General features: G+C 36.4%; 5 protein-coding genes, 2 long non-coding RNA genes and 1 pseudogene across 33 annotated transcripts in view; 2 read left to right on the top strand and 6 right to left on the bottom strand.

Annotated features, from left to right (window-relative positions):
* Nucleotides 1-7,070: 7,070 nt before the first annotated feature.
* LOC148693673 (uncharacterized) lies at nt 7,071-8,086 on the bottom strand. 2 transcript variants are annotated; one of them, XR_015952778.1, is made up of 2 exons: nt 7,896-8,086; nt 7,071-7,796 (listed from the first exon to the last, which is right to left on the bottom strand). It is a non-coding gene; the product is annotated as an uncharacterized LOC148693673 (long non-coding RNA). The 2 variants fall into 2 exon arrangements; XR_015952779.1 differs by having other exon boundaries at nt 7,071-7,792.
* Nucleotides 8,087-9,592: 1,506 nt separating this feature from the next.
* LOC137725929 (uncharacterized) lies at nt 9,593-16,634 on the bottom strand. 14 transcript variants are annotated; one of them, XR_015952532.1, is made up of 13 exons: nt 16,300-16,633; nt 16,080-16,141; nt 15,920-16,004; nt 15,677-15,811; nt 14,603-14,711; nt 14,432-14,501; nt 13,530-13,602; nt 11,964-13,435; nt 11,766-11,859; nt 11,373-11,492; nt 11,166-11,267; nt 10,794-10,863; nt 9,593-9,933 (listed from the first exon to the last, which is right to left on the bottom strand). XR_015952532.1 is itself a non-coding variant. In XM_088678330.1 (12 exons), exons 8-12 carry the CDS (start codon nt 11,883-11,885, stop codon nt 9,881-9,883), a joined length of 465 nt encoding a protein of 154 aa, XP_088534456.1. In that variant the 5' UTR covers nt 11,886-13,435; nt 13,530-13,602; nt 14,432-14,501; nt 14,603-14,711; nt 15,677-15,811; nt 15,920-16,004; nt 16,080-16,141; nt 16,300-16,634; the 3' UTR covers nt 9,593-9,880. The 14 variants fall into 14 exon arrangements, 2 of the variants coding, with proteins under 2 accessions (XP_088534456.1, XP_088534457.1); XR_015952539.1 differs by having other exon boundaries at nt 9,593-9,917; nt 11,204-11,270; nt 11,766-13,435; nt 16,300-16,634; XR_015952537.1 differs by having other exon boundaries at nt 11,204-11,267; nt 11,766-13,435.
* Nucleotides 16,635-16,865: 231 nt separating this feature from the next.
* LOC148693672 (UPF0481 protein At3g47200-like) lies at nt 16,866-18,735 on the bottom strand. The gene has a single exon (XM_088678664.1). It carries the CDS (start codon nt 18,499-18,501, stop codon nt 17,071-17,073), a length of 1,431 nt encoding a protein of 476 aa, XP_088534790.1. The 5' UTR covers nt 18,502-18,735; the 3' UTR covers nt 16,866-17,070.
* Nucleotides 18,736-28,819: 10,084 nt separating this feature from the next.
* Nucleotides 28,820-35,157, bottom strand: LOC148693671 (uncharacterized). 11 transcript variants are annotated; one of them, XR_015952070.1, is made up of 7 exons: nt 34,845-35,157; nt 34,490-34,512; nt 34,292-34,385; nt 33,903-34,022; nt 33,696-33,797; nt 33,327-33,396; nt 32,190-32,472 (listed from the first exon to the last, which is right to left on the bottom strand). XR_015952070.1 is itself a non-coding variant. In XM_088677443.1 (6 exons), the coding sequence occupies exons 1-5, from the start codon at nt 34,409-34,411 to the stop codon at nt 32,438-32,440; spliced, it is 447 nt and encodes a 148-aa protein (XP_088533569.1). In that variant the 5' UTR covers nt 34,412-34,764; the 3' UTR covers nt 28,820-29,462; nt 32,398-32,437. The 11 variants fall into 11 exon arrangements, 4 of the variants coding, with proteins under 4 accessions (XP_088533569.1, XP_088533570.1, XP_088533568.1 ...); XR_015952067.1 differs by having other exon boundaries at nt 34,490-34,508; XR_015952063.1 differs by lacking the exon at nt 34,845-35,157 and adding an exon at nt 28,820-29,462 and having other exon boundaries at nt 32,398-32,472; nt 33,734-33,797; nt 34,292-34,764.
* A 369-nt stretch (nt 35,158-35,526) lies between these two features.
* On the bottom strand, nt 35,527-39,821 carry LOC148693670 (uncharacterized). Its single transcript, XM_088678085.1, has 8 exons — nt 39,494-39,821; nt 39,334-39,420; nt 39,177-39,251; nt 38,913-38,996; nt 37,947-38,029; nt 36,890-37,051; nt 35,867-35,952; nt 35,527-35,744 (listed from the first exon to the last, which is right to left on the bottom strand). The coding sequence occupies exons 1-6, from the start codon at nt 39,819-39,821 to the stop codon at nt 36,935-36,937; spliced, it is 774 nt and encodes a 257-aa protein (XP_088534211.1). The 3' UTR covers nt 35,527-35,744; nt 35,867-35,952; nt 36,890-36,934.
* Nucleotides 39,822-57,054: 17,233 nt separating this feature from the next.
* LOC148693669 (UPF0481 protein At3g47200-like) lies at nt 57,055-63,818 on the bottom strand (annotated as a pseudogene).
* A 2,310-nt stretch (nt 63,819-66,128) lies between these two features.
* LOC148693668 (uncharacterized) lies at nt 66,129-67,381 on the top strand. Its single transcript, XR_015952074.1, has 2 exons — nt 66,129-67,010; nt 67,115-67,381. It is a non-coding gene; the product is annotated as an uncharacterized LOC148693668 (long non-coding RNA).
* A 2,021-nt stretch (nt 67,382-69,402) lies between these two features.
* Nucleotides 69,403-70,596, top strand: part of LOC137728867 (mediator of RNA polymerase II transcription subunit 19a) — a 4,982-nt gene continuing 3,788 nt past the window's right edge. For 2 of the 3 annotated variants that reach the window (XM_068467655.2, XM_068467654.2), the window contains exon 1: nt 69,403-69,947. The gene's annotated coding sequence lies outside the window, so the exon portion shown is untranslated. The remainder of the gene's footprint in view (nt 69,948-70,596) is intronic. The other variant, XM_068467656.2, reaches the window with a different exon arrangement.

The raw sequence follows: 70,596 nt of genomic DNA, 5'->3' as shown, positions 1-70,596 counted from the left end.
ATCCTTACAAAAGATGAGTTTTAGACTATAACCTTTTGTAAGATTAAAATCCAATTTTATTTCCTAGTACATTTAATCATCTCATTTATTAGTTATATTTTGATGTTTTATTTATCTTTTTATTCCTATTTTAAAGTATTAATTACATTTAAATTTAATTTTCATTTAATTTATCATAATATTTTAATGTCTACATTTAGGCAACTAATTTTTTTTTTTTATATAATATATAGTCCAATAACAATTTTGTTTGTTCTTCATTTAGGTACATTAATATATTTGAATATTTTGGTATATCCATTGATACAAACATATAGGTACATTAATTCATCGATACAAACATATATATGCATTTCGGTATATACATTTTGGTACACACATTTGAATTTTTTTTTTTTTAGTACAACGATATATTTTACACTAAGGTGAGGGGGGTTTGGCTAAATCACACAATAGACAACTTAATTTGGTATCAAATTCATCATCCACGATATTCGAACCTAATGCCTCTTATTTGAGTATTGACTTTCAGGTACATTAAGAGCACTTCCACCGTATGCTCCAACCCGAGGGACAGGCGCAGGAATAAGGCCAAGGAGCCCGAGTGATGAAGCCCAGCATGTGCTGGCAAGCGAGCCTGAGCAGGCCCGAGGGAGAGGCTAGGCACGAGTTGCCGGCCCGAGCACCCGAAGGCAATGTGACGTGGGCTGACGTCAGGACGACGTTAGCCACATTTTTTGACATTTTTATATATTTTTTGCATCAAGCGCTCATCATTTGACAGAATTTCAGGCCTGGGGCCCGTGGCACACTCGGAAATGTTACCGTTGGGGAGGCCAGGTGGCTTCCCCACGTCCGTTGGATTTCAACGACTACAATTTCTGGACCGTTGGATTTCCAATGGTAAAAAAGTTAAAAAAAAACCTTATTTAATATCAGCCATTGGATTTGAGATCAACGGTCCACGTTATTCGCCTTTATAAATTAAAAAAAAAAACAGTTTAAAAATCAGAAATCTTACCGTTGTGCCACATAGCATAATCTGGAGTGTTGGAATTCAATTTTTTTTAAATCCAATGGTAGAGATTAATTAGGTGAATAAAAAATTTAAAAAAAAATTGATTTTACTTTTCTATAAATACCTTCTCATTATCTTTTACCTTACACCACAATTTCATATTTTCTCAACTACTTTCAACAACATTCCTATCTTTCTCTCAAAGTTTCAATCCAATTTTTTTCCAACAAAATGACTACTGATGCAGGTATGAATTGGACGCTTATTGAAGATGTTGCGTTGTGTACTAGCTGGGTTGACGTTACTCATGATCCGATTACGGGTAATGAGATGCAGTTGCGAAAAATGTGGAGTCTTATTCATACCAATTTTCTCAAGAAAATTGGTGGGAAAAGAACCAAAGAATCGATGTCCCGTGTTGGAAATTACTTAGTACGTGAAGAGACGCCTTGGTACAAGCTAGTAGTAATCTTCGATGTGGGGAAAATTTAGCGAATCAGGTAACAATATATTATTTATTTGTTTGTATTATACCCAAATTTACATTATAATTATTTGTTTGTATTATTTATTTGTTAGCTACTTTTATTATAATTATTTGTTTGTATTATTTATTTGTTACCTACTTTTATTATAATTATTTCTTCTCTCGCATTGTGTAGGAATTTCAAGCACAAGCTTGGTATAATGCCAAAACCAAAAGCAAAAACAAATCATTCAACCAATGGGAATGTTGGAATATTGTCAAAGATTATCCTAAATGCAGAGTTGTGCTTGTCGGTCCACAAGTTTTCATGAACATCACCCTTCTACACTCTACACCCGATCATGCCTCGCATGTTCATGAAGATGACGCAGAGGAAGTGCCCGAAACGCCCCATTGAACAAGCGTCGAGGTCGACCCGTTATCCAATTAGGCCTTAAGGTAAGAAGGTTTCAAAGAGAAAAAGGAGTGCTTCCAAGAATGATTATGCAAAGTATATGGAAAAACTTGCTCGCCAAGGTGAATTGACTTTGGCACGGGAAATGGCGAAATTTGAGGTTGATAAGGCTAGAGAGGAGGCAAAAGTTGCAGCTGTTGAGAGAGCATTTCAAGCTAATGACAGAGAAAAAGAGCTACTTAGGCAAGAAAGAGAACATGTTAGAGAAGAAAGAATGGCTCAACGAGATCGTGACATTATGAACACGCCTTTAGAAGGGAAGTCTCCAAATTCTAAATATTTTTGGAAGTTGAAGAAAGCGGACGTGGTGCGAATGAGGCGTGCAAGAGAAGCGAGACAAGAGGAGATGGTCTTAGCACAACAAGAGAAGATCATCCTAGCACCACAAATTGGTTAATTGATGATGAATATAGTACTTTTTGTAATCGGAGCCCATAATTTTCCAATCACTTTGTGTTGTAACTTATTATTTATTGAAAAGAGTACTTTATGTTGTTTCCAATTTATTGAATTTAGTACTTTATTTAAAGTGAGAGTAAATTTATTTAATTTGGTAATTTATTTATACTAAGAGAATCTTTATTCAAATGATATAAACACACCAAATAAAATTACATAAACATACCAAATAATAAAAAAAACTCACTAAATGAACTAAAAAAAATACACCAAACAAAATTACATAAACATACCAAATAATAAAAAAAAACTCACTAAATGAACTAAAAAAACACACCAAATAAAATTAAATAAACACACCAAATAAAAACAAACACACTAAATGAACTTAAGTATCTTGAGCTTGTTTCAATTCCCACTGATGTTCTATCAAGTCAATTTGCCGGGCATTGTGCATATATGGCCTTTGAAGTTTGAAGTGCATTATATCGTTGAATGAGCATTTCATTGTAATGTCCATGCCCTTCTAATGGCTCGTGTTGCACGGGTTCTTCAATGGCATCATAAGCATAATATATTTGTGTTCTAGAATTGTTCATCGTGTATGGCTCATATTCATCAACGACATCATAATCGTACTCATCTTCCACAATCATGTTGTGAAGAATGATGCACGTCATCATGATGGATCAAAGCGACTCTACATCAAACATTCTGGTAGAACCCCTGACAATTGCCCATCGAGCTTGGAGGATACCAAAACAACGCTCCACAACCTTCCTACACCCTTCTTGGCAGCTTGCAAAGTGTTTTTCCTTTACACTTCACGGACGTGGCACTGTTTTGACCAACGATGACCACCTTGGGTAAATGTTGTCTGCTAGGTAGTATGGCCCATCGTACTTATGTCCGTTGACCCAGTACGTGACTTTTGGTGCTTTTCCTGCAAGATATTATTGAACACTGGGGATTGGGCAAGAACATTAAGGTCATTTTGAGCTCCCGGAACCCTGAAAAATTCGTGCCAAATCCATGTATCAAAAGATGCCACCGCCTCCAAAATGATTTTTTTTTTTGCTCCTTTTCTGTCCCCATAAGCGCCTTGCCATGCACTTGGACAATTTTTCTAGGTCCAGTGAATACAGTCGATGCTTTCAATCGTCCTAGGAAAACCTCACATCTCGCTCTTCTTCAGAAGCCTTTGTAAGTCCATGTCAGTAAGTCTCCGAATGTACTATGCGGTGTAGATAGATTCGATTGCTCCGTAAAACCTCATCAGGGACTCAAGAATGTTTGATTTCCCCATCCTCTCTATCTTATCCACTTGGTCTACAGATACTCTATATGCAAGCATCTGCAAGGTAACAGTACTTTTTTGCTCAAGAATGAGACCCATAACACCAAAAGTATCATTCTTTTGCACAAAGTAAAATCATGGTTGCAAATAGCAATCATGATTTTGTTGAACAAATGTCGTTCCATTTTAAAATGAAGTCTAAAGTACGTATCAGGGAATGCACTATTACGGACAAAATAATCGTCCAAAAATTCCATACCTAGTCGTTGCCTACTTCTATCCAGGTTTCCAAAATGGCTAGGCTTGCAGACCTGACCCACATCTTGGATGACTCGACGGGAATGCGAGGCTCTGCCCATTCTTGCTTCGTCATCTCTCCTTAAACGCTCCTCATCCTCTTCCTTCTCATTTTAGGCCACCTGGAGATTTAACATTCCTTCTGATCGGTTAAACAATTCTTCTTCTTGCTGATCGATTTCCCACATCATCCTTGAAGAAGAAAAAGACATTGTAAGAAGGAAGCAGAAACTATGAATAATGATACAGATTTTGATTTTGGTGAAGAATGAAGCAGAAACTATAAATAATAATAGAGATCTTCAGAAAATTGGCATGAGATTTCTGAGAATGGATGGGGGATTATATGGAGGATTCAGAAAGAATTAGGTTGTAGATAATGCCACGTGGCATGCCGTCATTCGTTAAAAATCTGATCGAAATCTATCATTAAAGATTGTAAACAGATTGTGACAAGTAGCGCGACGTGATTGGTTAAAAATCTTATCGGACATCTATCCTCAATGATTTTGAAAAGGTAACGACACGTGACACGACGGCATTGGATAAAAATCTTATCGAAATCCATCACCAATAATTGTCTTTTCGGATAATGTCACATAGCGCAACGAGAACGATTAAAAATCTTATCCGAAATTACAAATTAAATTATTTTGTATTATTTTATAAATAAATAAAATACTAATATTTTATTGCCTATTGCCAGGGCTATTCAATGTAGGGGTGGAAATTCAAAAGGCAGTTACTGTTCACTAGATGGATTAAATAGTGAATTGCTTTTTTTTGGGGGGGGGGGGGCTTTTCCCACGGTGGAATTACTTTAATTCAATATATTATATTTCGGTACATACATTTCGATACGTATATTTCGGTACGTACATTTCAGTACATACATTTCGATACGTATATTTTGGTACATACATTTCGGTATATTAATTTAATATAATACATTTCGGTACATACATTTAGGTTTATTATAATATATTTTGTAACATCCCACATCGCCTAGGGGAGTGGATCCTGTAAGCCTTATATGTATATTCCCATCTTTACCTAGCACGAGGCCTTTTGGGAGCTCACTGGCTTCGGAGTTCATCAGGACTCCAAAGCGAGTAGCGCGTGAGAGCACTTCCATGATGGGTGACCCACTGGTAAGTTCTCATGTGAGTTCTCAGAAACAAAACCATGAGGGTGTGGTCGGGGCCCAAAGCGAACAATATTGTGCTATGGCGAAGTCGAGCCTGGGTTGTTGTGGGGGCCCGAGCCGGGATGTGACATATTTTGGTACAATGTAGGTACAAAAAAATCAATTATATATATTTCGGCACAATACAATCATGTATTTATATATATTTTGTATCACAAATTTCTTTTAATATCTTCTCATTTATGTTCATTTATAATTAAAGAACTAAATATGTGCACATTAATAAAATTAAAATTTAACATGGAGAGATTAAATAAAAATACACATTAAATAACAAAAATTGAATATAAATTTTGATAAAAGTACACTTCAAGGGATTAAATTGAATATGTAATCTAGCATCAGGTTTTTTTTTTTTTTTTTTAATCTTTTGCAAGGACTAATGTTCAAAAACCCCTTTTATTTTTGTGGTGTTGTTTCCCAATAGTAGTCAAAATGACACCCAAACTCAAGAAATTGGATGGAGAGCTACATTTAATTATTAAGGTATGTAAAAAAATGTGAGGGAATTTTAATTAGGTAATTGAAAATAGCTTTTTAGATATAATTACTGAAAACATAATCTTCTCAAGGTTTTGATTTAAAGGGTCATTTTTGGGTTCATCGTTTTCGACGCAATGGATGCTTTTACAGGACCAAACAAGGTCTAAGTTTTAAACCTTATGAAACTGAACTAAGAATTAGACACCATTTATAAAACTTGACCAATAAGTAGACACTATTTATGAAACGAAACCAACAATTAGGCACTATTTCTAAGACCAAACTAATAGGTGGAAACTATTTATGAAATTGGACTATACACGATTTTACAAAACTGGACAAGAACTATACACTATTTATGAAATATGACCAAGAACTAGGTACTATTTATGAAAGTGGACCAATAAATAGGTGCTATTTATAAAACTGGATCACGAAAGAGACATTATTTATGAAACCGTACCAATTAATGTACACTCTAGACCCAATAACTAGGCACTACTCATGAAACATGATCAAGAACTTGGCACTATTTATGAAAGTGGTCAAGAACTAGGCACTATTTATGAAATTGGACCAATAAATAGAGTAGTACCATTCAGTTTCATAAATAGTATAGTACCATTAAATTTCATAAATAGTGTAGTACCGTTAAGTTTCATAAATAGTGTAGTACTATTCAATTTCATAAATAGTGTTTGTGATGAACGTACGGGTCCCGCGCGTCAAGTCTTTTTATTTTCTTAAAAAAAATTATATTAAAATTGTATCATTTTAATTAAAATTTAAGTTCTTTTGCTATTTTTATTAAAATTTAATGGGTTTTTCCATTAATATTTAATTTTTTTTCATTAAATAAAATTATAGCATGACTTTTGTTAAAATAAACTTAACCCAAGTCCTTGTCATGGAAGCTCTCTATTTTTTCTCATATAAATTGATATTAACTTTTAACTAAAGCCAAATTGACTGGATACTCAAGTAAAAAAGAAAGATTAAAAAGCGCGTTGATAGATTTTTCATTCAAGAATGAATAGGGTGAGAGTAAACTTTTGGTTATGAACGAGCAATAACTAGAACTAAAGTAAAATTTTGGTTGTGAACGAGCAGTAACTAGAACTATATTCTTAAAGGTGATTTTATCTTTTCTTTTTATTTTCAAAATGATATTTTATTCACGAAAAATTATAATGAATGAAAGAATATATGACCTTAAGGAGAATGACTTGCATGAAATGCAACCATTATAGTGGCTTCCCGCTACAAGAACATGTGTTAGTTTTTCTACACGCGTCCTTGAATGATTAGCTCGGGATGCCATCGTTGTGGTGTACCGGTGATGTACAAGACTCTGAGATTGCTTGAAGAGGAAGAACATCCATAAAAACCATTGTATCAAATGCTGCAAATTCATGTGAAAGACGAAAGTTCTCAAAACAATTAATCTGGGATAAAAAAAAAATGATATGCTTTGTATCTGGACACTGCTGTGAAAGACATCGCAGCTCCAATTCCCATCTCAAAGTATCATTTAATAGTGGATTCTCAAACTCAGTTAGCTCACCTCTGATATTTTGGTGAGACCATTAAAATATAACGACCAAACTTATACATAGTGACCACCAACTCGCCTACCCAAATCGCGGCGGTCATTATACCATGATGATATCTGATCACGAATATGCCCCATCATTTCCACAATAGGGAGCTTATGGAATGCAAGAACCCAATTATACAACAGTTCTGTAACACCAAGAGTAAAATGGCCATATCGCACTACTTCAAGATATTCACCAACTTGGCATTCTTAACCTGTCACAAAACTACGTGGTCCGAGGTCTTCCGTTTAGTGGTCAGAGGTCTTCTTCCGTTTAAGAATCATCACAAGCTCGTTCAGGCACCATTTGGAAGACACATAGGCTTTTGTAAACACGATGACAGAAGTTATTGTTGGATGGCTTTCTCCAGTTCAGGCTTGATACCTTCTCCTCTGTCAAGATCATTTTCATCTCGAAAAATGTGCGAAGGCTAGCATTTTCAAAGGCTGTATAGAGATGGTCTGCAAAAGTCACGCGAGTGCCTTCGCCCCTGTATCTTAAGAACACGTCATAACTACCACTGGCGGAGGGAGCAAGGGACCAGGGCCCATCCTGACTTGAAAAAAAAAAAAAAGGGTAAAGTACAAAAAATTATCTCAACTATTGGTGTCACGATACTTTTATATCTCATCTTTTAAAATTGACAATGTCATACCTCATCTTTAGACTTTGGTCCAATGTTATATCTTTCGTTACTCGGCCGTTAACTTTTCAGTTAAATGCTGACGTGGCTTGATTTGGGACCCACTTTCTATTAAAAAATTAATAAAATATTATTAAAAACTAAAAAAAATAAAATAATAAAGAAAAATAAAAAAAAAATTTAAATCCCTCTGTTCGTCTGTTCCCCGCCTCTCTCTCTCTCTCCCCATCTTCATCTTCTTCCCTTCTTAATCTTCAACCAAAAAATAAAAAAACAATTTTGAAAACCCATCAATCCCCCTGCGGAAGAAGAAGAAGAAGGAGAAGAAGAAGAAGAAGAAGAAGAAGAAGAAGAAGGAGAAGGAGAAGGAGGAAGAAAAAAAAAGTTTTAAGGAGAAGGAGGAAGAAGAAGAAGAGGAAGAAAAAAAAAAAAAAAAAAAAAAAACTTTGAAAACCCATCAATCCCCCCTGCGGAAGAATCTAAAAGGAGAAGGAGAAGAAGAAGAAGAAGAAAAAAAAAAATTTGAAAACCCATCAACCCGCCCCGCAGAGGGAAAAAAAAAAAATCCAACCCAACCCAGTTCGCGCCCCCCCTCCCCCCCCCCCCCCCCAAAAACACTAAGAAGAAGAAAAATAAGGAGAAAAAAAAAAAAAAAAAAAACCTCAACCCAACCCAGTACGTGTACCCATTTCGTCCCAACCCTCCCCCCCTACCCCCTGCAACCCAGAAAGAAGAAGGAGAAGAAAAATATAAAAAAAAAAAACAAATCCAAAGTGAACCCATTTCGTCCCCCCCTCCCCCAACCCAACCCCCTGCCAACCCCAAATCCACCACTCTCTTCGATTCTCCACATCCTCTTCCGCACCCATCCTCCTCCTCTGCACACCCATTTTCCCGTCGACGGGATCTGAGTTTTTTTGTTTTTGTTTTTTTGGGTTGCAGGAGGGAGAAGAGGGGGGTGCGGGGGGAAGGCAAATTGGAATTTTATTTATTTATTTATTTATTTTTAGGGGTTTGCATGTGGGGGAAGAAGATGAAGATGAGGGGAAGACAAACTGAGGGTGGGTGCGGGGGGAAGACAAATTGGAATTTTATTTATTTATTTTTAGGGGTTTGCATGTGGGGGGAAGAAGATGAAGATGGGGAGGGGGGAGGAGGAGGGACGAACTGAGGGTTATTTTTATTTTATTTTATTTTTATACTTTTTATTATTATTTTAATATTTACAAAAATATTAAATAATTTTTTTTTAGTTTTTAATAATATTTTAATGATTTTTTTATAGAAAGTGGGTTCTGAATTAAGTTACGTCAATATTTAACTGAAAAGTAAACGGTTAAGTAATGGAAGGTATAACATTGGATCAAATTCTAAAGATGACGTATGACATTGTCAATTTTAAAAGATAAGGAATGAAAGTGTCGTGACACCAATAGTTAAGGTAGTTTTTTGTACTTTACCCAAAAAGAAATTATGCATCTTTCTTTTGCTTGGAGTCCTACTTTGAAGTTTTAAAAATCACTCAATCAGCTTATCTCACAGTTAAATTTAATATTTTATCAATAATAATAAGAAAATCAAATTTATAAACCAATACAAAATTTAGTTTGAAATTTTAGTCCTTACTAGCAAAGGACCCCGCGCGATGCTGCGGGTTTTAAAACTGTTAGACATAACAAAAACAGTTGGTGCAAAGTTGTAATAAATAGTTTGAAACAAACAGTTTCTTGACATGTTCATGCTTCAGTAAATAATATTCATCAGCATATGTACAAACCAAATTAAATTTATTAATTTAAAAAATTATTTGCTTCCTCTGCCCAACCCAAATTAATTCATACAAATTTTGCACAACACAAATTAAGAGATCAAACCAAATCTACACAATTCAAATAAGAGATCAAACCAAGCTAATCTTTTTCTTACGGAAAAAGCAGCATACTCTTGGGAGAAAAGTGAGGTACTTAGTAGTGTACCTCTAATCAGACCTCTGTAAATCAGGTTGGCCTTAATTGATCAAACCGCACATGCTTTCTGAAATTTGAAATATCTATCAAAATGAAATCACCCGAAATCAAATTTGAAAGACAAACAATACTAATTCAAATAAGAAATACATAGAGTTCCCAAATAAAGAGCATGGTTCAAGTTAGTGATTTGATTTAGGCACAGAATGCAATAGCAACCTATCTATTTATATAAATTAAAAATATTTAAATGTATACTTCAATAATGTTTACAGTTATTCTCTACTACAAGCAATTATTTTTGTTTAACAGAGTTCATTATTTTGTAAGCAATTATTTGTCTGCAAATTTGAAAACAATTTATTCACTTAAGTTCCTAATCAGAATAACATAAACATTCACATTAATAAAGAACTTGGAAAATGGTATGGACCTCCAACTGTTTACATCTTCCCATCTTGTCTAAAAATAAACACCACATACGGGTTCTTCCACTAGATGAACACTTCATTTTCTATATTCTATTGGGTTCACTTTCTTTTCATTTTTTTTCATTTTTATCATACCGATCTGTGCATTTTTCTGTCAGTATGCCTTAACTTTTGAGTCCCTATATGCACCTGCTTTATTACCCTCTCTCTCTACAGCTTTCCTTTTAAATAGGTTATCATAAAACCATGCTCACTTTCACCCAACAACAAAAGAAACAGAGGAGAAAGGAAGACACCACATTTAATTAATTCATGATTCTGTCTAATTAGCTTTGATTGAACTAGAAAACCTAAATCCTAAGCCCTATATAACAACCTGCATTTAAACTGTCAAATGATTTAAACAGCATTAGGCTAATGATTTTCAAATTTAAACTCTCAGCAATTACGAAGAGTTGCAAGCATCACAATGCATAATTGAAATATTAAAAGAATAATAAATCTCTCCCCACCTGAAACAGTCAGATTCTCATTCTCATCCAAGGCCCTGATGATGTTTAAATACTCTATGGCGTTTTGCACCTCTAAAAGATATCAAGAGACAAAAGGTGAATTGCAGATGAGCAGCAAAATTTAGAAAAAAACACAACATCATTTCAGGAGGAACAATTTGGGGTCAGCCTTGAGCTGCATGTGTGCAGGGTGCAACTAAACCACCATATGCCTCTAAGATAACAAACAGACATTAATAAGCATATGCACTGAATGCTAAGCAATTAGCAAATCTTTAGCTCTAATTAGTTTAAGAAAGTACCGCTACAATGAAAAGCAAATTACAACAATTCTCAATAAGCTTTCAGATCATTTTAGTTCTGACAACTTACATATTTCCATGTGATCTCAAATAATTGGAGAAACTCACTTGATCCATCATCCATGTGATCTCTCTTCTTTTTCAAATGGGTAACCTCCAATCGATCTAATATCTACTGAGTAACACTCAAAGATCAATACTTTAAGCAAAAACATAAGGGGTTCCATTTATTTCCCAAATAAAATCAATGGTTTACATAGAAATTAGAAAAACTGACCAGTGAGTGAAGAATTAGACTATGGCAAAAGAGGCAGGGGTGTCTCCAAGGACTGCATCGAAGCTGGTGGCGTTCAAATCTATGGCGAAGTCGCAAGCTGATGTTCAAATTCCTGATTTTCTGTAATGGTATAATGATGTTTGAGTGAAAAGAATAAACATTAGGCTCATTCATATCTCTATTAGTACAATTAATTTGATTAAATCGTCCATAACTTTCTTACAATAAAGCTCTCTATTTCTGTTTAACCACACTAAAAAGCCTGTTTTTCACTCAATAATCTTGTCAATCCATCTCACCAGTAATTCTTCGAAAAAATTACACACATATTTTAATCAAACACCAACCAAGGAGTTGTCAAATCAGGAAAAAACAAAAAGAGAAAAAACTTACCCAAAAAATAATAGGACCGCAGGAACCTTCGGTAAATGTGAGACTGACCAAGCAAGGAACCAAACCGCAAAATATCCTCTTAGCTAGGAAAACTCTAGCACAGGAACAGAGCCAACCCATAACCAAACGGTTACAATTCCATCCAAAATTAATCAAAACACAGAATAAAAATCAAAACACAGCAATTAGAAAACATACCTCAGTTGTAGAAAATTAACTTCCTAGCGATGCAAAAACAACCGGTGCTCAAACGGAAAACAAAATCAGAAATAGATCCGACCAAAATCGGTGCAAATCAAACATAAACAAACGCAAAAACCGCGAATATGATCTCTTGTCTAGGCTTGGAAGCTACGAAATTGAAGAATCTATTCCTCATATTGATTCTACTTGATATATCATTAGTAGGATCGCTAAATCATGAAATTATCCAAAAATCCTATATCGTAGAAAATTGAAAATTGCAGGTAATCAAAAGCTCAAAAATTTTACACAGAAGAACTAACCTTCAAATAATTAAATATATAATTATGGGAGAAACGATACCTGTGTATGGAGGTGTTTCCATGGAGGGGAGAGAGAGAGAGTGGAAGAGAGAAGCTCCAAAATCGGGAAGAAGAAGCCGCGAGTAGGTTTTTGATTTTTAGTTGCTTCAGCGAAGGAAGACGTGAAAGAGAAAAAGAAGAAAGAGAAACGAAAGATGCTTCTAGCATCTTACGGAACCCACGGAGGTGAACCCCTTTGATTTTCTTTTGCTAAGCAGGAGAAATGGAGGGTGAATCGGTGTTGTAGCTGGTTGCGAGAAAGTGACAGAGAAGTCGATGGAAAAGAAGAGTCCAGAAGAGGAAAAGAAGAGCAAGGAAGCAGGTGGAACACCCCAGATTTTTCAGCCTGCTTCCATTTCACCGATGACAAACACGTGTAAAACATGACGCACTTGAAATTAAACAGACCAAGCAAGGGCAAATTCGTTAGATCACTGTTAATGAACAGTGTTCATCAACTGAGTTTTAGTATATTTGTTTCAGCGAAGGAAGACGTGAAAGAGAAAAAGGAGAAAGAGAGAAACGAAAGATGCTTCTAGCATCTTACGGAACCCACGGAGGTGAACCCCTTTGATTTTCTTTTGCTAAGCGGGAGAAATGAAGGGTGAATCGGTGTTGTAGCTGGTTGCGAGAAATTGACAGAGAAGTCGATGGAAAAGAAGAGTCCAGAAGAGGAAAAGAAGAGCAAGGAAGCAGGTGGAACACCCCAGATTTTTCAGCCTGCTTCCATTTCACCAATGACAAACACATGTAAAACATCACGCAATTGAAATTAAACAGACCAAGCAAGGGCAAATTCGTCAGATCACTATTAATGAACAGTGTTCATCAACTGAGTTTTAGTATATATAACTAGAAAGTTGTGCCCGCGCGTTGCTGCGGGATTAAAAATTGTAAGAAAGATTATGTTTGAAAGATTTAAAGACTATAACATAAAAGATTAATATTATTTACATTGAAAAGGAAATGATGATTTTTACATATGAAAGATTTTATATATGCAGCAGACACACCAAAAGTTGCAGAAGTTGTATTGTATTATCTAGAATAACAAAATATGAGAAAAGTAGTTTACTGCAACGCTAAAAGGTTTTCTCCAGTTCTGTTGATTGTTGAGGAAGCAGCCTAGGCAAGGAAAGAAAAATATTGAAACACATGAAATGAATTTATATGACAGTAGAATTATACCGTGAAGAAAATAAGGATTTTGTATTGTTACCTTTTTCAGCAATTTTACAGCACCTCATCAAACTGTTGTGTGTTTGCCTTTGTGATTTGTTTTGGCTCACTATCTTAGATGTATAACAAAGATTGAAAATGACAAATTTATATTAGATAAAAGATGGTTGAAAAATAGGAGAAAATATTGTTTGCAATTTAAACTAAATACGGTTGAAAAAACGTTCTATATCAAATACGGTTCATACATCTGTCTTTGCAATTTAAACTAAATGGTGTAATACTTAATTGAATGAAGAAAAGATATATATAAACACAAAAAAAAAAAAAAAAAAAAAAAAAAAAGTAATTCAATTTCTTCAAAAAATGAAAAGCTAAAAAAATAGTGTTTTAAGTTCCCAATTCTCACCGTAATGAACATAAAGATATCGTTTTATATGTTCAAAAAATAACAGCATTGAAAAAACTCATTACTAAAAACTTCAATTTGACGAAAACATGTCAGCTTTTATCACATCCAATTAAAGTAGTGCAACAGCACACGGACACACTTAAACATGGAAACTTATATACTATTTGACAATGTAAAATCATGCAAACTCTAAACATTAGAAACGGATTCTAGAAAGTAAAAATATTTCCTTATATATGTTAAAAAAAATTAACAAATTTTCAGTGAATGATCACAGAAAAGGTATAGAAAGGTAACCTAATTTCTTAATTCCAAAAAGGGGAAAGATAAAAAAAAAAAGGGTACTAAGTTTTTAGTTCTTACCATAACCAAAATTATCATATTGTTTTAATTTGAACTCGGGTTGATTTCCGTCATCAACATTAATAGAACCAGTAATTTCAATCCATGTAAGCAAATGATTAAATTCGACTCAATATGACCAATTTTCAATTCAACTAAACCAAAAAAGTAACCACAATCAAACTAACCTCTCCGTCCCATATGGAGTAAAAAACCTTGTCTCCTGTTTTGTCCTTCGCAAAGGATGAACTGTTCACTCTATATACAAAAAGAACACAGGATAATTTTGAGCACCGTTTCAAAAACCATACATAGACAGTATTATATAATAAAATCCAAATATAACACAACGAATGAACCTTAATGTAAGGTACAACAGCCTCCGATTACTTCTCATTTGTCCTTGCAATGAATATGTCAAAAAGACAAATCACCATTGAAAGAGGAATCCTTCTAGTGCATTAATTGCTGCATATTCAAATCTAAAAGGTTTACTCTCCAGAAAATTACTCAACATACTTACTGTAAAATAATCACAAAAAATCTTTAAAAGAATCCATACTATCAGATTATATCATCGCATTTAATGAATTGCTATAGTTGCATTCCCCCGTTAATATAACCAAAGCAGGTTCTTATAGTTACCTATTTATCTTTTTCATAAAAATGAATTCTTTTAAACTTTACACACCAAACATTTTGTCTGCATATGAATCTTTTGGCTTCTAACAGATTAGTGATTAAAAATCTGGAAAACAAACACTTTCGAAATTTCAAACAAAAACATCATTGCTTTAATCACACATGCGCACACGCACACACACACACACGCCTATTCTGAATTGATAAAAGAGAACAAAAATTATACATGCTTCAAGATAGCCATAATTTGAATTATAACCTACAACTTTAGAGGAAATTAAAAGGCAAAATCAAGCCAAGTCTACAATTCAGCCATTAACTCGAAGAATGATTATCCATTTTTAAATAAGTGTGCAATCCAATCAAACCCAACAACCATCCAAAGCAAAATCACACAAAATTAACAGATGTCCAAGCATTGAAAGAATCACCAAAAAGACATGCACTTTGAAAAAGAAGAAAACTTACAGGGCTTTTATGTCTTGTGAGATGTCCAACTGAAGTACTTAATAGTAAAATATTATTATCATCATTGATAACTCTCTTCTATTACATGTTATGAGCCTTCCATTTATTACCCATTTCTTGGGAAAATTTACCCAATTATATTCGAAAGCATGAGACATGATAGTAAAACACAAAAACAAATTCAGAAGAAATCAGAAGATTCAGAACTATTAAAAATTTCAACATTTCTTAACAACTATTTAGTAAGGATCAAAAAATCATGCCATCAATTAAATTTGAGGAAAAAAAAAACTAAATTTAAGTTGAACAAAGGTGACACTTGCCTACCCAGAAATTCAAACCAAATCCCCAAAAATTTAAGTTGAATAGATGATAGCAACGAACTCCGATCTCCATCTCCTTCCAAATCCAAAAGAACCAAAACCCATACAGAAAATCTCAACGATGGGCCAGAATTCCTGAGAAAAATTCAAAAAAATTAGACAAAGATGGTGCTTTTTGCTGAAAAAAAAAAAAAAGGAAAATAATCGATCTTTTCAAATAGAATCGGACTTGAGTGTACGTACCGATATGAACGTTTTGAGGAATCGTGGAAAGAAAGCTGAGGTATGGGTGAATTGGTGGTAGTAACGGTGGAAAGGGATCTGAAGCCTGAAAATTTCATATCTAAAATCACACCTCAGCCTGCAAGTCGAATCAAAACCGTGGAATTTCAAAAGCACTCACCTTAAACACAGAGGTCTTCGCAGGCTTCAAAGAAAAGTCATAAATTCGAAAAACCCGATCTCCTGAAACCGAAAGCAAAACCAAATTAACCATCATCACCCAGAATCCGAAGCTACAAACAAAATCCCCAAAATCACAACCAAAAAATTTGAACAAAAAAACCCATTTATAAATCCAAATTTACACTCCCAAGCACATAACATTCAAAGCAGAGAATTACCCACACCAAATCGGCAGCAGGAAACACGATCTTTTATGGGCTTCAAATTTTCTTTAAATCGAGACCACTATTTTTCAGCAAGAGAGCGCTGCCATCTGTAGCCCCCGACAAAAAGATCTGAACAAATTTGACTAACTTGAGTGTTTTCTGGAAGAAAGGAGACACAGAGAGAACTGGAGATCGGAGAGTGAGGCAAAGAGAGGTTCTCTGGAGATCGGAGAGCGAGCGAGGCAAAGAGAGGTTTGAGAGAAACAAAAGGGTGTGTGAGAGAGAGAGAGAGAGAGAGAGAGATGGAAAGAAGAATCCAGAAGAGGAAAAAGGTTGCGGTTCGCGAAGTACACGCGTGGCAAATGAGGGTAAAATGGACTTTATACTGTAGCAAAACGTAAACAATACGGGAAGCAAGGAAGAAACCGAGGGCATTTCCGACATTTTACTATTTCTGAACAGTGCTGGAACCCAACTGGGTTTTAGTATATATAATGTTAGGAGTCTCTAGTCTCTAGTGTCAATTTCAATGGTTTCATTTTGATGTTCTCGGATGCAAAATTACCAAGACTGCAAGACTCCATAAAATATAATTTTTTTAATTAAAAATTAAAGGTAAAATACAATCTAGATTCATATTTGAAAGCTAAATACTACACACCATCCAAACATATCAGAAATCAGTTAATGGCAAATCAACAAAGAAAAATGATGCAAAATCAAATTAATTGTAACAAATCAAATCCCATAGACCACTTGAGAGATGATCGGCGCACCCTAAACCTACCTCCCTCCGCCATTCCCCTGTGAATCGCCAGATGCACATATGGCTAAAACGGTTTGGATTCCGGTGAGTAGTAAGGCAATTAAAACAGCTGAGGCTGACATAAAAGACCAAGGGGTATCAAAATACTTCAACATAAAACCTGCCCATCGCACGTTCCAAACATTACTGCAGTGCTCATTCACATCCTTGAATAATTGCAGTAAGTAACTCGCATTGATGTTGAAAGCCGCGTCTTTGCCAAGATTTGTGAAGAAATGAGTGACCTCCTCATCGGATCCAAGATAATTCTCGATAATGTTCCTGTCACAGAGGAAGGTCGTATCCGCAGGCGTGCCGATGAGGCAGTTCATGAATACAGCAAAAGTGGTTATGTGCTTGTGGCAATGATTATAACATTGTTCAAATGCAACGAAATTCAGGAGTAGATGGACACTGAAACCGTCGACTGTTATCTGCGGAACTTCTAGCACTCCGTTGCAGAATCTGATATCTTTGAAGCTGGTTGCTTCCCCTTTCTTAAACTTAATTCCCGCTTGATGAAGCTTTTTCACTGATCGGATCAACTCAACTGACTCAAAAGGAGTTTCTTGAGGAGGATCTGGAATATCGGAGATATAAGTCAAGCGAAGTAAATCGAGTAGATGTACTCCTTTTAGATTAAAATATTTCTTCAAGTCTTCATCAGATCTTTGTGCCACTGCGAAATTGAAGAATTTCAAAGAAGCTTTGCCAAGGGATGAGTCATCAGAATCCTTCCTTGAAGGTTTCGATTTATTAAATAACATTTCAAGAACGAAGAAAGGAATTTGGTTCTCTTGCCGAAGAAGGTCTAGCATGAGCTTAGGCAGTAACCAATTCAAGTTAAAAATGGCGTCGTCCTGATCAACGCATGGATCTCTTTCTGATAAACGTTCAACTCTGAAGAAGATTTCGATAATGAAGAGACCATCTAGTACCATCATCTGAACGAGCTCGCTTTTGCTCCAGTTGAGGGTCTCAGAATAGCACCCTCGTATGTCTTCCTCCTGAAAATCTACAAGCTGCAAGTAATCAGCAAGTGTAGGGCCAGTTGATGGTGTTCGAGCAAGTAAGTCGTGAAGATATCTCCATTTGTGTTGCTGCATCATCTTCAGATCTGGCTTGCCGTGGTGATATGGGCCGATGGAGACTATATGCGGGTGGTAGGTCTGGCTGTTGACTTCGACCAACCATTGGGGTACTTTGAAGATGCAGCAAGAACTCATACCAGCTGATGGGCGAAGTAGCCAATCTGTTTTCTCGACTGACTTGAGACTTTCCTCCATTGACGACGTCAGCTGAGTTATAGTAATAGCGTCCGGGGATGCCATTTGAACGACCACATCCCCATCTCTACCTCCATTGTTTGCTGTTGATAAACTTGAGCTTGATGTTGATGGTGAGGTCATTGTTGCTATGTGTATTTTTACTAAAATTAAAGAGAAGTAGTGCTTGTGAAGTTGTCGAATCGAAAAAATTTAAAAAGTACGATTTTTCAAGTCTCGTAAAGAAGAACTTTACGAAAACGCAGAAAAGAAAGCCTTGAGAAGAAGATAACACCGACAGATGCAGTACTATTGCAGCTGGGGCAATTCAAATATCGCAAAAATTTGGGTTTAATTTGAACGGCTGACAAACCGTGGTTAGGGTGAAACCGGCTCACAATAAAATTGGACTCCGGGTCTCAAAGACCCGTATAATTCACAGGTAAAACTTGAGAATTTTTGGGAAGAACTTGAATTTTAAAATTTTCAGTCAAAGCTCGATAGATCAGAGGTGTTTTAGACAGAAAAGCTAACAATTCGGTTAGCAGGTGATGCTGGTTCGATTGGATATGTGTGGTGGCTGTACATCAGGGAAAGGGGAAGTGGAGCTGGCGGTAGGGCCGGTTTTAAGATTTTTGAGTTTCGAGGCGATACTAAAATATGTGCCCTAATTTCATATAAGATTTGTTTTTACATGTAAGACTTCGATAAAATTATACTTAAGAAAACACTTCAAACTCAATAATTTTGAAACATAAAAAAATTATTTTATTTTATAATGAGAGAAGGGAACCAAAAACCCTCGAGTTTACAAGTAGATAGGCTCCATTGATTGGGGAGGGGGGGGTGTCGAGGTCAATATTGGCTCCCGTAAATTTTCAATACCCTAAAGACGTCAATGATGCTTCCATCTCTTGTACTAATTAGTACAAAATTTGATTATCTAATAATATTTAAGGCCTTAATTTCCACGAAAGGGGCATGCATGTATAGAAATTGTGTCCCATTTGAGATAAGTGAACTTTATAGCTAGGCTCCATTGATGAGCATGATAAGCAATACGTGAATTCTACTTCAATGGCTCTTGTATTTGGAGCTCAACAAGCTCTCATCGTCCAACACTTATTGTTCTTCTTGATGTAGTTACGACGTGTTTGTGAGCTTTAGAGGCGAAGACACTCGCTTGACTTTTGCAGACCATCTTTATACAACCTTTGAAAATGCTAGCTTCCACATGTTTCATAAATAGTACTCAGTTCTTGGTCTACTTTCATAAATAATGCTTAGTTCTTGTTTATGTTCATAAATACTACCTAGCTATTGGGTCCAGAGTGTATAGTAATTGATATAGTTTCATAAAAAATGTCTCTTTCTTGGACCAGTTTCATAAATAGTGCTAGTTATTGGTCCACTTTCGTAAATAGTGTCTAATTCTTGGTCATGTTTCATAGATAGTGTCTAGTTCTTTGTCCAGTTTCATAAATAATGTATAGTCGACTTTCATAAACAAGTCTGACCTAGGCCCAGTGCGGGTTGGATGACCGTCGGGACCCCAAAAAATTGGGAACACCAAAATTATTAGAGTAGTATATTCATATATGTTTTCATAAGAGTATACATTTCTTAAATTTTGTTAAATTACAAAGAAATTTAATTAGAGCTGGTAGTTTTTGTTATTTGAAATTAATGAGGAGGTCTTAGGTTCAAAACACCATGTGTGTTTATTTACTTTCCAATTTTTACTTATTTCTTTTCATAAAAGTATAAATTTATAAAATTTGGCTAGATGATAAAAAGGTTTACCCATAAATGGTGGTTTATTTTGTTTAAAATTAACAAGGAGGTCTTGAGTTCGAAAAACTATATCTGTTTTTAATTTCCAACTTTTAGAAGAAAAAAAATTCATAAGAGTTTAAATTTAAGAAATTTAGCTAAATGATCAAGAAGTTTAATCAGAAACAATGGTTTTTGTTGTTTCAAATTAACGAGAGGTCTTGAATTTGAAATGATATGTGCATATTTATTCTTTTCAATCTTTACGAATTTCTATTTGGTTATTAATTTCTTTTTAATTACTTGCTAGTAGCTATGTAGGTTGCAGTTTTTAAACATTCATTCCAATTCAAGTCTAACCTTCAACAAAGAGTAATGCGTTGACCAAATTTGCAAATCATTGATGTGTCACCAATAGGTTTAAGTTAGTGCTCATTCATTGCTTATATATAAGTTAAAAGACTCGAAAATATCATTATTTTTTTAGTCCCATATTGACAATGTTATTAAATAATAAAAAACACATAACGATTTATATAAAAACACTTTAAAAGTTCATATAGAAAATAAACAAAACTCATCATCTATCTACTTATAATCCCAGGGTTTTTTTGGTTCCCTTATCTCGTAAATTAGTTTTTTTTTTTTATTTTTTTTTATTTTTTTTTTTTTTTATAAATTATTGTGTTTGAAGTGGTTTTCTAAGTATAATTTATCGAAGTATTACGTGTGAAAATAAATAATTTTCTTATATGAAGTTAGGGCACAATTTTTCACATCACCTCGAGCCTAAAAAATCTCAGGATCGACCCAGTTCATAAATAGTTTCCACCTATTGGTTTAGTTTTAGAAATAGTACCTAATTCTTGGCTTCGTTTCATAAATAGTGTCTACTTATTGGTCTAGTTTCTTAAATAGTGTCTACTTATTGGTCAAGTTCTATAAATAATGTCTAATTTTTGGTTTAGTTGCATAAGGTTTGAAACTTAGACCATGTTTGATCTTGTAAAAGCACCCATTGCGCCGAATGATGAACCCTGAAGTGATCCGTTGAATCAAAATCTTCAGAAAATTATATTCTCAGTAATTATATCTAAAAATTTGTTTTCAATTACCAAATTAAAATTCCCTCACATTTTTTACACACCTACAATAATTAAATGTAGATTTCCATCCAATTTCTTAAGCTTGGGTGTCATCTTAACTACTATTGGGAAATAATGCCACAAAATAAAATTGAGGAATGTAATTCAATTTGAAGTCTTTTTCTTATTCTAAGCAAAAAATAAAATAAAATAAAATCTCTTAATGATAGCTGGTAATTGGAGAAAAAAGGAGTGTGGGCCCAGAGCAGGTTTGTGTTTTTTATTTTTTATTTTTGTATTATTTTGTCTTATTATTAAATAAAATTATTTAACGATTTTTTTTTATTAAAATACAAATATTTAAAACTCTTTCTATTAGTTTTTTTTTTTTTTTTTTAAATATGATTATTGTTCCTTCATAATCAAAATTTTACTCACCCAATTCATTCTCAAAAATCTATCAACGCGCTTTATACTCTTTCGTTTTCAACATGTCAGAATCACTGTATTACCCACTAACTCTCAGTCTCACGAATAAAGGAAAATAAAAACCCAAAAAAAAAGCAGCGTGAACTTTCCTCCCTCCTTCCCCTAAAGTCCAAATAAGGCAAAAAAGCACTGCTCCCTTCCTCGCTTTTTCATTTGTTGCAGTAGAAAATTGTTTTGTCAATCCATTTAGGATTGACAATTCGATTGGAACTTCTTTATACTTTCAAATTTGATTGCATGATATTCTAATTAAGATTTGACATATTATTTAAAGATGATCTAAAGACGTCAATGATGCTTCCATCTCCTCTACTAATTAGTAGAAGATTTGATTACCTAATAATTAATTTAGGCCTTAATTTCGATTTTTTTTTTATTGTGACCGAAACATGAGTGGTACACCACGTGTTTTTACATAAGTGGTGCGAAATAAATTTTTTTAAGTTATTAAGTTTTTAACACACATATCTCACAATTTATATAGTGATATGTGGTATATCATCATGTGTTCTGATCACATCGAAAAATCTCTCTACTATCAGCTTCTTTGTTAAAATATACGCACTTCAAGGGGGTTCGGGGTCAATATTGGATGCCGCAAATTTTCAATACCCTAAAGACGTCAATGATGCTTCCATTGATGATCATGATAAGCAACACTATTGGCTGCTGCAAATTTTCAATACCCTAAAGACGTCAATGATGCTTCCATTGATGATCATGATAAGCAACACGTGATTTCTAATTCGGGTCAATATTGGCTGCTGCAAATTTTCAATACCCTAAAGACGTCAATGATGCTTCCATCGTGATTTCTAATTCGGGGCAATATTGGCTGCCGCAAATTTTCAATACCCTAAAGACGTCAATGATGCTTCCATTGATGATCATGATAAGCAACACGTGATTTCTAATTCGGTGGCTCTTGGAGTTGGAGCTCAACAAGCCTCCTCAACACTTACTGTTCTTCTGGATGTAGTTACAAGTGGCGGAACTAGAATTTTCAATGCAGAGGGGCCTCTTACCAGGTTTTTTTATTTAAAGAAAATGGTATTTACAAATCTACTAAATATCATATTATTCAAGTATACATCAAAAGTAATCAAATGTCCAAAATAAACACATGCATAGGTAATATTACATATTCACAGAAATCTTAATTGTCACAGCGAGTTTTTATATTTTAAAATTGTTGTATAATAACCTCGTCGCCTCTACTATTAAACTCAGCTAGATCACTAAAAACTTTACAAACCGTAACTCTCATGTAATATGTTGAATAGAGAATTAAAGAAATTTAAAATTTATTTGTTGAACAAATTTCGAATTTGGGATGTCAAAATGTATGAGATTTCAAAAAGAAATTGAACGATTTCTATTTCAAAAAAGGCAAAATATTGCTTTGATTTTAAATGCTATTAGGAATGTACGTACTCTACATAAAAACAAGGCTTGACACGCCAGCCCACAAAAAAATTAATCTAAAAAGTCACTTATGGTACTATTCACTTACAATATTTTTTTATCTTTTTGGTTAAAACTCAAAAATTTCAAGTTTTTTTCATTAGTTTTTCTCTATAACAATGGAGTATCTACTGACAAGGAAGAAAAGTACTCCTAACTACCCTCATAGAAGACATACATCTAATCCTGGGAACCTTTGGAAAAGAAGGGAAAAAAAAAATAGGGTGGGTTTTTTGGGTTCCCGCCGCGGTCTCCCCCTGCGCGGGGGTAAGGGGGGAGATGGGGGGAATATACAAAATTACTTTAATTATGGATTGAATTATAATCTTATAGCTCATATTTTAAAATTACAATGTCATACCTCGTTTTACGAATTTATTGCAATGTCAAACTTCCGTGAATTTTTATATTAAAAGCTAACATGACTTGAGACGGTGCCCACTCCCTAGCCTAATTGATTAAAAAAAGCTAATTAAATATTAAAAATTTAAAAAAAAATCATTTAAATACTTTTATAATAAAAATAAGGAAAACTAATGAAAATAATTTAAAAACTTTGAGTTTTAACGATAACAACAAAATAAAGGGTAAAGTGAATAGTATCAGATTTGACTTTTTAATGTAAAAATGTGATTTTTCGTTAAAGTGAACACTACTGTGGACTTTTCGTTAAAAGTCCCAAAACAATATGGGATTTACCCCCTACAAACCCATCACCCTCACCCTTCTTTCTCAGTCCACACATCTCCCCCAATCTTCCTTCCTTCACTGCCAACCCACTACCGCCCTCACCCGCCAATCACCACCCTCTCTCCCTGGACCAATCCAACAGACCCATGTATCTACCGTGATCTGAATCTCTAACTCAACCCGTTTCCTACGCTAGCTTCCCAGGTGAGTTTAAGTCGAACTTTGGCGACAAGCACTGTTGCCACCACCACCGTTCCACTACTCTCGGTGTCACGAACAGGACCCACCCAGAGTTCGCACTGTTTGGCCGCCATTCATGGCGGATCGAACCATTTTCAACAAAGCTCCACAAATTATGAGATTTGAAAATGGTCCTTATTCTGATGTACCAAAATTCATAGTTCACACCAGTGAAAACTGGAGCTCAAAACTCCAAATCCAACCATCTCGCAGCTTTATTCTTTTGAGTTCTTCGTTGGAAACTCAGAGGACACCTCATAGATTCATGCCCCTTGATTCACCTCGAACCAAGCTCTAAGGCCATTTTAGTGTTTTTAAGATTGATTTTCTATAAATATAGTTGGTTTTAATGTTTGGAAATCACAAAGAATATGATGAGCTAGTTGCAGAGAGCAACAATGCCAAAAGAGAGAGAAGCAAAGACGAGAACACATCATGAAAATCTGCGTTGGATTCCCACAAATCAGTTATGCAAACACGCTGGTGGTGTGAGCCACTCTAGCCGTTGCTAGCTCACACCTCAACTAGCCTAGGTCATGTGAGTGTCATATGAGCAACTAAAAACATACAACTAAATGGATAAGTGGCACGATATACACTATTTAGGTGTTATAATCGTGGTCATCCATTACACTTCATTACAAAATCAAAAAAGAACTAAAACTGTAAACCATTGCAGCAGCTATGATCATCAACCTTCAATCCTTCATTCCTAGCAGCAGCAAGACTTATGCTTCAACAGTCCACACACTACTAATGTTTGTGTAATTATAAAAAAAATATTTAAAATGCATATATGTATAAATATAAAAAAATTTAAAAAATATATGTGGAAAATATATGTTTGAGAGAAATGTGAGAGCGAAAACACGAAGAGGTATAAATTTTATTTTTTATTTGTTTAAATTTAAAACTAGAGATATGCAGACATGTGGAAGAGGAAATGAAGAAAACAAAATTTTGTGCAAATTTAGGTATAAATTTTATTTTTTATTTGTTTAAATTTAAAACTAGAGATAGGTAAAAGAAAAAAAAGAAAAAAAAAATGCTCGGATGCGAAACGTGATTATAAAAAAAAAGAAAAAAAAAAAAAAAAAAAAAAGGCAGTATAATTCTTATAAGACGGCCATCCGTGACCCTCGCATGCTCAATAGTCAAGTCTATCATTCTAGTCACTCTACCATAAATTTTCATTTTGTGTGAGTAACAAATTCGGATCGACAATGTCGGGAGGCGATTACCGGCTTCAACCAAGATATGTCCAGGCTGCTGATCTAGTCTCGCGTCTTGCAGAATTTGCGTTCAGGCGACTCTCCGCCAGCGATCAACTAAAGCAGATTGATGAAGTTGTGTCGGAGTATCGAGGTCGAGATGTACCGCTTGAAAGGCCAGCAGAACTTAACGTCGAAAGCGACGAAGATCTCAGAGTTAAAACTTTCACCAAGCTATTTAGTGAACAGTTAAGAAACTTCTCACTTTTGCGAGGTGACTGGATTCCAGAAGCTTCTCAATACTATATCACCTTTGAAATACTTGAAAAATTCTCCGAGAAAGAGGAGTTTTTTTTGTTCAAGCAACTAGGCTCCAATGATCAACAAGAGCTAGTTCAGAAAATGGTAGATCGGATCAAGGAGAGTAGGTGTGACATCGATGAGGATATCCTGAATCGACTTCCCGAGGAAAGCGAGGAGGATTTCATACTCAGAAGATTTACAGAGTTGTATGCCTGTAGGTACCTTTGGTATCATTTCGGCAAAGAGGAAGCTGCGAAGTACCTCCTGAATTCTGGCAAAGAAATCACGCAGTTCCCTCATGCTGAAGTTTGGGTAGGTGTGTCGAGAATTTGGTTCGAAACGCTATCAGAGTACAAACAAGGAGAGCACATTGCAGTACTCTCCCGTAAATTATTAGGTGATGAAGCTAAAGGGAAACTGCCAGGCGAGAGTGAGGCGGATTTCCGAGTCAGAAGATTCAAAGAGCTGTTTGAGAAACTAGAGCCTGATTCCCAGCAATATCTCCTGGAGCATATCCGAACAACACTTCGGGACGATCTAGGCCTTCCACGTCCACTTAGTGCCGACTTCTTCGATGGAAGGTCTTTGTTCGATAATGAATTATTCAAATTCGTTAATCCAAATCCAAGGGTAGCTGGAGGAGTAGGAACAAGAGGAGCAACGTCGTCTGCACAAGGACAGGGGACAAGTAGTACTACAACTTCAGCACAAGGACAGGGGAGCAACGTTCGCTAGATAGTTCTCTTAATTTCTAGTTTCCTAATAACTTTGTTGGTTGTTTTATAATTCCGTTGGTCAGTACGTGTGTTAATTAGCTGTTGTTCAGCTTTGTGCGGCCTGTAGCTTGCACGGCAGCGCGTGCGGGGTTGCCCTTTTTTACGTTGAATGTCTGTATGGTGAACCTGTTTGCGGCTCCAAGTTTGTTGTTTCTCAATTAATAACCAAGCTCAAGTATTTGAGTTGAACGCGTGCGGTTGCTCTTTTGTGCACCCTACTCTTTTCCTATTTTGCCATTAATAAACTTTACTGAATCTATAACCAAGCTCAAGTATTTTTTATGTTTACTTACAGAGAATGAATACTATTTTTCATTTCAAGCTTCAATCCTTCATTCCCAGCAGCAACAAGTAGGGGTGGGCACTTGAAATCGAAAACCAAAACCGAAACACGAATGGAATCGAACCGCACCGAACGGTTTGGTTTTGCGGTTTTGAAACGGTTTCAATTTCAAAACCGAACCGTGGCAAAGAAAACGGTTTGGTTTCGGTTTTGGGTTTTCAAAACCGCACCGAAACCGAAACCGCACCATATAATAAAATTAATAAATAGATGTTATATTTTAAACTTTTAATCTAGTTTTGCACTTCGGCTCCTGAAGGCTGAAACACATCTTCATCTCCTTAACTCATCTTCTTAAAACTTATCTTTTCCTTAACTCATCTTCTTGAAAATCATCTTCAATTCTGCGACCTGGTGCAGTTTTGGTGCAGTTTTGGTGCTGTTTGTTGGTGCTGTTTTGGTGCTGTTTTTCTGTTGTTTTGGTGCTTTTTTTATGAAGTTTTGCTGCATTTTTTTTGCAGTTTTGCCACTGTTTTTTGCTGCATTGTTGTTGCCGCAATTTTGCCGCATATCCGCATATTCATTAATTAATACATGAGGAAAATAAGATCGTTTTATGAATGAATAGGTGTATATTTAAAATTATACATTTTTTTCTCAAAAACCAAACCTAAACCGTTTGAAATCACACTAAACCGAACCAAACGGTTTGGTTTCATTTCGGTTTTGCCTTCAAAACCGCACCGCACTGCACCGCAAAAAGATTCGGTTTCGGTTGTGGTTTCCCTCGAAACCGCACTGAACTACACCGCGCCCACCCCTAGCAGCAAGGCTTATGCTTTAACAGTACACACACTACTAATGTTTGTGTAAATATAAAAAATAGTTCAGATGGTTGAAGTTCGATGTGATGTGAATCCCACAATTAATCTCTATTTAAAAAAAATGGAGATCCTTTCTCTTAAAAGGCCTCTACACACACACATATATATACATTTATTAGATGAATCACATGTTAGTGTTTTTACGACTGATTTTCTATAAATCTAGTTGGTATAATTTTTTTTTTATTTGTTTAAATTCAAAACTAGAGATATGCAAACATGTGGGCGAGAAAATGAAGAAAACAAAATTTTTCGCAAATTTATATCACTGCACATGATTGTATTTTGTGATAAATGATAAAATTATCTTTTCATTCTTTTTTAATTGAAAGATTTAATAATAAGTAAGTTTAGAAATATTATGCATGTTTGTCAATTTTAACATGATTTCTGTTCAAACATGATCTTCTATCTTATTAGGGATTTTTTTATTAATTATTTTTTGTCCCTTTTGTCATTTTACCATCAGTCTAGAGTACCAAATGCATGTGGCTTTAATGAAAAAATCTCACAAAACAAATTATTTAAAATCCTACGAAACACACAACTTTTATATAATCTCTCCACCACGGGACCCCGACTTGGGAACAATGCTTGGATGAGACACGTGGTTTTCCTCTTCTCTAGAAATCTTTAAACCACAAATAAAATATATCCCTCTTGTGTATATTATTGTTCCAAAAATTTTCGTCGTTTATTATTGTTCTAAAAATTTTGGTCTACCGTTTACAAATAAAATATATCCTTTTGGTGTTTAATATTGTTTTAAAAATTTCTAACTAAGCGATGATCGCTTCGATTAGTCCCTATATATTTGAAAATTAAGAAAGTACGCTTATACCTGTTTGCGCGTCTTTCTAACCATCTTAGGCACCCGTCAAAATCCGACTTACTTAGACAAAAAATTGATAATTTTCATGTTATATTTTAATTTTTCAATAAAATTTGAAAAACATGTTGAATATTTAGATGAAAACTCATTATATGTGTGTTCCTCATGTTTTTAATATGTTCTAATATTTTATAATATATATACCATTTTATTTTGCAAGTTATGTATTCTAACCGTCTAGCCACCCAAGTACTAGGCCACACCTCGTCGCCGGACTAGTATTTGGCATCTTTTAGATTCTTGGTGCTTAATAATCTAACAAATTCTTCATAAAATAAATTCAATGAATTATTCTTAATATTGTTGTGCCTAGGTCCGTTCGTTAGTACGGAAACAAGATTCAGATTACCTCACCAAAATATAAACCCACAGTTGAACAGAATAAAATATAAGAAATAAAACACCAAGAAATTTACGAGGTTTGACAAAAACCTGCCTATGTCACATGAAAGATATTGCTCTTCACTATAAGAATAACAGTATAAACTACACATGAGTTAAATCAACATAACTCAATCCCAAATCACTTGTACACCCACTCACAGAATTTTCTTAAGAACCTGCTCTACCCCAAGAATTCTTTCACTAGAAGACTTTTAACTCTAGCTCTCTTGATTTTCTCTCAAGCCATGTTTCAACCTTTCCCACGGGAGAGCCGGATGCTCTCCCCTTGGATGCTCACTCTGCTATCCTTTCCATCTCTCCTATTCGTCTCTTAGCAAATAAAGCTGCTACTGCCAACCAAAGGCCACTAACCTTTTTCCCAATTCTTTACTTTCTCTGCCAAAAGCACAAGCACATGTGCCGAGAGGAGCCGAAAGCAGCAAGTGGAAACAAGCACACTCGTGCTCTTTGCTTTCCTTCTCAAACAAAACAGCATGATTGCAACAAACATCATCGTGATGTCCACCAAACTTTCCCTTATTTTAATTAGCCGAAACCATGCACACAAAGTCAAGGTTGCTGCCATTTCCTTGTAGCATTCACATGGTCTTCAATTGTCGTGAACACATGACTTATAATCACTCACACAAGTACACAACAAATACTACTTATTTAGTTAAATCTCAAACATCAATTTCAAGCATCAATTTGTGAAAAAACATGTGGTAGAGAGAAATTCTGCATACAGCCAAATCCAAACCAAGACTAGACACGCAAGCCCAAAAAAATTTATTTAAAAAGCAGCATACTCATATGGGTAATGTTAAGAGCATTTTCAATGAAGATGTCAAAATGTCTATGTAAGTTATAACAATAAAAAAAATTAAAAAACCCACGCTAATGTTCTCTAATTGAAATGACAATTCCTATGTGGCGATGATATGAATTGACAGCAAAAAGATTGTTGTCAAATTTAACAGCAATTTCAAAATTATTTATTAATGTTATTTATTAATTTTTATTGATTTAATAATTATTATAAAGAAACACTAATGAAAAATACTTGTTCCTTGCAAGATTTGAAACCCATATCCCATCTACCAACTCTGCCTTGCTTCACCCCTCTCATCTACCATTTTCAACCCATGTCCAGCAAAATTTGAAACAAAAAAGGCAAAAAATTTTGCAATCTTTCCATTTTCAAAAGCATATCCAAATCCAAAATGCAAAGATGATGGTAGCAATCTGCAAATGAAAATGAATATAGGTAGATTGTGGGAAGTTTATTGTACTTAATAGCCACAAGACCAGATATTACGTTTGCAACTAGTCTATGGGCTAGATTTATGCATTGTCCTATAAGAAACATTATAAAACAGCCAAGAGGGTCATAAGGTACATACATGGAACAATCAACTTTAGCATTAAGTATCAGAAAAGCAAAGAAGTTGTGCTAATAGAGTATTGTGGTAGTGATTGGAGTGCGAGTCAAGATGACATGAAGAACGCTTCTGGTTATGCCTTTTCTTTGGGCAGTGGGATGTTATCTTCGGCTTCTGTCAAACAACACAGTGTTGCTCTTTCATAAATAATGTCTGTGATGAACGTACGGGTTCTGCGTGTCAAGTCTTTTTATTTTCTTAAAAAAAATTATATTAAAATTGTGTCATTTTTATTAAAATTTAATGGGGTTTTCCATTAATATTTAATTTTTTTTCATTAAATAAAATTATAGCATGACTTTTGTTAAAATAAACTTAACCCAAGTCCTTGTCATGGAAGCTCTCTATTTTTTCTCATATAAATTGAAATTAACTTTTAACTAAAGCCAAATTGAGTGGATACTCAAGAACTTGGCACTATTTATGAAAGTGGTCAAGAACTAGGCACTATTTATGAAATTGGACTAATAAATAGAGTAGTACCGTTCAGTTTCATAAATAGTATAGTACCATTAAATTTCATAAATAGTGTAGTACCGTTAAGTTTCATAAATAGTGTAGTACTATTCAATTTCATAAATAGTGTCTGTGATGAACGTACGGGTCCCGTGCGTCAAGTCTTTTTATTTTCTTAAAAAAATTATATTAAAATTGTATCATTTTTATTAAAATTTAAGTTCTTTTGCTATTTTTATTAAAATACAACCCAACCCAGTTCGCGGCCCCCCCCCCCCCCCCAAACAAAACACAAAGAAGAAGAAAAATAAGAAAAAAATTAAAAAAACCTCAACCCAACCCAGTACGTGTACCCATTTCGTCCCAACCCTCCCCCCGCCCTCCCCCCCCCCCAACCCCCTGCAACCCAGAAAGAAGGAGAAGAAAAATATAAAAAAAAAAAAAAAAAAACAAATCCAAAGTGAACCCATTTCATCCCCCCCTCCTCCAACCCAACCCCCTGCCAACCCCAAATCCACCACTCTCTTCAATTCTCCACATCCTCTTCCGCACCCATCCTCCACCTTCTCTGCGCACCCATTTTCCCGTCGACGGGATCTGGGTTTTTTTTTTTTTTTTGGGTTGCAGGAGGGAGAAGAGGGGGGTGCGGGAGGAAGGCAAATTGGAATTTTATTTATTTATTTATTTTTAGGGGTTTTCATGTGGGGGGAAGAAGATGAAGATTGGGGGAAGACAAACTGAGGGTGGGTGCGGGGGGAAGACAAATTGGAATTTTATTTATTTATTTTTAGGGGTTTGCATGTGGGGGGAAGAAGATGAAGATGGGGGAGGGGGGGGGGGGGGGGAGGGGGAGGGAGGAACTGAGGGTTATTTTTATTTTATTTATTTTATACTTTTTATTATTATTTTAATATTTAAAAAAATATTAAATATTTTTTTTTTAGTTTTTAATAATATTTTAATAATTTTTTAATAGAAAGTGGGTTCTAAATTAAGTCACGTTAATATTTAACTAAAAAGTAAACTGTTAAGTAATGGAAGGTATAACATTGGACCAAATTCTAAAGATGACGTATGACATTGTCAATTTTAAAAGATAAGGTATGAAAATGTCGTGACACCAATAGTTAAAGTTAGTTTTTTGTACTTTACCCAAAAAGAAATTATGCATCTTTCTTTTGCTTGGAGTCCTACTTTGAAGTTTTAAAAATCACTCAATCAGCTTATCTCACAGTTAAATTTAATATTTTATCAATAATAATAAGAAAATCAAATTTATAAACCAATACAAAATTTAGTTTGAAATTATAGTCTTTACTAGCAAAGGAGCCCCCGCGATGCTGCGGGTTTTAAAACTGTTAGACATAACAAAAACAGTTGGTGCAAAGTTGTAATGAATAGTTTGAAACGAACAGTTTCTTGACATGTTCATGCTTCAGTAAATAATATTCATCAGCACATGTACAAACCAAACTAAATTTATTAATTTAAAAAATTATTTGCTTCCTCTGCCCAACCCAAATTAATTCATACAAATTTTGCACAACACAAATTAAGAGATCAAACCAAATCTACACAATTCAAATAAGAGATCAAACCAAGCTAATCTTTTTCTTACGGAAAAAGCAGCATACTCTTGGGAGAAAAGTGAGGTACTTAGTAGTGTACCTCTAATCAGACCTCTGTAAATCAGGTTGGCCTTAATTGATCAAACCGCACATGCTTTCTGAAATTCTGAAATATCTATCAAAATGAAATCACACGAAATCAAATTTGAAAGACAAACAATACTAGTTCAAATAAGAAATACATAGAGTTCCCAAATAAAGAGCATGGTTCAAGTTAGTGATTTGATTTAGGCACAGAATGCAATAGCAACCTATCTATTTATATAAATTAAAAATATTTAAATGTATACTTCAATAATGTTTACAGTTATTTTCTACTGTAAGCAATTATTTTTGTTTAACAGAGTTCATTATTTTGTAAGCAATTATTTGTCTACAAATTCGAAAACAATTTATTCACTTAAGTTCCTAATCAGAATAACATAAACATTCACATTAATAAAGAACTTGAAAAGTGGTATGGACCTCCAACTGTTTACATCTTCCCATCTTGTCTAAAAATAAACACCACATACGGGTTCTTCCACTGGATGAACACTTCATTTTCTATATTCTATTGGATTCACTTTCTTTTCATTTTTTTTCATTTTTACCATACCGATTTGTGCATTTTTCTGTCAGTATGCCTTAACGTCCCTATATGCACCTGCTTTATTACCCTCTCTCTCTACAGCTTTCCTTTTAAATAGGTTATCATAAAACCATGCTCACTTTCACCCAACAACAAAAGAAACAGAGGAGAAAGGAAGACACCACATTTAATTAATTCATAATTCTGTCTAGTTAGCTTTGATTGAACTGGAAAACCTAAATCCTAAGCTCTATATAACAACCTGCATTTAAACTGTCAAATGATTTAAACTGCATTAGGCTAATGATTTTCAAATTTAAACTCTCAGCAATGACGAAGAGTTGCAAGCATCACAATGCATAATTGAAATATTAAAAGAATAATAAATCTCTCCCCACCTAAAACAGTCAGATTCTCATTCTCATCCAAGGCCCTGATGATGTTTAAATACTCTATGGCGTTTTGCACCTGTAAAAGATATCAAGAGACAAAAGGTGAATTGCAGATGAGCAGCAAAATTTAGAAAAAAACACATCATTTCAGGAGGAACAATTTGGGGTCAGCCTTGAGCTGCATGTGTGCAAGGTGCAACTAAACCACCATATGCCTCTAAGATAACAAACAGACATTAATAAGCATATGCACTGAATGCTAAGGAATTAGCAAATCTTTAGCTCTAATCAGTTTAAGAAAGTACCGCTACAATGAAAAGCAAATTACAACAATTCTCAATAAGCTTTCAGATCATTTTAGTTCTGACAACTTACATATTTCCATGTGATCTCAAATAATTGGAGAAACTCACTTGATCCATCATCCATGTGATCCCTCTTCTTTTTCAAATGGGTAACCTCCAATCGATCTAATATCTACTGAGTAACACTCAAAGATCAATACTTTAAGCAAAAACATAAGGGGTTCCATTTATTTCCCAAATAAAATCAATGGTTTACATAGAAATTAGAAAAACTGACCAGTGAGTGAAGAATTAGACTATGGCAAAAGAGGCAGGGGTGTCTCCAAGGACTGCATCGAAGCTGGTGGCGTTCAAATCTATGGCGAAGTCGCAAGCTGATGTTCAAATTCCTGATTTTCTGTAATGGTATAATGATGTTTGAGTGAAAAGAATAAACATTAGGCTCATTCATATCTCTATCAGTACAATTAATTTGATTAAATCGTCCATAACTTTCTTACAATAAAGCTCTATATTTCTGTTTAACCACACTAAAAAGCCGGTTTTTCACTCAATAATCTTGTCAATCCATCTCACCAGTAATTCTTCGAAAAAATTACACACACATTTTAATCAAACACCAAGGAGTTGTCAAATCAGGAAAAAACAAAAAGAGAAAAAACTTACCCAAAAAATATTAGGACCGCCGGAACCTTCGGTAAATGTGAGACTGACCAAGCAAGGAACCAAACCGCAAAATATCCTCTTAGCCAGGAAAACTCTAGCACAGGAACAGAGCCAACCCATAACCAAACGGTTACAATTCCATCCAAAATTAATCAAAACACAGAATAAAAATCAAAACACAGCAGTTAGAAAACATACCTCAGTTGTAGAAAATTAACTTCCTAGCGATGCAAAAACAACCGGTGCTCAAACGGAAAACAAAATCAGAAATAGATCCGATCAAAATCGGTGCAAATCAAACATAAACAAACGCAAAAACCGCGAATATGATCTCTTGTCTAGGCTTGGAAGCTACGAAATTGAAGAATCTATTCCTCATATTGATTCTACTTGATATATCATTAGTAGGATCGCTAAATCATGAAATTATCCAAAAATCCTATATCGTAGAAAATTGAAAATTGAAAATTGCAGGTAATCAAAAGCTCAAAAATTTTACACAGAAGAACTAAGCTTCAAATAATTAAATATATAATTATGGGAGATACGATACCTGTGTATGGAGGTGCTTCAATGGAGGGGGGAGAGAGAGAGTGGAAGAGAGAAGCTCCAAAATCGGGAAGAAGAAGCCGCGAGTAGGTTTTTGATTTTTAGTTGCTTCAGCGAAGGAAGAGGTGAAAGAGAAAAAGAAGAGAGAGAAACGAAAGATGCTTCCAGCATCTTACGGAACCCACGGAGGTGAACCCCTTTGATTTTCTTTTGCTAAGCGGGAGAAATGGAGGGTGAATCGGTGTTGTAGCTGGTTGCGAGAAAGTGACAGAGAAGTCGATGGAAAAGAAGAGTCCAGAAGAGGAAAAGAAGAGCAAGGAAGCTCTAGATTTTTCAGCCTGCTTCCATTTCACCGACAACAAACACGTGTAAAACATGACGCAATTGAAATTAAACAGACCAAGCAGGGGCAAATTCGTCAGATCACTGTTAATGAACAGTGTTCATCAACTGAGTTTTTGTATATATAACTAGAAATCAATGCCCGCGCGTTGCTGCGGGATTAAAAATTGTATGTAAGATTGTATTCCAAACATATGAAAGATTGTAAGATAGAAGATTAATACTATTTACAATCAAATTGTTAGAAAAAATTTATATACAAAATATTTAACAAATACAATCCACATACAACAAATTGTAGATTTTTTTAATATATTTCATGCATTATGTTTGATATAATAGACAATACCTAACCTAAGTTCCAGATATAAAATGTGTATATCGAATCTAAATGGATCTTAATCTGTTAATCCTTATAATAATTGGGGTTACTAATATAGTGTCAAGAAATGATTGGACAGAAGAACATGGGTAAACCTGTGACAAAAGACATACTTACAATAATTCAGCCATCAATCTTAAGGTCTTTCGGATCGGAGAGCTAAATCTTAATGCAAGCTTTCTGCAATTTTCTAGAAATACAAATAAAAAGTTAAAATCCAAGTCTAAAAATTAACCGATATCCCAACTTTCTAATAAATTGTGATGACAAAATCAACAAAATAGAATGAAAACATGACTTACACATTTAAGGCATGCTTGAATCTTGATCTAAAGTTGGTGATGAGTCGATTGGTTGTCACCAACTCTAAATGAGAATTCATCAGAACCTAGAAATTTAAATAAAGAATTTTACAAAATCAATATTTACTAAAACCCAATTATTTTGTTTATGATGTATTATGGCTTTCCAAAGACTGAAAAATAAAATAAAAATAAAAATAAAAAGCACAACAAAGAGTCAAAACTCAAAGTCAAAAATTCATCTTCAAAGTACTATTAAATGCCAGCATTCACCCAATTTTAAGAAATTGAATTGTTAAAATTTAAATACCATGATCAATTCACCTTCCTTAATATTTTCTAAAGTTTCCTCGCACCCTTCTTTAACCGCTGCACCAAAAATAAAAAATAAAAAGAAAAACCATATTACTCTTTAAATACTAAAATTGAAGATCTTAAATTCATAAATTATCCAAGACTTAATAAGCTCGTCAAAATAAGCATCCATCATAACAATAGCACTCAAATCGTGCTCCTTTGTTTCCCAACATTTTCTCATCAACCAAGCAGAGGAAAATTGTGTTCAACTAAATAGGTAGCAGTTGTGAGTTGGGTTTCACCTCTTTAAATTCATAATATTTTTAACATGCATGTCCATCATTATTTCTTTAATTTGCTTTCGAAATGGGGCAAGATCATGTTAGTTTAAAACTACTGTTAACATGTTATCATTCAATATAGTATAACATGGATCAAACAATTAACGTTCGTAAACCCCAAAAAAAAAAAAAACAAAAAAAAAAAATAGATGAGAGATTAATGGAAAAATTATTAGTCTGACATGATAAGTTGCAAAACCTACATCACCAAATCGTTTTCGCTCAATGCTAATAAAAGCCTAACATGACTAAGTTGTAGTGCAAAGAATTTTAAGTCTCTGACTCCCTTGAATGATGAAAATGCTAATAATCACAAAGTTCTCTGAATTTGCAGAAGATATATACCACATAATTAGACTAAAAAAACTGATTTTCAAATACATACCAAAGTTGAACTCTTTCTCCAACCAGTATCCGATGACTAAAAGGCTCAACATATTAGCCAATAAATAGAAAACACCCCATGTAACCAATTGCAAATGATGAGAAGCCACCCCTGGTGCCTGTCACCACCTTCTTTAAATCCAAAGCCCCCATCTTCTGCAACCTAAACCAACCAAAATCCAACACAACACCATCTTATACTTGTAATCTCTGTCAACTAACAAACTTCAGAGCAAAAAGAGTCTTCTCCAATTAGGACTAAAAACATCCACCAAATGATTTCAGATCAGTCCCCAAACTTGTAAAACATGTTTTTCTGCAAATAGGACAACGAAAAGTACGAAAAACTTAAAACCAACCAAGTGGTTTTCTTAAAGCAAGAAATTGGAGCTACCACAAACAGAATGTATCAAATTAACAATATGCAATCAATGAACTATTTCATAACAAAAATAGCTAAAGGCTTAGACCCAAATGAGATTAAATGTTAGGAATTCAAAAAACAAATTGAAAAATCTAATTCCAAAATTCCAAACACCCACCAAATGGTTTCGGATAAAGTTCTAAAGTTGAATACATGTTACCCATACATAAGGGTACATAAGAATGAGAAGTAAACTATGAAAATTTTAAAACAAAGGGCCAATCGTGCTCTTTGGCAAATTACATTTTGAGTTTGGCTGTTTTTCAGTTTCACTCTACCCTTAGATTTGTTCTTCTTTATGAGTAGACCTTCCAACCCAACATCTATTCACATATATAATTGCCCCTAGCTACACCAACACGAATCCAAAATCACATATATTCTCTAATGTAAACTAATTCATAGCTAATTAACATATTCAGATCCTAATTTTCTCATATGATTATGTACCAATAGGATTAGGCGAATCTGAAGAAACCCAAAATTTCCAGTCAAAGGAAAATTAATACAACCTCTGGAAAAAATAATCAGGAGATAAAAACTCAAATACCAAAAAATAGAATCAGTAAAATAATCATATAAATTGTGATTTAGATGAAAATATAGGAGGAGGGTAAAGATTGGAAACGCACAGAGAGGGAGGCCTTGTATTTCTGCCAATCTGAAATCCAATCCTCCTTGTCCCATTGGCCCTTGACAAACTTCTTCGATTACCACCTACACAAAGAGACAATTATCTCTTGAACCCTTTTCAGAAAATGAAAAATGGATTTGAGAGAGAGAGAGAGGAGAGAGAGAAATTAGGGTTTAAGAGCTAATTAAAGGAGATTGCATTGTGTTCATTTTTTCTTTTGTTTTTGTTTTAAAACTCACTCTTAATCAGGATTTCCTCTTTATCGTGTTTATAGTCTTTATTGTATATTATGCCTACATTATATCCCCATTTCAGTAAGAAATTGAAATCGGAATCAATATGCTTTTTGAGTAAACATGGTGTTTTCATTACATCTTTTTCATTAAATCTTCCATAGATTAATACACCCATGATCAAAATGGTCTACACGAATAGCCAAAGATTGACACAATTCACGTCCTCTCTCTAGCTAAAGAAAAACCTCTATATTTTTCTTTTAAAAGCTCCAATCACATTATCCAAAACAATACGTAAAAAAAATAGAAAGAAAAAAATTCCAAAATGAATACAGGTGAACCACAAAAATAAAAACTGAAATTCAAATACTTAGAAACAATGAACTACATCCCCCATTCATGAACATAATCCACTTCTCTCTTTATCTCCCCCTCTGTCAGACTAAACCAAAACCCTCAATCTCTTTTCAATACTGCAATAACATAACTCAACATAACATGGAATGAAAATCATTTACAACTTAGAACAAAAGAGACTAACTTATGCAACACCACCTAAAACACATAAAAAAAGGAAACAACATTCTCCAAATACACAAAAAAAAAATTAAGAACAAATGGATTTGCACAGATTCAACGTTCACAATATACAAAATTCAACCTCCACAATATACAAAAAGTAAAAATTTTGTTACACAAAATCCTCAGAGGAAGATACTAAATTATTTACCTTGTGCACAAAGGGCTTCGAAGTCTATACACCAAAGCCCAAAAACAAACAGCAAGGTCTCTTGATCATACACCCAAGCTGGATCTGACAATATAAACAAACTCTCAAAATCACAGAATCAAAATTGAAACAGAAAAGCCATCTGTAAATTCAAAACAACATGCAAAATCACAAATACAAAATTCAAACAAAAAACCCATGTGGACATTGAAAACCACATAAACAAAATTCGAAACAGCCACACGGAGAAGTCACGAAACTCACCAGAACATGCTAGATTTCGTGGGTAAAAAACTGATCCTGATCGAATCGAAAAATTGATGAAATAGCCGATGAAATCTGTAGCCACCGAGAGGTTTTAAAATCACAAAAATTTGAACACATAAAAGAAAACTCAAAAACAATAAGCTGGAGAACTCACCAGGAAACCCAAGGTTTCTGCAGGATTGACGATTTCCTGAAAACCATGCTTTTCTAGGTTTAAACTTTCTTCCCGAAGGCAACGGACCTAACATTATTTGGAAAGAAAATTCGATCACGAATTGAAAAAAAAAAAAATTGAGAGAGAGAAAGAGAGGAACCTGAGCTCGAGAGAGATCGAGAAATCCGTGGAAGCAAATGGAAGATCCCTGATTTTCCATCTTTCTTCCGTTCTTGGATGAGCAACACGTGTATAGCAGGAAGAAAATCCAACGAAAAGGCACACGGATGAGGACGCGTGGGCAACGCTGTGCACAGAGAAACAAAAAGCAGAAAAGCGAACGAAGAAGGCGGAGCAATGAGAGCAACTCCACCGGAGGTGGAGTAGCCCAGCACCAAGTCCAAATAATAGCCAGGCATCCTGTCCATTGGCTCCAGCCCACAAAACAGCCCGGCACCCAGCCCAAGCCAGGCAGCAGGCCAGCCCATTTCGGACAGACCCAGAAGCCGGTCCAAATGGCTGGCGCGTGCATGACACTCGCGACTGAGCGCGAGTAGCCGACAGTGTTGTAGGCGGTGGGGCCCGCGTGCAGGGCAACTTGCGTTCGACCGGCTGAGGGCTACGTGGCCCTCCTCAGAGTCGTTGGATTTCCAACGGCTAGTTTTTGTAGGCCGTTGGATTTCCAACGGTAAAAAAATTTTAAATTTGACTTTTAAATTGGACCGTCCGATCACAGATCAACGGTCCACGTTTTTTTTCACCAAAAATAAAATTAAAAAAAAAAAAAAGGCCCAACAGTCAGAAATTTGACCGTTGGCCACGTGGCAGCTGGTTGGCTGTTGGATTTGATTATTTTTCAAATCCAACGGTCCAGATTAATTACAACATTAAAAATTATTAAAAATTATGAAATTTTTTAAAAAAATACAGAAAAATTTTAAAAAATTAATTTTTTTCTATAAATACCTAACCCTCATCTTCCACCTTACACCACATTTCAATATTTTCTACACTTTCTACATTTGAATATTTTGTACACTTTGAGAGAAAAAAATAACTTCGTGGAAGCTCAGTGAAGATATTACGTTGTGTGAATGTTGGGTTTGCACTACTCATGACCCGATTACGGGTAATGAGATGGATAAGCGAGAAATGTGGAGTAAAATTACGAAATCGTTTTGCGATGTACATGGAAAGGATGCCAGATCTAGTCAAGGTCTTCAAGGTCGTTGGAAAAAACTCAACGCATCCTTTACTTGTTGGAAAAACGCCATCTCTCATGCTTCTGGTAATCTGCGTAGTGGGACAAGTTTAGCGGATGAGGTAACAATATTTTTATTTATTTATATGCATTCCACCCACATCAATATTTTAATTTATTTAATTTCTTATGTAATTTCTATGTAATATGCATTCCACGCCCATCAATATTTTAATTTATTTATTTGTGTTACACCCACATCAATATTTTAATTTATTTAATTTCTTATGTAATTTCTATGTAATTTCTTATGTAATTTATATGCATTCCACGTCCATCAATATTTTAATTTATTTATTTGTGTTACACCCATAATTTTTAATACTATCTTATCCCACATTTTTATAGACACTACAAGCACAAGCATTCTACAATGCAAAGAACCATAACAAATCATTCAACAAATGGGAATGTTGGCAAATTGTGAAAGATTGCCCTAGATACAAAATTGTGGCAACCGGTCCAGAAGTTGTCATGCACGGTATGGGTCTACATAGTTCGCCAAAAGCAGACACAGCCGAATAAGAAGCCAACACATTTGAAGACACGGAAGGGATGCCTGAACAAGTGCCAGAGACCCAACCAACTCGTCAGTCCCTCAGGCCTCAAGGTAAAAAGGCATCTAAGAAAAAAGGTAGTTCTTCCAAAAATGACTACACTAAATATATGGAGGAACTTACTCGTCAAGGTGAACTGAACATGGCATGGGAAAAGGTTAGAGATGAGGAAAAAGCTACTGCTATGGCAACAATAATAGCAGCTACTGAGGCTCGTGATGCGGCGGCTGACAGACAAAGAGAAATAGTTAATCGAGAGAACGAGATGATTAGAGAAGCACTTCATCGAGAGAATGAGATGCTTAGAGAAGAAAGGATGGCTCAAACAGATCGTGACACTATGAACAAGTCTCTTTTATGACTGTCTCCGAATTCAAAATATTTTTGGACATCAGAAAAAAGAGATGTCATGCGAAGGAGGCGTGCAAGAGATGCCGAAACAAGTCAAGGGGGTTCCAGCTACAAAAATCCTAGCAACCAAGATCCTACCACCACATATCCTAACTCCACAGACTTTGTATAATTTCTTATTTATTTTTAGAACTTTATTTAATTTCTTATGTAATTTCTTATTTATTTTTAGAACTTTATTTAATTTCTTATGTAATTTTTGTACTTTATTTAAATATTTGAATAAGATTACATAAACTCACCAAATAAACATTTAAAAAAAAACACCAAATAAAATTACACAACCTCACCATTTAAACTTAAAAAAACACCAAATAAAATTACAAAACGTCACCATTTTTAGAACTTTATTTTAATTATCTTCGCCTTCGTGCAATCTCCACTGATGGTCAATCAAGTCATTCTGGCGGGTTATGTGCCAGTATGGCTCTTGCAATGAAGTGTACCGCTGAACGATCAATTCATTGTAACGTCCATCCCGTTCCAACGGCTCGTGTTGCACGGGATCTTCGGTCCGGTCATGAGCATAGTAGATTTGTGTTCTTGAGTTGCTCATCGGATCCAGCTCGTATTCATCGACAGCATCATAATCATACTCGTCTTCAACAATCATGTTGTGGAGAATAATACACGTTATCATGATGGATCGAAGAGCCTCGACATCAAACATTCTAGCTACAGCTCTGACAATGGCCCAACGAGCTTGCAGGATACCAAAACAACGCTCAACATCCTTCCTACACCCTTCTTGACACTTTGCAAAGTGTTTCTCTTTTTCACTCTGCGAATGTGGCACTGTTTTGACAAATGTTGATCACCTTGGGTAAATACCATCTGCAAGGTAGTATGGTCCCTCGTATTTATTACCACTAACCCAATATGTGCATCTCGGCCCATTTCCTTGTAGCAGTTCGTCAAACACTAGAGATTGGGTAAGGACATTTAGGTCATTCTGAGCTCCTGGAACACCAAAAAAAGCATGCCAAATCCATGTATCAAAAGAAGCCACTGCTTCCAAAATGATGCTTTTGGCTCTTTTTCTGTCGCCATAAGCTCCTTGCCACGCACTTGGACAGTTTTTCCATGTCCAGTGCATGCAGTCGATGCTTCCAATCATGCCAGGGAAGCCTCCCATCTCACCCTTCCTCAGAAGCCTTCGCATGTCCTTTGGCGTGGGTTGTCGAAGGTACTCATTGGTGTAAAGGGCTTCAATTGCAGAGCAAAACCGCATCAGGGACTCCAGAACTGTTGTTTTTCCCATCCTTGCGATCTCATCAACTTGATCTGCAGATGCTCCATATGCAAGCATTCGCAAGGCAGCCGTAATTTTTTGCTCAAGAAGAAGACCTTGAACATGAAAAACATCCTCTTTTTGCACAAAATATGGATCATGGTTGCAAACATCACTCATGATTTTATCTAACAAACTTCGTTGCATTCTAAAATGACGTCTAAAAACATGATCAGGGAAAACACTGTTGGGAATAAAATAATCTTCCAAGAGATCTTTACCTCGTCTTTCCCTTCTTCTATCGATGTTTGCCGCACGTCTGGGTTTGGCTATCTGACTCATAGCTTCCATGATATGGCGGGAATGTGAGGCCCTCCGCCTACTATGATGATCATCCTCATCCTCCTCCATTGCGAAGGCCTCATCTCCACCTCCACCTTGGTCAAGATTGACCAATTCTTCCTGTTGTGCCAACAACCTTTTCTGCTGCTCTTGCAACTGTTTATACGCTCTCCTTGAAGAAGACATTGTAAGAACTCAAGATTTGAAAACGATAAAGAAGAATTCTGAGCTAAAAAAAAGGATTGAGTTTAGTGTGAGGATGGATGTAGGGATGTAGGGTTTATATGGACAAAAAAAGAGAAGATGAGGTTCCGGACAATGCCACGTGGCACTACGTGATTGTTTGAAAATCTTATCGAAATCTTGGCTAAATTATTGTAAATAGGAAGTGACACGTGGCGTGTCGGGATTGGTTGAAAATCTTATCAGAAATCTATCTACAAAATAGTACGTTCGGATAATGACACGTGGGGTGACAAGATTGGTTAAAAATCTTATCGAAATCTTGCCTAAATTATTGTAAACAGGAAGTGACACGTGGGTTGTCGGGATTGGTTGAAAATTGATGCGAGAATTATACGCGCACAAATTAAACCCTATTTGTGATAATTGTAGTAATGATGTAAGTAGGGATCGTTCTAACCGGGGATTAACTAGGGGTGCTAATCTATTTTGAATTGACTTGAAAACACAAAAACTAAATGTAAATACTCTTAACAAGACTACTATGACTCAGAATGGCTTTGAAAAACTCAAACTGCCTAAAACAATCAAACTGACTCAAATAGAAACTAGAACTTGATTTAGACGAATTTGAAACTGTTTATGACTCCAAAAGCTTAAAGATATAAAAATAAAACAAATACGAATGATTAAGACTCAACGAAATATGGGGGAAATGTGTTTGGACGATATTAAATTAAATGGACAGAATATAATTAAAGGCAAAATGTAAATATGAATGAAAATATGGATGATGGAATAGCCAAGGGGTTCTTCTCCACATATGTTACACTTGCATACAATATTGATTCTCAGTTGGTCTTTCGATAAGTTGTGAAACTCAACACCCTGGGTTAATTAGGTCCGCTTAAATTAACCGTCAAGTTCTCCTTAAGTCAATGAATTGGATGGGTTAGCGCAACGCAATTCACCACATTCTCCAAAAGTCCTTTACGTGAAAAGCACAATAAAGATACAATCAAAGATCATTAAGCATTATGAAAACTATAAGTGTTGACGAGGCATTCGTTACTATGATGAGCATGAAACTAGTGCCAAGAATTCATTTAACGCGATTGTTTATAAGCAACCTCCACTACTTGTAAATATAAGTTCATAACGATTAGGTGAAATTCACTTATATTCTAGCGTCATATTTATGCATGAAAATTAAGCGCGCATTCTTAATAAACATTCATAAATAAGTTATCAATCAAACGGTTAAACAAATTGAATCCACAACTTATGAAATTCCAACGAAAGTTAATCAATTCATATTGCAAATATAAACATAGTTTCGAATCACCCCCTAGCTAAAGGGGGTTTAGTTCCTCATAAGTTTGAAATCAAAGAAACCCCTAAACATTCCAACAACTCAAACGTGAATTGTATGAACGTTTAGGCACTCTTCTCTTCCATTCTCATACGTACAAAACAAAGAGAATTAAATTTAAACTTTGAAATCAAAGAAACACCTAAACATTCCAACAACTCAAACTTGAATTGTATGAACGTTTAGGCACTCTTTTCTTCCTCGTTGTTGTAGCACAAGGTCTAAGGTGAGCTTTGGGGATTATGTGAAGTGTTTTGGAGGGATGGGAAGTGGTTGGATAGTGGCTGCAATGGAGGAGAAAAACTGCACAGAAATGGAAGGGGATTTGCGGCACTAGGGTTGTGTTTGTGTTATGTGAAGTGTTGTGAATGGAATCATGAGATGGTGAATGGAATGCAAGGGTATTTATAGGAGAAGTGGAGATGTATATGGCTGTTTGTTTAAGGTGTTTGTGGCTGCAATGATGAAGAGTTAGAGCTGGAAATGAAAGGGAAAGCTGGAAAGGTAAATGAAATGCACGGCATAGAATGAATGGTGCTGTTTTTTGTATGTGAATGCATGCTGGAATTGAAAGGGAAAGCTGGAAAGGTGATGAAATGCACGGCATAGAATGAATGGTGCTGTTTTTGTATGTGAATGCATGCTGGAATTAAAAGGGAAAGCTGGAAAGGTGATGAAATGCACGGCACAAAATGGTTGTTGGTGTGTGAATGCATGTGTTGAATGATTAAAGTGTATGTGGGTGAATATGTAGCTGAAAATGCATGTGAATGCATGCTGGAAATGCAATGTGAAGTCACGGCAAAGGGTGAAGTGGATGTGAAATGGGAGTGCATGTGTGTGAATGTGATGAAAATGCATGTGATGCATGGCAAAGGGCTTTGTTTATGTGTTGGCATGGGAATTTCTGGTTCTAAGGCTTTGTTTGCTTGGGCTAGGCCCTTTGTTTTATGTTCTAAAGTGCACACAAAGCTTCAATTTTGTCCAACACTTTGGCTCCAAGCATAAGCTATCCATTCTTGGCCCAAAAATGCTCCAAAAGGCTCCAAAATGCACTTCTTTGCTCCTTTAGCCCTTAGAACCTGAAATCATACGAAAATGACTTAAAACACTTAAAGAACTAAGAAACAACAACATAAATGCACGAAAACAAGCTAAGTAAGTCGCCTAAATATGTTCCTATCAGATTCCCCCACACTTAGCTTTTGCTAGTCCTCGAGCAAAACAAAACGATAACATACAAACAAACGACACTAAACAAGTAAAACACAACCTAAACCTTCCAACAATCGTCTTAGGGATTTCCAATGCACATGACATGTTAAAAATCATCATTCCCACAGATTTTAGTCATCTTCGCACTTAAGTACATTCTTAATCATCGTCACCACATACTATTTCACAATTAAGCATTTAAAACCATATTTTGAATGTAGTAACATGCCTTAGAGAATTTGCTCAATTCCTCACAAGATATGCACTCAATTTCACTCAGATTTACTGACTACACACCCTACACTAAGTATATGTGAGAAGATTGATGTAAACATGAAAATGAACACTCACATATATGTATCACAAAGAACGCAATTTCTGGAGTTAATAAGCATGTTTAGATATGATCTCATGAATGGAATGCTACTACTTAGACGCGAGAACCAGTGACACCATATGCTCATACCAAGTTCAAACTCCACAAATTGAAACACATAACACTCAAGATTGAAGTCACGGGTTGTAATGGGGTTCGGAGCGTGTGGATAACAATGAAGGGATATGGAAAACAAAGGTTTTTAAAGAAATAGTGAGCAAAGCATTTGAATCAACTTAGAATTCACTTTTGAATGAAAACTCAACGTTTGAACAAAAAGGGAGAATTTAGACAATTTACGCCCAGAATTGGTGTTTTGGAACCTTTCTTCAATCACTTATTCTTTCATTTTTTTTTTTTTTTCAAGCTCTTTTTTTTTTTTTTTTTTTTTTTCTTTTCTTTTGAAACTCAAAACATAAACACTTAAACATTCTCTCCCCCACACTTATTTTCTTTCATAATGTAACTCAAAAGGAATTCAATTAAGTCATGCTCACTATCTTTTAAGAACAAGGGTGGGGATTGTCCTAAACTAGGCTAGGTGAGGAAAATGTGGGTAAACAAAGAATAAAGGCTAAACAAGGCTCAACGGGGTTAAAACTTACAACATAAACGAAGTATGGGAAGTAAGGCTATTTGGCTATGGTGGTGGTCACTACATAACTTCTTCTTGAATACGTGTTATGCAAATCAATAACATGCTTTGAATGAAATGGGCATGAGTTCTAGCATTTGGAACTATATGATGAAACGCCTTCTAAGTAGTAACCAAGCAAAGAATAATGAGATCATGCAACGACTTTAGAAAACAAGAAATCACAGATTATACTCTCCAAAGAATGTTATAGGCTCAAGTCTCTCAGGGTTGTAGCGTTTGTTTGAGTTCCTTCCTTCAAGCATGTTACAAAAACGAATTTTTTTCTTTTATGATTGCATGTGAAGTCATACATTATAACCATAACCAAGCATATAACAAGAGTAAATCAAACTTTTCTCTATGTTTATAACTTTTTTTTTTTTTAACAGTCATGCAATTAGAAACCAAATCCTTATCATTGTGTTGGAAGGTGACCTACGACACAAAAACGACTCAAAACACTCTTTTTAGGCTTTTCAAAACATGTTTTTCAAATTTTTATGTGATTTTCGAATTTTTAAGTCAAAACACACTAAACACGCTTAAAAACACTTAAAAACAGCAAGAAACAACATTTGAAGCTATGGTGGATAAAACCCTACGAATTTGCATCAAAACACTTTAGTAACTCCCCCACACTTAAATCAAACATTGTCCTCAATGTTTTAAGCTTAAAACCACACTGAACACAAGCAAACATACAAAAAGCAACTAAACATACTAAACATGGCAGAATGTAATTAACAAAGAGAAGAGTTTAGGGACGCAAATCTGGTTATGGAGTGTAAATTCCATCTTCTCTTTGTTGATTGCATTGAGGCTTGTTCTTGATGATTCCACAGGCTTACTCTCGAACTGGTTGCCGCCCATCGTTGATTTTCCTTTGTGCTACTCTTGATCTGGGCAGCAGGATTCTTTTGGTCTCCCCCGAAGGTCTGAGCTTACTCCTTTGGTCTGTTTCTTTGTTCAATCTTTCCAATTCGTATTGAAAAGGGTTGGAGTAACTCAGCCTAAGTTTGTCTCCACATGCTTCAATGTATCATTTTCACTTGCCTTACTCGCTCCCCTTTGCAGAAGTGGTCCCTTCTCTGGAAGTGTATCAACCGTTGAAGATGACTACTCGAGAGCAACGCTAGGTAAGCAATCAGGAATAGATTCCAGGCAGTTGGCTCCAGATCGGAAGACTGACTCCAAGTGCCGGCTGATTGCTTCTTTTACTTTGCCATGCGAGTAAGAACAAGGACAAAGAAAAAGACAGGGAAAGAGCATGATATGAGATACTTTTGCTTTTGACCTTGATGATATGAGATACCTTTGCTTTTGAAGAAGCGGTGAATGAATCAGCATACTTCAATCCGCCGTTTCCTCCTGGGTCATCTGTACTCCAGGCATCTGGTATCATCTTTGGGGAAGAAGAAAGAATTGAGTATTTCGAAAGGCTTTGTTGGGAGTGTACCCTCAGAGGTGAGAGAGAGTTGGGCATTTTCTTCAGGTTTGCCTTGCCATAAAAGACGAAGGTCGACATATATAGAAATAATATCAAGTGGTGGTACTGTTCTTTTACCCTTGTCGACAAATGTCTCTTCGATATCTGAACGACGCCTCTTCGATTTCTGAGCAGGCGCCCTTTTGATTTCTGAACGACGCCCCTTTGCTTTCTGAACGACACGTAGTAGTGCGGATGCGGCTCCTTTTGACAAAGCTGCATGCGTTTTCTGAAAAGCAGAGAAAGCGTCGCCGAACTTTGCGCTTGTCGGCTAAAGATATGTAGTTGCGGTGATGGCCTCCACGTGTTGTCTGAAAAGAAGAAATCTTTTGACAAAGTTGAACGTGTCTTCTGAAAAGCCGAGAAAGCGTCGCCTAACTTACGCCGGAAAATCCGGCTCTTTGAATCGGTGGACGCGTCGCTTTGGCGTTTTATAGAGCTATCGATCACCGCCAACAACACATTCTGAAGATTTCCCATTCTTGAAAATCGACTCCGGCCCTTGGAAATTTAACTCCATCCACCCCTTCTCTTTGAACATTTTTGAAAAATGGCAAACCCATCGAACCTTAGCTTGGAATTGAGCCTTAGCAGTGATACGGGCGCGCTGCGTCAAGGTAACGTATGGCGCCCTTCTTTCTTATCTTCTAACGGTCCTCTTTCAGGTGAAGACTCTGTGATGCAGGACGCCACAACAGCTACAATAGTAGCTAGGAACCTCCTTACTCCAAAAGATAGTAGGCTGCTGTCAGGACGGTCCGATGAGTTGGCCGTTCAAGAGTCCCTCGCACTTAGTGTTCAGTGTGCGAGTTCTGTGTCCAACATGGGCCAACGCCTGCTTGCCCGCTCCCGTCAGGTGGAATCATTGATGGCAGAGGTGGAAAGTCTCAAGCAGGAGATCAAACTGCTTAAGTACGAGAATAGAAGTTTGCACGTGCTTGCCAACAACTATTCGACGGGTATGAAGAGGAAGCTTGATGAGCTACAAGAATCCAATGGTCGGATGCAAAGTGACCGTCAAACTGACCGTCAAAGGCTTTCGGCTTACTTCCAGAGGCACATTTTTCCTGGCTCGTCCAGCGTTTGGCCAAGTATTGGGGCCTGGAATGCTCTAGCTCCGATGCCTCCTGCTCCGATGCCTCCCGCATCTGTGCCTTCCGCTTCGACGCCTCCTGCTTCTAGAATTTTGCCCAGTAGTGGGGCTTCAAGTAAACGCCCTTTGTGAAGGCTCCATCTTTCCTTGTTTAGCAGTGCCTATCAATAAACCAAACATTTTCTCAATGTTACAATCATAGACTCACACAATTAATAAACAAACAAACAATAACAACTAAACAACCTAATAAGGCAGAAACGAAATAACAACAAAGAGAAGAGTTTTTAGGAATCTGGAATTGGAGTGCTTTCTAAGTCTTCCTTTGTTGAATGCATGGGTTGCCTCCCAAGTAGCGCTTTCTTTTACGTCTTGCAGCCGGACGGTACCTCCGTTTAAGCTTGACTAGGTTTCACGGCATCCTCCTTATGCACCATACGGCTTAAGTGGTCAGCCACCACGTTTTCACTTCCCTTCTTGTCCCGGATTTCGATATCGAACTCTTGGAGAAGAAGCATCCATCGGAGAAGCCTCGGCTTTGCTTCCTTTTTCGTGAGCAAGTACTTCAAAGCTGCATGATCAGAATAAACGATTACTTTAGTACCAATTAAATATGAACGGAATTTATCTAAAGCAAAAACCACAGCTAGAAGTTCTTTTTCCGTCGTGGAGTAGTTTAATTGGGCATCATTGAGAGTCCGAGAGGCATAGTATATGACATGCGGCCGCTTGTCTCTTCTTTGTCCTAGAACAGCTCCTAATGCATAGTCGGATGCATCGCACATGAGCTCGAACGGAAGGCTCCAATCTGGAGGTACAATAATGGGGGCCGAGACTAGTTTCTCCTTGAATTGGTTAAATGCCGAATTACACTCTTCATCAAACTTGAATGGCACATCTTTTTGAAGCAATCGGCAAAGAGGGTTGGACATCTTGGAGAAGTCCTTGATAAAATGCCTATAGAACCCTGCATGGCCAAGAAACGAACGTACCTCTCTAACCGAAGTAGGAGAGGGTAAGTGACGTATAAGGTCTATTTTCGATTTATCTACTTCAATACCTTTTTCTGAAACAATATGTCCTAAAACTATACCTTGTTTCACCATAAAGTGACATTTCTCCCAATTCAAGACAAGGTTAGTTTCAACACATCGCTTCAAAATTAAGGTCAGATTATCCAAGCAATTATCAAATGAACTCCCAAATACACTGAAATCATCCATGAAAACCTCAATGATCTTTTCAACAAAATCGGAAAATATACTTACCATACACCTTTGGAAAGTGGCCGGTGCGTTGCATAAGCCAAATGGCATGCGACGATAAGCAAATGTTCCAAAGGGACATGTGAATGTGGTCTTCTCTTGATCATCCGGGGCTATCACAATTTGGTTATATCCAGAGTATCCATCAAGAAAACAGTAAAAAGCATGACCGGCTAACCTTTCGAGCATCTGGTCGATGAATGGCAAAGGAAAGTGATCTTTCCTAGTCATGGCATTTAGCTTCCGGTAATCGATACATACTCGCCATCCAGTCTGAATGCGTGTAGGCACGAGCTCATTCTCATCATTCTTGATAACAGTTACTCCGGACTTCTTGGGAACGACTTGAACTGGAGAAACCCAACGGCTATCGGAGATAGGGTAAATCACTCCGCAATCCAAAAGCTTGATTATTTCCTTCCCCACCACTTCCATCATCGGAGGGTTGAGACGGCGTTGAGCCTCTCGGGATGGCTTAGTCCCCTCCTCAAGAAGTATACGGTGCATGCATGTGGTAGGGTTTATTCCTTTAATGTCGGCCAAAGTCCACCCTATGGCCGTTTTGTGCTCTCGCAGCACCCTCACAAGCTTCTCCTCCTCCATTGCCGTGAGACTTGATGAAATGATGACGGGCAATGTTTCGCCTTCTCCCAAAAACACATACTTCAAATGGTCCGGCAATGGCTTAAGTTCAAGCGATGGTGCCTGAGCAACAGAAGGTAGCATCTTAGTGGAAACTGAATTTGAAAGTGAGAGTGGAACCTTACCATATTGTTGTGGCAATGACTCAAGGGCTGCCACAACCTCAATTATTTCTTCACTAGAACCCATTGCAAAGAATTCCTTCTCCTTGCCGTGGCCTTGCATTGGCCCAAATCCTTCATTTTTGCGCTCTATGGCCTTAGTGATGGTTGTTTCCAGGGCGTCCTCGTTCAATTCTTCAAGGTATACCTGCGCCAAAGAATCGATAACATCAATGGAAAAACAAGAATGGTCATCAACGGGATATCTCATAGTTTCAGAAATATTAAAATCAATCACTTCCCTATCGAATTCCATTGTCAAGGTGCCTTTGTATACATCAATCTTCGTTCGGGCCATCTTCATGAATGGCCTACCAAGGAGAATCGGCAAAGATGTAGAATGGGCTGAATCCTCCATGTCTAGGACGTAGAAATCAGCCGGAAAAATTAAATGGTTCACCTGCACAAGCACATCTTCCAAAACTCCCTTTGGATACGCGTTAGAACGATCGGCCAATTGTATAATTACACCATCTTGTTTTAATTCACCCAAATTCATAGATGCATAAATAGAATAAGGCATGACATTTATGGATGCACCTAAATCAAGCATGGCATTTTCAAAACGATTATGTCCAATCACACAAGGAATCGTGAAACTACCGGGGTCTTTGCACTTGGTAGACAGTTTACGTTGCAAAACAGCGGACACATTCTCGCTTACCTTCACTACCTCTTTGTTTGCCCTTCTTCTCTTTGTATTGCATAGGTCCTTGAGGAATTTAGCATACTTTGGAACCTGTTTGATTGCATCGAGAAGCGGTATGTTCATTTGCACCTTCCGGAATGTTTCAAGAATGTCCTTCTCGCTTTCTTCCTTTTTTTCTTGCATGAACCTTTGAGGAAAAGGTACATTGGGCAGATTAGGACGTGAAGTACATGAATTTGAACTTAAATTACCTGATTTGGCCGAGTTAGGGTGATTGGGGGCCTGCGGCATTGGGTTTTTCACCCTTTCCGTGGGTGAGCTAGACACTTCCTCAGGTTGTGTCGTTTCTTCATCTACTTTCTGGGCAGATTTGGGATTGTTTGGTTCGGCCCCAACTTCTTTTCCACCCCTTAGGGTGATGGCCTTGGCGGATTCGAATCCTCCCTTTGGATTAACTGTGGTTGAGCTAGGAAGCTTTCCTTGCTCTCTAATCTGTCCAAGGAACTCAGAAATCTGCCCTATTTGTTTCTTCATATCCATCATCTCCTTCTCGTTATTTGCTATCCGGTTGTTTTGATTTTGCAACCCCTGCGAAATAGAGGTTAGTAATTGCATAGCTTGATTACTTTCCAATGACGTACCTGAATGAGATGATGCCGAAGGTTGTTGGGGTTGTTGGGATGCATACGGCTTGGAATAAAAACCAGGGGGGTTTGGCCTAAATCCTCCTTGTTGGGCAGCTTGTTGTGGCTCCCTCCATTTGAAGTTTGGATGGTCCCTCCATCCGACATTGTAAGTGTTCGAGTATGGGTTGTTTTGATTTTGTCCTTGGAAACCAATTGCATTGGCAGATTCCCACCCACCATTCTCGATTAGTTGAGGGCACTTGTCGGATGGATGCCCTTGAATTGAGCACACGCCACAAACTTGGTGTTCTTGTGCTTTTGGACCAATCACAACCTGAGAAACAAGAGAAGTAAGATTAGCAAGTTGTGATTGAATTTCAGAAATAGCACTCACCTCATTTACACTTTGTTGCCGTGGGGCTTCCCTTTGGCCCACTCCTTCATATTGTTGAGCGTTGAGCGCTCGGTTGGCTATGAGAATCTTGGCATCCCTTGGTGTTTTGTCCACCAATGCTCCTCCCGCTGATGCATCAAGCATTTGACGTTCGATAGGAAGGAGGCCCTCATAGAAATATTGAAGGAGAAGTTCCTCCTTCATTTGATGTTGAGGACATGAAGCTACAAGGCCCTTGAAGCGCTCATAATAAGCCGGGAATGTCTCACCATGATCCTGTTGAATACCACTAATTTTCTTCCGTAGGAGAATCACTCTCGAAGTAGGGAAGAATTTCTCCAAGAAAGCACGCTTCATACTCTCCCACGAAGTCACAGTTCCCGGGGCTAGTTCGTAGAGCCAATCTTTGGCCTTGTCCATAAGTGAAAATGGAAAGGCCTTCATCTTCAATATACTCCCATCCACAGTGACGGGGGTCATGCTCGAACAAACCACCTCGAACTCCTTCAAGTGTTTGTTGGGGTCTTCCATAGACAAACCATGGAACTTCGGAATATGGTGTAACAAACTGGATTTGAGTTCAAATAAATCAGTCTTCCCCTCTGCAGCCGTGGGGTATTGGATACAAAGAGACAATGCATTATCCAAACCCGAGGCCGAAAGCTCCTTGATGGTTCGATTGTCCACGGCCATGGTTGGTACTTCCTCTTTAACCCAATCCGTGGCTTCCTCTTCTACGTCAGGTTCGGGACCAGGAGGATTAGACTCTTGCAATTTCTTGTTCCTTCTCAAAGTCCTCTCGAAATCACCGTCAAAGTCGGAGATATGCTCACGAACAGATTGTGAGTTACGGGTCATAAACTAGTACCTACACACAAAAGTAAACAAGATAAGTAACCAACTTAATAGACTTGGCACAAGTAAGAAAACAAGTTGCCACACACTAAACAATTTAAACAAGACTCAAGACAAGGGATTAGCAATTTTGCCAATCCCCGGCAACGGCGCCAAAATTTGATGCGAGAATTATACGCGCACAAATTAAACCCTATTTGTGATAATTGTAGTAATGATGTAAGTAGGGATCGTTCTAACCGGGGATTAACTAGGGGTGCTAATCTATTTTGAATTGACTTGAAAACACAAAAACTAAATGTAAATACTCTTAACAAGACTACTATGACTCAGAATGGCTTTGAAAAACTCAAACTGCCTAAAACAATCAAACTGACTCAAATAGAAACTAGAACTTGATTTAGACGAATTTGAAACTGTTTATGACTCCAAAAGCTTAAAGATATAAAAATAAAACAAATACGAATGATTAAGACTCAACGAAATATGGGGGAAATGTGTTTGGACGATATTAAATTAAATGGACAGAATATAATTAAAGGCAAAATGTAAATATGAATGAAAATATGGATGATGGAATAACCAAGGGGTTCTTCTCCACATATGTTACACTTGCATACAATATTGATTCTCAGTTGGTCTTTCGATAAGTTGTGAAACTCAACACCCCGGGTTAATTAGGTCCGCTTAAATTAACCGTCAAGTTCTCCTTAAGTCAATGAATTGGATGGGTTAGCGCAACGCAATTCACCACATTCTCCAAAAGTCCTTTACGTGAAAAGCACAATAAAGATACAATCAAAGATCATTAAGCATTATGAAAACTATAAGTGTTGACGAGGCATTCGTTACTATGATGAGCATGAAACTAGTGCCAAGAATTCATTTAACGCGATTGTTTATAAGCAACCTCCACTACTTGTAAATATAAGTTCATAACGATTAGGTGAAATTCACTTATATTCTAGCGTCATATTTATGCATGAAAATTAAGCGCGTATTCTTAATAAACATTCATAAATAAGTTATCAATCAAACGGTTAAACAAATTGAATCCACAACTTATGAAATTCCAACGAAAGTTAATCAATTCATATTGCAAATATAAACATAGTTTCGAATCACCCCCTAGCTAAAGGGGGTTTAGTTCCTCATAAGTTTGAAATCAAAGAAACCCCTAAACATTCCAACAACTCAAACGTGAATTGTATGAACGTTTAGGCACTCTTCTCTTCCATTCTCATACGTACAAAACAAAGAGAATTAAATTTAAACTTTGAAATCAAAGAAACACCTAAACATTCCAACAACTCAAACTTGAATTGTATGAACGTTTAGGCACTCTTTTCTTCCTCGTTGTTGTAGCACAAGGTCTAAGGTGAGCTTTGGGGATTATGTGAAGTGTTTTGGAGGGATGGGAAGTGGTTGGATAGTGGCTGCAATGGAGGAGAAAAACTGCACAGAAATGGAAGGGGATTTGCGGCACTAGGGTTGTGTTTGTGTTATGTGAAGTGTTGTGAATGGAATCATGAGATGGTGAATGGAATGCAAGGGTATTTATAGGAGGAGTGGAGATGTATATGGCTGTTTGTTTAAGGTGTTTGTGGCTGCAATGATGAAGAGTTAGAGCTGGAAATGAAAGGGAAAGCTGGAAAGGTAAATGAAATGCACGACATAGAATGAATGGTGCTGTTTTTGTATGTGAATGCATGCTGGAATTAAAAGGGAAAGCTGGAAAGGTGATGAAATGCACGGCACAAAATGGTTGTTGGTGTGTGAATGCATGTGTTGAATGATTAAAGTGTATGTGGGTGAATATGTAGCTGAAAATGCATGTGAATGCATGCTGGAAATGCAATGTGAAGTCACGGCAAAGGGTGAAGTGGATGTGAAATGGGAGTGCATGTGTGTGAATGTGATGAAAATGCATGTGATGCATGGCAAAGGGCTTTGTTTATGTGTTGGCATGGGAATTTCTGGTTCTAAGGCTTTGTTTGCTTGGGCTAGGCCCTTTGTTTTATGTTCTAAAGTGCACACAAAGCTTCAATTTTGTCCAACACTTTGGCTCCAAGCATAAGCTATCCATTCTTGGCCCAAAAATGCTCCAAAAGGCTCCAAAATGCACTTCTTTGCTCCTTTAGCCCTTAGAACCTGAAATCATACGAAAATGACTTAAAACACTTAAAGAACTAAGAAACAACAACATAAATGCACGAAAACAAGCTAAGTAAGTCGCCTAAATATGTTCCTATCAAAAATCTTAGCGGAAATCTATTCAAAAAATAGTACGTTCGGATAATGACACGTGGCGTGACGAGATTGTTTAAAAATCCTATCCGAAATTAAAACTATTTTTTTTTAATAAAAAAATTATTTAATATTTTAAATGGACTGGGTGCCAGCGCATTTTGTAGGGGTGGAGATCGTTTGTGCCAGCGTATTTTTAGACTGGGTGCCAGCACATTTTTTTTGGGGTGGAGATGCTTTGGCCTATTACTGTTCATTAGGGTCTATTACTGTTCACTGAAGTGGATAAATGAGCTGGGTGCTGGCGCAAAGTCTTAGGGCTGGAGTTGCTCTGAGGGACGCATAGAGCAAAACCACCTTTTTACTGTGAAAAAAAGCATAAAAAATGGCACAGAAAGAAGCATTTGGAGGGCGTTTTCGTCCGCACACTGTCCGTGAACAGTGCACCGGCGTTTGGGTTTTAGTATAGACATAATGTTAGGAGTCTCTAGTCTTTAGTGTCAATTTCAATGGTTTCATTTTGATGTTCTTGGATGCAAAATTACCAAGACTGCAAGACTCCATAAAATATAAATTTTTTAATTAAAAATTAAAGGTAAAATACACTCTAGATTCATATTTGAAAGCTAAATACTACACACCATCCAAACATATCAGAAATCAGTTAATGGCAAATCAACAAAGAAAAATGATGCAAAATCAAATTAATTGTAACAAATCAAATCCCATAGACATTCCCCTGTGAATCATCAGATGCACATATGGCTAAAACGGTTTGGATTCCGGTGAGTAGTAAGGCAATTAAAACAGCTGAGGCTGACATAAAAGACCAAGGGGTATCAAAATACTTCAACATAAAACTTGCCCATCGCACGTTCCAAACATTACTGCAGTGCTCATTCACATCCTTGAATAATTGCAGTAAGTAACTCGCCTTGATGTTGAAAGGCGAGTCTTGTTAGTATATAAGTTGTTGAGCTGATTAGTAAATGTTACAAGTTTGTTATGTGTGTTGTCTCAGCTCATAGGCTGAGCTATTGTGTAAAACTGTGATGTGTTGATTAAGTCTCATAGGGCTTATCATTTGACAAGTGTCTTGATCTTAAGATAGGTTGTAATGGTTGGTTGAGATTGAATAGAGGATATGTCTCTCTCTCTCTCTTCTAACAGTTAAATGACTCTTCGAGCTACACTGCTAAAAAAAAGAGAAATACAATGATAGTTGTTTCAGAGAATGTGCTCTGTGTGTTTTCCTCTCTCTGATTTCATCTTCTCAACTTTACAAAATATTGCTCTGGAACTCTGTTAGATTGTTTTGTGTAGTTGCGTTTCTGATTTCGAACATGGCCTCAGAGCCGAGTTCGATCTAAAACTTCTGGGCGTTGTTTCTACGAGTGGGTGAGCTCGGATTCACAGCAAAAGCTTATTGCAGTGATTTGAGTGTCTAGTATGGCTGGATCTGGAGGAGGAGATCTTCGGGCTCCAGTTTTCAATGGCGAGAATTTTGATTTCTGGCAAATCAAAATGAAGACCATCTTTCGCTCGTATGAGCTGTGGAATATGGTGGAGAGTGGGTACAGAGCTCCGATGAAGGAGGAGGAACTCACAGAGGCGGAGAGGAAGCTGCTGCGTGAGAATGTCGTTAAGGATGCTAGAGCACTGGGTATTATTCAAGGTGCAGTTTCGGATCAAATTTTCCCGAGGATCGCAACTCAGGAAAGTGCGAAGGCTGCGTGGGACATTCTGAAACAAGAGTTCGTTGGTGATAAACAAGTAAGATCCGTGAAACTCCAAGGTCTTAGGCGAGATTTTGAATACACTCGCATGAATGATAGTGAATCTCTTTCTGTGTATATTGCTAAATTGTTTGATCTGATTAATCAAATGAAGAGCTATGGTGAGGATCTGAGTAATCAAAGAATTGTTCAGAAATTGTTAATTAGTTTACCTAAATCCTATGATAGTATTGCAGCTGTGATAGAGAATACTAAGGATTTAGACACCATAGATGCACAGGATGTTGTAGCTATTTTGAAGGGGTATGAACAAAGGTTGGATAGGCATGGAGAGAGTAGTATGGAGAAAGCATTCACTAGTTTGAAACTTATCCCGAAGTCTAATAGATTCAGTGGTCAGCCAAACAGTAACAAATATCACAAGAATTTTAAGCCAAAAGAGAAGCAATGGAGTAACAAGGGTGATTGGAGTAATAAAGGTGGATTCACTGTGAAGAATGAGGCAAACAACACTGGGGATAAGTGTAAATTCTGTGATAAACTTCACTATGGAGAGTGTTGGCTTAAAAACAAAGTCAAGTGTCACAAGTGCAACAAAATTGGGCATATTGCAAGGTATTGTAATATGAACAAGGCTGTGCAGCATGTGAACTTTGCTAATCAGGTTGACGAAACTGGAAATTTGTTTTATGCAAATCATTCTGGAGAAGTGAGGAAGATAAGTGATGAATGGTATATAGATAGTGGATGTAGTAATCATATGACATCCAGAGAAGACCTACTTGTTGATATTGATAGGAAAGTGAAAGCCAAAGTCCAAGTTGGCACTGGAGTTTTGGTTGAAGTTGAAGGGAAGGGTACACTGATCATTGAAACTGTAAAGGGTCGAAGATATATAAAAGAAGTTATGTTAGTACCTGGTCTTGCAGAAAATCTGTTAAGTGTGGGACAAATGACTGAGCACGGTTACTTTCTTTTATTTGGAGATTACAAAGTGGATGTGTTTGATGATAGATCCTTACAAAATCTGGTGGTCAGTGTGAAGCAGAAAGGAAATAGGTGTTTTCCTTTATTTCTCAACACAAACAAGGAGCTTGCATTGAGGACAAATGTGCAGGAGTGTGTTAGAATTTGGCACAAGAGGTTTGGTCACTTAAATTTCAGAAGTCTCAAACTGTTACAGAGTCAAGAGATGGTTTTGGGGCTGCCTGAAATCCAAGACAGTGAAACTGTGTGTCAAAGTTGTGCACTGGGGAAAAATCACAGGGAACCATTTCCCAAAGAATCAATGTGGAGAGCAAAGGAACCACTTGAGCTAATACACTCAGATGTGTGTGGTCCCATGCAAACATCAAGTTTGAGTGGCAATCGATACTTCATTACATTTATAGATGACTATTCAAGAATGTGCTGGGTATACTTCTTGAGAAACAAATCTGAGGCTTTCTATGTGTTTAAGAAATTTAAAGCCATGGTTGAGCTTCAAAGTGGATATCATGTTAAGAAGCTAAGAACAGATAGAGGAGGAGAGTTCAACTCAAACGAGTTTGGAAAATTCTGTGAAGACTTGGGGATAGAAAGACAGCTCACAATTGCATACTCTCCACAGCAAAATGGAGTAGCAGAAAGGAAAAACAGGACAATTGTGGAGATGGCAAAATGCATGATCTTTGAGAAAGAACTTCCATACAGTCTCTGGTGTGAAGCAGTAAACACATCTGTTTATCTGCTAAACAGAAGTCCTACAAAAGCAGTGAAGAACACTACACCTTTTGAGAAGTTTAGTGGAAGAAAACCTGGGGTTAAACACTTGAAAGTGTTTGGTTCAGTTTGTTATTCACTTATTCCAGGGAATCTAAGACACAAATTAGAAGAAACAAGTGTCATGGGTGTTTTCATTGGATATGGCACTTGTGAAAAGGGGTATAGGATATTGAATCCTTTAACTCAAAAGGTTCTGTTATCTCGAGATGTAATTTTTGATGAGAATGGTAAATGGGACTGGGAGAAAAACAAAGTCAAGGAAGTTTGTATTCCTTTATCTGCAGCTGAATCTTCAGAGTTTGATAGAATTGATGAGTTGACTGATGTTCATGCACAAAAAGAATCTGATGGGTCTCCAATTCAAGCTGGAAGTCCTTTAGTTACTGATATTTGTGAGTCAAGTAGTTCACTGATCTCACCTCAGTATGATAATACTCCACTAAGGTATAGGAACTTGAGTGAGATCTATGAGAGGTGTCACTTATGTATTGTTGAACCTGAATCATTTGATGAAGCTACACAGGATGCAGCTTGGAAAAAGGCAATGCAGGATGAAATGAATATGATTGAGAAAAATCAGACATGGGAGTTGGTGAGAAGACCTTCAAATAAGCCTGTGATTGGGGTAAAATGGGTGTATAAAACAAAGCTGAATTTGGATGGAACAGTGCAGAAGAACAAGGCTAGACTTGTTGCAAAAGGCTATGCACAAAAGCCTGGGATTGATTTTAATGAGACTTTTGCACCTGTTGCAAGGTTAGACACTGTTAGAACTCTGATTGCACTGGCAGCAAAGAATAAATGGAAGTTATTTCAACTAGATGTGAAGTCAGCTTTTCTAAATGGAGTATTAGAAGAGGAAGTATATGTTGAACAGCCAGATGGGTTTGTGGTGCAAGGAGAGGAAGAAAAGGTTTACAGATTACATAAAGCCTTGTATGGTCTAAAACAGGCACCTAGGGCCTGGTATGGTGAAATAGATTCATATCTAATGCTCTGTGGATTTAAGAAAAGCATCAGTGAGGCAACTCTGTACACCAAGTACAAGGGAGACACAGATTTGATCATAGTATCCATCTATGTCGATGACATTATATACACTGGAAACTGTCAAGAGTTAATGGATGGTTTTAAAGCTGAGATGATGCATAAGTATGAGATGACAGATCTTGGTCTGTTACATCATTTTCTTGGAATGGGAGTGATCCAAACTGAGGAGTGCATCTTCATTCATCAAAGAAATTATGCCTTATCTCTTCTGAAGAAATTCGGATTACAGAATTGCAAATCAGTACATACTCCTTTGGTTTCAAGTGATAAACTGAGAAAAGAAGATGGAAGTGGAAATGCAGATGAAGCTCAGTATAGACAGATTGTAGGTAGTCTGCTGTATCTCACAGCAACTAGACCTGATATAATGTATGCTGCCTGTCTCTTAGCTCGGTTTATGCATTGCCCCACTAACAAGCACTATGGAACAGCAAAGAGAGTATTGAGATATGTTCAAGGAACTCTCGACTTCGGGTTGGAATACAAGAAAGGTGAAGGAACACTCTTAATGGGATACTGTGACAGTGACTGGAGTGGCTCAGAGGATGATATGAAAAGCACGTCCGGGTATGCCTTTACATTTGGAAATGGGATTTTCTCTTGGTCTTCAGTCAAGCAACAATGTGTTGCATTATCAACAGCTGAAGCAGAGTATATCAGTGCTTCTGAAGCAACAGCACAGGCTACTTGGTTGAGATTTGTTCTAGAGGATTTTGGTGAAATGCAAACTGTTGCAACACCAATAAATTGTGACAATACATCAGCCATAGCCATCACCAAGAATCCCATCTTTCATCAGAAAACCAAGCATATAAACAGAAGATATCACTTCATAAAGGAAGCATTGCAGCAAGGAGTAATTGATTTAATTTACTGTCCTACTAAGGAGCAACTAGCAGATATCTTTACAAAAGCATTGGCAAAGGAGCAGTTCACTTATTTGAGAAATCTTCTTGGGGTGAAATCAGTTCACAACTTAAAGGGGAGTGTTAGTATATAAGTTGTTGAGCTGATTAGTAAATGTTACAAGTTTGTTATGTGTGTTGTCTCAGCTCATAGGCTGAGCTATTGTGTAAAACTGTGATGTGTTGATTAAGTCTCATAGGGCTTATCATTTGACAAGTGTCTTGATCTTAAGATAGGTTGTAATGGTTGATTGAGATTGAATAGAGGATATGTCTCTCTCTCTCTCTTCTAACAGTTAAATGACTCTTCGAGCTACACTGCTAAAAAAAAGAGAAATACAATGATAGTTGTTTCAGAGAATGTGCTCTGTGTGTTTTCCTCTCTCTGATTTCATCTTCTCAACTTTACAAAATATTGCTCTGGAACTCTGTTAGATTGTTTTGTGTAGTTGCGTTTCTGATTTCTAACAAGTCTTTGCCAAGATTTGTGAAGAAATGAGTGACCTCCTCATCGGATCCAAGATAATTCTCGATAATGTTCCTGTCACAAAGGAAGGTCGTATCCGCAGGCGTGCCGATGAGGCAGTTCATGAATACAGCAAAAGTGGTTATGTGCTTGTGGCAATGATTATAACATTATTCAAATGCAACGAAATTCAGGAGTAGATGGACACGGAAATCGTCCACTGTTATCTGCGGAACTTCTAGCACTCCGTTGCCGAATCTGATATCTTTGAAGCTGGTTGCTTCCCCTTTCTTAAACTTAATTCCCGCTTGATGAAGCTTTTTCACTGATCGGATCAATTCAACTGACTCAAAAGGATTTTCTTGAGGAGGATCTGGAATATCGGAGATAAAAGTCAAGCGAAGTAAATCGAGTAGATGTACTCCTTTTAGATTAAAATATTTCTTCAAGTCTTCATCAGATCTTTGTGCCACTGCGAATTTGAAGAATTTCAAAGAAGCTTTGCCAATGGATGAGTCATCAGAATCCTTCCTTGAAGGTTTCGATTTATTAAATAACATTTCAAGAACGAAGAAAAGAATTTGGTTCTCTTGCCGAAGAAGGTCTAGCATGAGCTTAGGCAGTAACCAATTCAAGTTAAAGATGGCGTCGTCCTGATCAACGCATGGATCTCTTTCTGATAAACGTTCAACTCTGAAGAAGATTTCGATAATGAAGAGACCATCTAGTACCATCATCTGAACGAGCTCGCTTTTGCTCAAGTTGAGGGTCTCAGAATAGCACCTTCGCATGTCTTCCTCCTGAAAATCTACAAGCTGCAAGTAATCAGCAAGTGTAGGGCCAGTTGATGGTGTTCGAGCAAGTAAGTCGCGAAGATATCTCCATTTGTGTTGCTGCATCATCTTCAGATCTGGCTTGCCGTGGTGATATGGGCCAATGGAGACTATATGCGGGTGGTAGGTCTGGCTGTTGACTTCGACCAACCATTGGGGTACTTTGAAGATGCAGCAAGAACTCATACCAGCTGATGGACGAAGTAGCCAATCTGTTTTCTCGACTGACTTGAGACTTTCCTCCATTGACGACGTCAGCTGAGTTATAGTAATAGCGTCCGGGGATGCCATTTGAACGACCACATCCCCATCTCTACCTCCATTGTTTGCTGTTGATAAACTTGAGCTTGATGTTGATGGTGAGGTCATTGTTGCTATGTGTATTTTTACTAAAATTAAAGAGAAGTAGTGCTTGTGAAGTTGTCGAATCGAAAAAATTTAAAAAGTACGATTTTTCAAGTCTCGTAAAGAAGAACTTTACGAAAACGCAGAAAAGAAAGCCTTGAGAAGAAGATAACACCGACAGATGCAGTACTATTGCAGCTGGGGCAATTCAAATATCGCAAAAATTTGGGTTTAATTTGAACGGCTGACAAACCGAGGTTAGGGTGAAACCGACTCACAATAAAACTGGACTCCGGGTCTCAAAGACCCGTATAATTCACAAGTAAAACTTGAGAATTTTTGGGAAGAACTTGAATTTTAAAATTTTCAGTCAAAGCTCGATAGATCAGAGGTGTTTTAGACAGAAAAGCTAACAATTCGGTTAGCAGGTGATGCTGGTTCGATTGGATATGTGTGGTGGCTGTACATCAGGGAAAGGGGAAGTGGAGCTGGCGGTAGGGCCGGTTTTAAGATTTTTGAGGTTGGAGGCGATACTAAAATATGTGCCCTAACTTCATATAAGATTTGTTTTTACATGTAAGACTTCGATAAAATTATACTTAAGAAAACACTTCAAACTCAATAATTTTGAAACATAGAAAAATTATTTTATTTTATAATGAGAGAAGGGAACCAAAAACCCTCGAGTTTACAAGTAGATAGATAATAAGTTTTGTTTACCTTCTATATGAACTTTTAAAGTGGTTTTATATAAATCATGATGTGTTTTTTCTCATTTACTAACCTTGTCAATATAGGACTAAAAAAAAAAAAATATGTTTTCGAGTCAATAATTGATATGTATAAGCAATGAATGAGCACTAAATTAAATATATTGGTGACACGTCGTATGATTTGTAAATTTGGTCTACGCATTACTCTTTGTTGAATGTTAGACTTGAATTGGAACAAATGTTTTAAAATTGTAACTCACATAGCTACTAGCTATTAATTAAAAAGAAATTAACAACCAAATAGAAATTTGTAAAAATTGAAAATAATAAACATGCACATAGCATTTCAAACTCAGGACCTCTCAATAATTTTAAACAACAAAAATCATTGCTTCTGAAACATCTTGATCTTTTAGCCAAATTTCGTAAATCTAAACGCTTAGGAAAAGAAATTCATAAAAGCTGGAAAGTAAAATAACACACTGTTTTGAACTCAAGACTTTCTCGTTAGTTTAACAAGATAAAGCACCACTTAAGGTCAAACTTTTTGATCATGTGGCCAAATTTTATAAATTTATACTCTAATGAGAAGAAATTTGTAAAAATTAGAAAGTAAACAGACACACATGATGTTTTTGAACCCATGACCTCTTCATTAATTTCAAACACCAAAAAATGATTCTAGTTAAATTTCTTTGTCATTTAACCAAATTTAAAAAATTTATACTCTTATGAAAACATGTATCAATATACTATAATAATTTTAGTGCTCCCAATTTTTTTTGGGCCCTGGATGGTTACCCAGCCCGCATTGGGTCTGGGCTGGCCCGGTTGGCTGAAGTGGGACAGAGGAGTCTCAGGCAGCGGCTCAACCGCAACAGCAGCTGGTGGTGCAGAACTTCGCCAATGATGCTGGTTGGATTGGTATGTCAAGGATCATCCTCGTCCTCCTCTGCAAGCTCGACGTCCTCCTCTTCAAGTTTGAGACTTTTAGCTTCAGTGAGTCTATGCATCTTAGATTTCTTATGCTGCTTGTATTTCACATGAAATGGAAAGGGTTCGAAGGTGTTTTCTTTGTTTCCAAGCATCAAGTTTTACAAAAATTAGCGGCCCATTTGCTTGTTTTCTCCATTTCCCCTTCATTTAGATGGTGATTTTGTTTGAATGCAGAAAGATTTGTATTTTGTAATGTGGGTTTTGAGTTTTGTTCCAAAATATGACCCCAACCTATTATTTTTTTTGAATAAAAATTTATTATTACTAAGAAGATGGGGAGAATTCAAAACTATTAGGAGAGAAAAGTTTCGCATCTGAAATGCATAGGTGAAAATCCAATACTCTATCCACTAGAATATTTAACCACATGCAAAAAATACAATCGACAACCCGGCTAATCCCAACCCTTTATTCCATCTTTGTTTAAAATTTTATCCGATTTATAAAATCAAATTGTGTATTATAGATCGTACTATAATTTTTTTGTTTCGTGCCAAAAACCCAAAGTTTATCAGTTTTTTCGTGTCTCTGTATGCCGGAAATTTTGATTGTGGTTTATGCATGTGTCGTGTAATCAGTTCTTGCCGAGATGTATTAAAGGAAGAAGATTTCCAACGATAACAATGCTGAGCCGACTGAATTTGAAGAGTCGGTTGCTCAAGTAAGTGATGCAGCTGTTTACTGTGATTTTTAGTTACTTTGTTGTTGTAGTTTTGGGTTTTGATCATGTGTTCTCTATCCGTGCACTGTTTGATCGTTTATGTTCAGCGCAAGTCGCTGTTGGAGGTGATCAAGGAGATAGTATTATCCCATCTTACTAAAAATTGCCCCCCACATGTAAGGATTTTTGTTTTAAGCCCGATTTTTGAAACTTTGATTCAAGGTAATGGCAATTATGGTTATTGAATGCTAAACTGTGTTTGATAGGCTTATGAAGTTTGAGTTTGTACTTCCTGTCATTTAGTAATAATTGAAGCTAATATAAAAGCTTATATTCATCTTTGGTTACGCGTTGATGATATGATTTATATTGAATTTGAGCATTTTCCATGTTGCTGGTAATGTAAAATAAACTCACAATTTGTATGACCGGCATTATTTCGTTGTAGGCCTGGTACATTGGTGATCGTACTTGTTGAGTTGCTGAAAAGAAAACGAGGAAAATGAAACTTAGAAGCAGATTTTCATCTTGAATTTGGTGAGGATGCTGAAAAAGAGTATGAGTTGATAAGAAATTCTCAACAACGTCTTTTTCTCAGATTAGCATGGATGCAAGTATTTTTTCTCAGCTTAGTACTGTTGCGCCGTTACATAGTGCAATTGGAGGGAAATGGTATGATGCATATGGTATACTTTCTGCTTTATGTCTTTTGTTTTCCTTTTCTCCCATGTTTAATTGTGTACTTTCAGCTTAATGTATAAACCTTGCTTACCTAACTACACAACACCTTACCTGAAGAAACCGATATGACTTGGCTTTGTGCAGTAGAAAGGTGATGTGGGAAATTTAGTGAATTCGGACGAGCATAATCGTTTTGTATCCATATGTTTATCAGCTTATGTCTATGCACATAACAGGTCATAATTGGTCATGCTCAAACCACGATTGCAGCAGCAGTTTGTTGAATTATGACCTTTTATGTGCATAGAAAATGCTATGCTTATTGACTATCGAAGAAGGGGTAATCATGCTCTTTCTTCTCCATTTGCAATGCCTTTAATGCTTCTCTTGCATCTTCTTGGATCGTATTTGTAGCATATATACATGTTCTTTGCGCCTTGTAAAGTCAAGTACAGAGGATGTTATGCTTATTGACTATCGAAGAAGTTGTAGTTAGTAGCCGGACTTGCACCAATAAACATACGGTACGATATGCTCTCCGTGTGTGGTTTTTACATATTTCATTTGTCTAATCGTACAAGCAATATTTCCATACGCACCTGCCTAACTTGGACTTTCTATTTTGCAGATAGAGACACTCTTGGTAATTGATCTTGGATGTTAGATGTTTGCTTTGAAGAGAGCCAAGGAACTAATACTACCATGGTTTTGTCTAGTGCTTCAGGGCTTATGTAAATTTTTTGTGTTGAAACGTTTGTTACATCCTTCGAACGTGCCTTTATTCCGCATGAGGGGTTGCAGATTTTTGGATAATACTGGAGAAATTTTAGAACTGTATCTGTTAGTCCATGTATTGTTCGACAAAGTTATGCTAGTCTTATGATAGTTTGTGATACTCTTGCTTTGGATGATTACTTATGATATGTTATCAATATGTATAAAATCCTAAACCTAGTGATGGCCCAGAAGCTGCCACGTGGCAGTGAGAAATAAAATAAATAAAATTTTAAAAACTCATATAAAATAGGGGAAAATAAGAAAGAAAAAAAAAATTTCCAAAAGTTGCAACGGACTCACGTTGCAGGGTGCTTGTCATTTTGATGCAAAAAACTCGAGAAAAGTTGTATCAACGAATCTTAAGTTGCCACGTAGCACATATTGATAAATTACTATATAAGGTGTAAAATTCATATAAAATCATAGAAAAATCGAAAAAAAAAAAATGTTCTAAAAGTTGCCATGAACTCCATGAACCGTGCTCATCGAGAAATGAGCACAAAACCTCGATTACGAGTTGAAATGATATAGGAGAAGTTCACAACAACATTGAGTTTTTGGTGTTTGTCACGTTACATGATACACTTGTACATGTTTCATGATTTTTTGCTTGATTGTACCTCCTTGGCCGATTACATTTTCACGTTATTGATCTGGTAAAAGACATTGCATTCTCAGTCACATACAAATTGACAGAATATTTTTCGCATTTGTAAATTAATTATTATGAATTTTATTATTTTTTAACTATCCCTAAAACATTGCTCATGGGGTTTCTACAGTTTAAGTAATCCAAACAACGATGTATTCATCGTCAAAGCGTAGAGGATGTGATCACGAGCGCTGGCATAATTTTTTTACATTTTCACACTTGTAAATTAATTAGCTTGATATATTAATACCTTACATATTGTTAAATACACCCATATACTTAATACACCTCACATTTGTTTTTTATTTTTTATTTTTTTTATTAAAACTTATCTTAATACACCCCCACATAGTTTCCTATAATACAATAACACCCCACATTCTCAACATACACTTTATATTTTCTACGCAAAAGATACATCTCGCACTCTTTACATCTTAAGTGCAAATAATAATAATACATAATGTCATCTAAGGCACCTTTGATGTGAAGTTGAAGACCGGTGTAATACCATAAATTTTCTAATTTCTATTGGAGTGAATCAAATTAAAGATTTCATTGATAAACCTTTGCATCGTGGATACTTTACGATGTTATATATAACTAATCGAAAGACTTAATTTGACTTTCGTGTTCAAGCAGGTTTATACGATTTGAATTTGGAACTATATACCTTATCCAAAATGGTTCATGAGATTGACATAACTCCTCACTTTGGTCTTTGAGATTTAAAATCGATAAAAGTGGTCCCTGAGGTTGTCTACATTGTGGGAAATCTCTATTAAATTAAGGGAAGTATTATTGGCACTCGAAAAATCTCATTCTACACACCTCATAAATGTATTTTTTTTTCTTAATATAGAAAGTTTAGAGTGTAGAATGAGATTTTTGGAGTATTAATAACAATTTCCTAAATTAAAGGTATTTTTGTCAAATCAATTCCTTACATAAACTTGTGGTTTCTTCAATTTAACACCTTTTTTTTTTGGGTACGGAATGACAAAAATTGTTGACAGTGGACAATCTTAAGGATCACTTCTATCGATTTCTTATAAGGTCGAAAGTGTCATTGCATATTAAGATATATAAGTCATTTAATATTAAATTTTAAAGTGAAGTGTATTCAGCATTATGTATGTGAAGTGCCTTATAAGAAATCTTGTAAAACAACGTCGTTTTAAGACACTTCGGTTCGGTTTGGTTTTTAAACCTTTGAAATCGAAACTGAACCAAAACTTTTCGGTTCGATTTTTTGTTCATTCGGTTTTTTCGATCTTGGTTCTGTATTCGGTTTTTTTTTTTTCTTTCAGTTTTTGGTTTTTTGAACCCATCTTGGATGTATAAAGTGTATTCATGTTTCTGTCGTTCTTTCTCCAATTCCAAATCCAAAATTGTCTCACAAAAAAAGGCAAAAAAAGGGTCCAAAAGTGGTCCAAAACTATTATTAAAAAAAAAAAAAAAAAAAAAAAAAAAAAATTTCCCAAGTGAGAGGGAGCCTGGAAATAGAAATCGAAACCCCTCCTCCTATTCCAAGAGTCCAAACCCTAGTTTTAGTTTTATATATAAATCATTAGATTTTAGATTACAGAGACTCCTCTCTCTCTCTCTCACCACTCTGGTCCTCTGTGTTCCCCACCACCTTCATACAGACCAATACTCGACTTTCTCTCTCCTTCGCTCTTCTCGAACCTTCTCGATCTGCAAAAGCCCTAACTTGACAATTTCGACAATTTCAGCTCCCACTCCTCCCAAACTCCAAACCCCAGCAGATTGGGAATCCCCTAATTTGCTTCCATTCGCAGGTCAATTACAATTCCCCGCACAATTAACCCTATTCGTGTTCTGCTGGGCGTTTTGGTTCTTCGACCTCTGTTCGTCAATCACTCAATTGGGGCTTGGACTTTTGGTACTTGGGCAGCTTTCGAAGTGTTGAGCAACCGCAGGAGGAAGAAGGAGCGAGCTGGAATTACGATTTTGCCCTCGTGGTCTGGGTCACTACTAGTTCGAGAGCAATTCGGGGTCCATGTCAGAGGTCTGCTTTTTGTTTTACCCTTTTTCCCTCTCTTTCTCTCTCTTACTGGTTTCAAAGCATTGAATTTCTGTTTCTTTCTATCGGTTCTGTTTGTTGTTTGTTGAAAGATTTGCTTTTGGGTTATCCTGAAAAGTTGCGGGATTTCGTTGTGTCTTTATCGGTAGTTTCAGCAAGAATGGAGATTTATTGACTAGGGCAAGAGAGAATAAAGAAAGGAGAAATCTTTGAAGAATAAGCTTAGCCTTGTGAGAAAAGATTAGCATTTTATATCCGAGTGGCAAAAATGTGGCGGTATTCACGACGTTTAGTTAAGAAAATATGGCGTTCAAATTTGTGTCAGTGGTAGTGAAATTGAAACCTTGTCGCGTACTTAGCTGCTTGCCCTAGTTCAGTTACAACAGCGGTGTGTGTAGAGTTATTAGTGATAGTCATAAGAATTGGCGCTGCTTGTTGAATCTATAGTAGGAAGAACCAAGCAAAATCTTTGTTGGATTAGCAAATGGAGTATTCCGAGTTCTTTTGTGGACACCGGCAACCTTGTTGAGTAGTCAACATTAATTTTTTCAGTGTTTTCTTTTGAGTTTTGTAAGAGCATCCCCTGTACTAATTTGCGGGACTGTTTTATTTTGGGTCTCTGGGAGAGAAATAA

The sequence above is a fragment of the Pyrus communis genome, chromosome 10 (genome assembly GCF_041283825.1).
Source record: "Pyrus communis isolate YQ-2024b chromosome 10, ASM4128382v1, whole genome shotgun sequence".
Taxonomy (NCBI): domain Eukaryota; kingdom Viridiplantae; phylum Streptophyta; class Magnoliopsida; order Rosales; family Rosaceae; genus Pyrus; species Pyrus communis.
Note: the sequence above shows the minus strand (reverse complement) of the source record. Positions and strands in the feature narration are given on the sequence as shown.

Coding starts and splice junctions, on each gene's coding strand:
- LOC148693670 (XM_088678085.1), bottom strand. CDS start 39,821: ATGGGCTGGCCTGCTGCCTGGCTTGGGCTGGGTGCCGGGCTGTTTTGT. Junction 38,997..39,176: donor ACGAAATCTAGCATGTTCTG/GTGAGTTTCGTG, acceptor TTATATTGTCAG/ATCCAGCTTGGGTGTATGAT. Junction 38,030..38,912: donor CGAAGCCCTTTGTGCACAAG/GTAAATAATTTA, acceptor CTCTTTGTGTAG/GTGGTAATCGAAGAAGTTTG.
- LOC137725929 (XM_088678330.1), bottom strand. CDS start 11,885: ATGGGTTGGCTCTGTTCCTGTGCTAGAGTTTTCCTAGCTAAGAGGATA. Junction 11,268..11,372: donor GTCTAATTCTTCACTCACTG/GTCAGTTTTTCT, acceptor GTTACTCAGTAG/ATATTAGATCGATTGGAGGT. Junction 10,864..11,165: donor TTGAGATCACATGGAAATAT/GTAAGTTGTCAG, acceptor TATCTTTTAGAG/GTGCAAAACGCCATAGAGTA.
- LOC148693672 (XM_088678664.1), bottom strand. CDS start 18,501: ATGACCTCACCATCAACATCAAGCTCAAGTTTATCAACAGCAAACAAT.
- LOC148693671 (XM_088677442.1), bottom strand. CDS start 34,411: ATGGGTTGGCTCTGTTCCTGTGCTAGAGTTTTCCTGGCTAAGAGGATA. Junction 33,397..33,695: donor TTGAGATCACATGGAAATAT/GTAAGTTGTCAG, acceptor TATCTTTTACAG/GTGCAAAACGCCATAGAGTA. Junction 32,473..33,326: donor TGAGAATCTGACTGTTTTAG/GTGGGGAGAGAT, acceptor TCATTTTGATAG/ATATTTCAGAATTTCAGAAA.